Here is a 72,089-nt window from a genome sequence, read left to right on the forward strand (position 1 = left end):
ATTACTCTCTGACTCATGTCGACCTGGAGTTTCCCCATTATCTGATTACCCAAAGACACTGAACCAGTTACTGACACAATCTGGTTTTTCTGCAGTTATCAGATTATTAAGTGCTTATTAAATGTCACGTTAAACTTTAAATACAAAAAGCAAGAGATTTCCATTTCTGCATGTTAGAAGCCGGTGAGGAAAAGAAAGAAAGACACACGATTAGAAGACCCACAGTTGACTGTCTCCTCTGAGGCGAGGGAAAGGAGGGAAATCCTCTCCGAAACCTCGTGAGTGAGATCTGTTCAGACAGGCTGATTGTTATAATGATCCAACCGTTACGAAGGAGGCTGTAATTGTCACGGGTTGCCGTGGGAGACAGGTGCCAGTTGCCAAACGACTTTTTAAAGAAGTCACGCCGATAGTCAAATCAGAAACAGGTATTTACCCACAGGTGGAGTTTGAGTTTGTGCTGGCTTGAGCGAGGAATGTTTATCCCACAAATACTCTCACTGTACTGATATATAACACTGAGACTATTCAAATTCTATTTAAAAACCAAAGTACACAAATCATGTACTTGAGTTAAAGTAGAAACAGCCAAGGTAAAATATTCCTCCAGTAAAAGTAGAAGTTCCTCCCTTTAGACCTCCACTTGAGTAAAAGTACTAAAGTATTTACCTTCAAATGTACTTAAGTATAAAGTAAAAGTACTAAAAGAGTAATTCTGGCTCTGATGTCCTGTTATCATTTTTATAACCAGACTGGCTTCATGAACTCATTTCAGGTGAAAGTCCTCCAGCGTCTCTCTTGGTAAACCAGTCTTTTAATAGAACGTCATTAATTAGTGACGCTGACGTCTATTAAAATGATCAGAAGCACAAAACACTGAAGGTAAACAGTTTCTATCAGGGAGAACCGAGTGGCTCTGAAATCACTTTTACACACAAGCAAAGATTCAGTTTCAGATTACTTTGTAAATTAGTTACAAGTTGAATAAAAACTGGCTTTAAACTCAGGATCACAAATAAGTTTTCCTTTACTGTGTTGATCTGTAGGCCTCTGTTCATAAACATAAACTAACTGAAACTAATTTACTATAAAATGAAAGTGTTTGTAGAAATTCAGAAGAAAAGAAACAGGCCAGTCACGACTGCATATGTGGACATATTTCTATATTGTGGTCTGTTTACACAAATTTAGGTTAGTTCATCATTTAGCTAGATGTATGTGCTCCCAAATTTTTACACTGCTGCGCTGATGTTGAACCATGTGCTGCACTCGGTCGGTATGACCAACAGGTCAAAAGAAGCTCAGAACAAAGTGACCGCTGGGCCCTGATTGGTGCTCTTGCTTTGCACTTCTTTTGTTTTGACATGTTACGTTTTATACACACAGAAACCAAAACGAACGACAGATTTCTCAAAATGTAGCGGAGTAAAAAGTCGATATTAGACTCTGAAATGTAGTGGAGTGAAAGGAAAAAGTCACCCAGAACGGAAAAACTTCAGTAAAGTACAGATACACTTAAAAACTACTTAAGTACAGTAATGAATTCCATTTACTCAGTTACTGTCTACCACTGTTAAAAACTCCGCCACAAACGAAACATAACATGGTTGTCAATGTAGTTAAACAGGTTCTAGTAGAACAACTTTTCAGTCATCTTCTCATGTTCCATAGCAGCACCATCTGTAAATTGTCACAACAGTCACATTACTATTTCTCACGATGGTGGCTATAAAATAGCAGCATTTAGAACCAGTGGTGGACAGTAACTGAGTAAATGTAATTAGTTTCTGTACTTAAGTAGTTTTTTTGTGTATCTGTACTGAAGTTTTTCTATTCTAGGCGACTTTTTCCTTTCACTCCACTACATTTCAGAGTCTAATATCCGACTTTTTCCTCTGCTACATTTTGCAAAATCTGTCATTCCTTTTGGTTTCTGTGTGTATAAAAACGTAACATGTCAAAACGAAAGAAGCGCAAAGCCAGAGCACCAATCAGTGCCCAGCAGTCACTTTGTTTAGAGCTGGTTTTGACCTGCTGGTCATTCGCAGAGCTGACAGCATGTGACTGAATAGACCACAATATAGAAATATGTCCACATATGCAGTCGAGACTGACGCGGCTTTTTTCTGAATTTCTACAAACACCATTTCATTTTATAGTAAATTAGTTTGGGCTGGTTTATGTTTATGAACAGAGGCCTACAGATCAACATAGTAAAGGAGCTCATCTGTGATCCTGAGTTTAAAGCCAGTTTTTATTCAAGTTAAACTTGGAACTAAGTTGTAAATAAATCTGAAACTGAAACTTTGCTTGTGTGTAAAAAGTGATTTCAGAGCCACTCGGTTCTCCCTGATGGAAACTGTTTACCTTCAGTGTTTTGTGCTTCTGATCATTTTAATAGACGTCAGCGTCACTAATTAATGACGTTCTATTAAAAGACTGGTTTACCAAGAGAGACGCTGGAGGACTTTCACCTGAAATGAGTTCATGAAGCCAGTCTGGTTATAAAAATGATAACAGGACATTAGAGCCAGAATTACTCTTTTAGTACTTTTACTTTGATACTTAAGCACATTTGAAGGTAAATACTTTAGTACTTTTACTCAAGTGGCGGTCTAAAGGGAGGAACTTCTACTTTTACTGGAGTAATGTTTTACCCTGAATATCTCTCTTTAATATCTTTAACTCAAGTACATGGTTTGTGTACTTCGTCCACCACTGATTAGAAACAAATAAACAACACATGGTAAAGTTGGCCAGGCCAAAGTACAAAGCAGAGACAGTTTAACACACATTTATACAACAACACTCTGTTTGGATCAAACAACACAGGTTTTTCCCGTCTTTAATACCGAATGCATGAAGAGAAGGCATTTCCCAAATTCTTTAATTCTCTTCTCTTTCACCGTTAGAGCCTTTTACAAAACCGGGTTTCTAGATTTCTAGATAATTTCTAGAGCTCAGTTACATACACTGTTACACTGTTGTGCTGAAACAGGTCATTCTTCAGAAACATCCATTTTTGTGTCTAGCCTAGTGTTCCCAGATATATTAGACGTAAAAATGTTTTAGGGTTGCAATTGATTCATATTTTAAAATAAAACAATGCTATTTTCTTCAGCCTCAATTTAATAATATTGGTTTTTAAATCAATTAAAGAGCTCCTTCCCACAGTCATCTGTAAAGGCTAAAGCCACATTTTGAGGTAAACAACTAGTTTTTCTATGGAATATATAATTATGACTATGAAATATATGATTTAAACATCATAAGGAAAAGAAATTTCATATAAACATAATAAAATATACAATGAAAGTTCCCCAGGAGTCGTGTTACTGATGTCACTGTGTCGAAATGTCTCTTATTTTTGAAATAAAAATCACATTGATGACGTCACTCGACTTCCTTTTACCTGTTGTCTGAGGATCCATGAAGAAAAGCACACAATCAAACAAAAGTCCACTGTGTTTTTTTCAGTTATCAGAGATTTTCTCATTTAGCTCATGATTTCATATAAAGATTTTAGCTGACGTCACTGGTGTGACCGAGTTTTTTCTTTGGTAATTGTAAAAAAAAAAAAAGAACACAAATGGAATAAATTGGAATATTTTAGCGGATATTCGACGATTGACAACATGTAGTTTGATGCCGTTTGCCATGTGGTCTTTAGCAGCCGTTTTGTAAAATGCATTTGTCATTAAAACATCACTGGTGTATCCTTTCTAATATGTAACACTAGTGAGGATCAGTAACACCAGTGACTCCTATGGATAGATAAAAATGTGGACGTTCCTGTAGAACGACCCAAATCCAGAATCTAACCTGAAAATAAACTGCATTTTTACTCAATAGAGATACATTTTCCAAAAAGTAATGAGTAAAGTAATACCATTAACATTTTACTTAAGTAATGAGTAATCGGTAATGGATTACTTTTTTTGAGTAACTACCCCAACACTGGGGATCATAAAGCTGTGAGACAGTGCTCTATTCAAATCATCAGAACCTATAAATTCACACATACCTGTTTGCCAAATACTCATTAAGTAAATATGTGGAGACAATAGTAATTTAGAGTGAGTAACATCTTGACACATACTGACAGAATTTTCCATTGAGAGAAGCCATACATATTGGCCAATGAAAGACCAAGGGGCGTTGCTGATGTGCTGATGTGCATGTTCTTGTTTCGTGGAAACACCTTTTATTGTAGCTCAACACTTGAAAAAGATGATACACTGTGCACAATGTAAATATAAACAGAATGCCATGATGCAAATCATGTAAACTCTATATTTAATTGAAAAATCGACAAGGACAACATATCGAATGTTGAAATCAAGGAAACTGTATTGCCTTTGGAAAAATATATGGTCATTTTGGATTTGATGCCAAAAACACATTCTAAAAAAGTTGGCACAGGGTCAAGTTTAGCACTGTGCTGCATTCCCCTCTTGGGAACAGAGGAGACCAACTGCTATAGTTTTAAAAGTGAAATGTTTCCCCATTCCGGCTTAATAAAAGATTTCAGAAGCCAAACGTTTTCTGTGGGTGACAGGTCTGGACTGCAGGCAGGCCAGTTTAGCACCCAGACTTTTAATACAGAACCATGCTGTTGCAATACGTGCCAAATGTGATTTGGCATCGTCTTACAAAGAACAAAACCGCTAGTTTGGACACGTTCAGTTCACGTACAGAGAACCTAGTTTAACTCTGTGCAGACTGAATCACAACATATGCTGCATGCACAAAGCTTGTTTTCCATCCAGTCATATGAAAGATTGTTCCCACACAATCCAATCCCAAAACCATATAGCCCTCAGAAAGGTTCTTAGATCTCCAAGTGAGAGTCTCTGGGCCAACAGTAAGAAAGGGAAATGGAATCACTCTCACCAGGTGAAAATCTGTGCCCTACCTCTGTGTTTATAAGAGATGGGAGAGAAATAACGAACATGTCCTGAATAAATCCCATGTCCAAGCCAGTTGGCAGCACCCACTTGTTTAGATCCTACCTGATGTTCCAGAGCTTGTGCTTGTTCTCCATTGGGATAATCCGTCCTCTGGATCTGAGCCTAGAGTACATGACACTGAAATCCAGGATGCCAAAGTTTCCAAGGTTGCAAAAGGTTCCAATAACAAGAATAAATAGAAAAAGAAATAGAAAAAAACAGGTTTTCCCAATTTAAGGACTGCTAAGTGTGAGAAGAACAACAACAAACTGTGTGTCACGATGGTCTAACTCACAGTGACTTTGTTCTTCTTTTGTGCTACCAGTTGAGAAAAACTTCCTGTGGACCCCTAGTGATGGGAGTAAACCACTCCACAGAACACAGTAACCCAAGCATACATAGGAAAGGTTACAGTCTTACTGAGATAAGCAAGGCCTTCCCTGAAAAAGACGTCATCTGGATGGCAGCATATGTCATATAAAGCATATAAAGCATATAAAGCGCCAACCGCTAGATCTGTTACATCAGCTAACAGACGCCTGCGCTGAATAGCATCGCTTTGGGTGATGGGGGTAGAAGTAGGGCCCATACTACCCACCCAAAGAGAGCAAGGCCAATTGTGGCTGTAGCATCACCAGGGATCGAATTCGCGATCTGATGACACGGCCAACGCTTTAACAGTTGTGCCATTTGGTAGCATCCCTGTCCTCTTTAGCCTGGAGAATGCAGCATTTATGATTTCCAAAACGAATTTCAATTTTAGATTTTTCAGACCACACAGCATTTTTCCACTTTGCCTCAGCCCACCTTAAATAAGCTTGGGCCCAGAGAAGTCGGTGGCGTTTCTGGACCCTGTTTATATCCTGTATATGTTTTCTTCTTTGCATGGTAAAGCTTTAACTCAAATTGCTGGATGCAGTGATGAACAGCATGACCACCGAGGGTTCATTTTAGGAGTGTGGTACAAGTGTGTGAGTATACTGGCCTACTGATGTGTTGCTCAGGATGTGTATGAATACTAAGACAACTTTTACAGTTTACTTTCACTGACATGGATCAGCAATGTTTACTATAGCCTGCCTCTTTGTGTGTGTGTGTGTGTGTGTGCACTTTCAGACTCTTGTCTTTAAAACTCTGCGAGCTGGAGTGTGTCTTGGCCTGTCACCCAGCTTTTATTAGCTTTATTGCCTTTTCCCTGCGCCTCTATTGCCAAATTACAGTTTATTTTCTAATCTTTAAATGTCACTTTCCAAACTCGTCAACACACTGTTTCTTTCTTTGCTTTGGTTACTGCCTGTAGGAGTGTTTAAATACTGTCGTTCTGACTTGGGTCTAAAGCTGGTGTTTAGAGTCTTAAATCTGTCGTGACAGGTCGCTAATGGCCGTTGTGCATTGCGCTGCTTTGTGAAGTGCGTGGGTAATGTTCTCTTATTCTGAAATTCACTGCACAAAGGGAAGGATGGATGCTGGAGGGCTTTTCTTCATACTGGAAAACAGTCCTATGCAGCCCATCTGTGGTCTGCGGGCATTTTCTGGATTTGTTCAGTTGATCTTCTTAAACTGTCTTTTAAAGGCTCTTCATAGAATATAATATTCATAATTTGCATATCAAAATGCTCCATTATCTTCATCACTACTGCACAAAAGCACTGCAGCAGCTGGAAACTCTCTGCAGGCCATTTCACACGAGTCTCCGATGTGGACGAAATGATATGCTGAGTATCCATTGGACCGTTTTACATAGAATGTAGAAGGACACTGGAATCCACCAGCTCTACATGGTGTGAGGCAGAGGACGTGTATCTAACCCCCTCTTCACAGGCTCATAACTCCAGATAAGAGTCCTGTGTGATCTCATGATAAGATGGAAACAGGGCTGAATGGGACTCCAGAATGTTCTCCTCTGTCTTTGGTGCCACTTCCAGCTGAAACCTGCAATAATTTGGTAAATACTTTACACTTCCATTTGAGGTTAAAGTCACCAAGCATTATTAGAGATGTTTACATATAAATATTGTAAAAATGTCCAGGATCTTGGAATGTTATGTGCAAAAATCCCATGTAGATGCACAGGTCAGGTGTCCAGATACTTTTTTTCCCGGCCATATAATGTATTTAGCGGGCAGGGTGCAAGGGCTTTTCAAGGCTTCTTTAGTCATCTTTTTGGTCATTGCATGCCTCTCAGCATCACATTTTGCTTTAACTACACTCTTGTAAAAAAAGAGGGACCTTCAAGGGTTCTTTAGTAAACAAAGTTGTTCTTTATAGAGCCACAAACGCTCTAAGAACCCGTTTGCATGCTTAAAGCCCTCTTTAAATAGTGAAAGATACTTCAGTTTGTTGGAAAATGTGTAGTATATGGTGTAGAACTGTGCAGAACCTTTTTGAAAAGGGTTCGTGTAGCACCAAAAAGGGTTCTTCTATGGTTACAAGGTGAATATGACTGAAATCATTTTCAACAAGGTTCTACACAGGACCATGTACAACACAGAACCATTTCACCATGCAGAGAACCATTTAAGCATTCAGATGGTTCTTCGAGGGACTATGGTTCTATATAGAACCATTTCCTTTACTAAAGAACCCTTAAAGAGCCAACTTTGGTGTAGTTAATTAGCCGTAGTTGATGCTGAGAAGCATGAAATGACCAAAAAGATGATTAAATTAGAACAAGAATATGTTTTGTTGGTTCTTATCTGGATCTGTTCTTGTGTTTGTAGGTGTGGTGGGAAAATGGCCCTCATAAGCTGCAGTTAAAATCCTGTTTTATGGATTTTTTAATATTATTTATTGATTATGAGCTTTGCAGCTCATCATAACAAGCAGAGAAACTGGGTAGAAAACTCAGACTGTAAACTTCCAACCACAACCACATTTGTTTGTAAGTCAAAGGGAAATATTATTTTATTTTTCGAACTAAAAAAGAAATCTTCACTGCATGTACAGCCTTATTATGCTGAAAAAAATGATTTTTGTTGGTTTTTTTTTGTCACTTTTCCAACAGAAATAGTCAGAATTGCAGGCTTGAACATGCCTATACTGAAATGATATGTAGCCAATTGTGTAACTAACTATGCAATTCCATTTTAACTACAAACTATAGGCCTAACTTTCGATGTATGCTATGCATCTAAAGTATTTTTTTATTCTAGATAATAAAAAACACAGTTTACCCACAAAAACCACAGTATCAGCAAGATCTGACTAATAAATATCCAGACGAGAACTGCACTCAGATCAGTGCTGTAATGTTCCTGTTGCACAAGGCGGAAGGGAGGAGAGGCGTTTGAAGTGTTTTCTGAAAAGCATGAGTGTAATTTATCTTGGAGCTCAGCCCAAAGTGCCTTGGCCGCACACGACTGTTCATCAAAACACAGCGATGGCAGGAGGAGGAGGAAGAAAAGAGAGAGAAGAGACACACAGCTGGGATTAGAAATGCTTCCAGTAGATGTTCTGATAATAAGGCAAGCATGCGGTTGTGTGGCAGGCTGACCTAAAGAGGAGAACGAGCAGGCTGTGGATGTGATTGTGCACATACGGTGTTGGTATTGATCACTAATGGTAACCCACTTTCTTCCCGCACGGGGAAGAAACTTCCAGAGTGTTCCAGTTAGCCCATGTGCCGCATCGCTTTACTAAATGTTTCTGAAATGTTTCTGAGATGTTTCTGAGGGGATTAGAAGATAATTCGCTTGGATCAAAGACGTGGAGAAAATGGGGCTCCAAGCTGTAACAAATGAACAGCAGCGGTCCACAAACTGAACCTTGAGGGACTCCATGAGAGATAGTGAAGATCCATTAACGCCCAGCCCAAAGTTGTCCAGTTCTTGCACAAACTGTGTTGTCCTTTCTGGAGAAATGTACAAAAAATGTAATCCTGTCTTCTATTGTCAGCTAATAATTTGTAACATTGATATAGTGTTAACAAAATATGGGAGTTTAAACTGCTGTACAATGTGTATATGTGCATCACCTCCATTTCAATGTTAGCCTATATTTTGAATGCTTCCAGCAGGGGGAGACCTGACCGTTGTCCTTTCCTTTACCAGGCTGCAGTCCAGAGTACCACAACAGAAACATCCTAAATCTGCAATATGATGTGTTTGGTCTCCATGACGACATCAGTACGGACTGAATTTCGGACAGTGGCTATTACAGAATAACAGTTCCTATCTTTATAATATCATCATTAACTCCAGATAAGACAACAAGTCTTACACAAACATCCTAACTAGACTAAACCTAGTTTAGTTTGCTGGTCTGTCTGCGCCGCCTGACTTTTCAGACTAATTTTAAATTAAACAGGCATCTACTTAGACCCCTGTAGAAAGCTTTGACCTTCAACTTGAGTTCATACTCATATTTTATTATATAAATAAGCATTATTATAATAATTCCACATGTTTATGGTTCTCCTGAGATCAGACCACCTGACACCGTATATTGAACTGTTCTAACCACTGTTCCATCACACTTCTACTAAATCTGTGACCTTGGCATTTGCACCAAGAAGGTCACTTGAGGTCTTCTTTATGATGCAGTACCTGGCTCCTCTTTTGCATGTCAAAATAAAAGTCCTTTGTTTTTGGTGCTGCCATTGTTTGGGGAAGAAAAAACTTTTTTCAAAAACTACAATTTTTTCAGAAACTCGCCTTATTTTGAAACATGGTTTTTATTTTAAAGTTTTCAAATACAAATTCATGCCAAATGACTTTAGTAAGAATTTAAGAATTTTGTTACTATATTTTTTGTACCTTTTTGATTGTTTACTTCAATCAACATATATGGTTAGACAGTTGCACCACCTGACATTTTTAGAACGTGACATAAAATGATATTTATAATTTTATATCGATGCACTGAAAATAGTTTAAAACATAAAAGTTTAAAACATAATGTACTCACTACATTATGTTTTGGGAAAATAAAGGACTTGACCCAAATACTGCCTCCATACCCGGCATGTCTTTCAGTTCAGCTGAAAAATCACTTGACTTACCGCATTTAAGAAACGGGAGGGTTGATTCCTTTAACAGTGACAAAAACACAAGCTAGCTGCTACTCGCATGTTTCATTATTGATGTAGCATATTAATGAAAGAAGCAATTTCCATTAAAAGCCTACTCTGTGATATTCATGCCATCTAAGGATCTAAGGGCAAGAACTAATAAATCATTAAGCGACCATTACTGTCACTTTGATTTAATGCTATTTAATTAAGTCCATTGAATGTGTTTTTGCAGGGATTAGGAGACAGAGTGAAGCTTACAGAGCTGCACAGGACGAGTGGGTAATTACAGCTGATGAATATTTTACAGCTCGAATAAATTAACATTTTGTTTAAAGCAGTGGTGGCAGCTTCAACTGCTTTGCACTTATGGGCTTATTGATGCTCATATGAAAGAAAATGTGTATGATTATGAATCTAAATTCATTTAAAACAGTGATTGGGTGAAACTATGGCTGGAAAGATATTTCTAAATCATTTTAAGAAGGACAGTTAACACGGATAAAGTTGGATTTCAGAGAACGTTTGGTGGATCTGGAGATCTGCTGTCCAGCACAGTTTAGTTGCAAAATGATCATATTAACTCTAGACAAACAAAACAGTTATTAATAATAGGCAATAATGTAATTATAGAATTATAAAATGCCAACTGTACCAGTAGCAGTAGACTAAGCCCTTAAAAGTATTATTATGTACTAAGGCTTATTATTCAGTAACAAGGGGCAGTCGTGGGCTGGAGGTTAGGGATCTGCCCCTGTAACCAGAAGGTCGCAGTTTGATCCCCAGGACCAACCGTCCATGACTGAGGTGTCCTTGAGCAAGACACCTAACCCCCAACTGCTCCCCGGGCGCCGTGGATAGGGCTGCCCACCACTCTGGGCAAGTGTGCTCACTGCCCCCTAGTGTGTGTGTTCACTAGTGTGTATGTGGTGTTTCACTTCACGGGTGGGTTAAATGCGGAGGTGGAATTTCCCCAGTTGTGGGATCAAAAAAGTATCACTTACTTATAAGAACAATAGGGATGTCAGTGCAAACTGGCTGAGCTATTCTTAGCTTATAAACATGTGTAATAAATCTTTAGGTCCACCAGTGGGCCCTGGCCATTTACAGGGTTGATAACAGGCCACAAAAAAGAACCAACAGAAATAACCAAACAGGTATTATTAATAATAGATAACAACAAATGGACCAACAGATTAACTGAACAGTTTTTTTTTATTATTAAAAAGTAATAATAACTGTATATAACAGAGTAATAAACAGTTACCATAAATAAATGCTGGAATTAAAATATTTTTATTGTATATGATTGAAGCTATTGTTATGAAAATGATGCTATGCTAAATGAAAAGGCTCTATATTTTTCAATTTTGACCTAAGTAATGTTGGTGTATACACTCTGCTCAGCGCTGCCCTCTAAAGGTGTAACTGCACCTGTTAGATGTGTATGAGTTACAGCATGTCTGCTAACGCCAGCCATGTCAGCTAACAGACGTCTGCTCTGGCTAGTATTGCGATGATTGATTGGGGGAAATGAGGGGCCGTCTTGCCCACCCAGGGAAAGCGAGGACAACTGCGCTGTCTTGGACTCCCAATCACGGACCGCTGTAGCATCACTGGGGAACGAACTCTGGATCTCCTGAAAAAAGGCCAGCGCTTAGATGCCTGTGCCCCCAAGTTTTGCCTTCCTTAGCATTCTTACCCCACCCCCCACCCCTCCCTAATCTAAACCTTGAGTTTGCGTGAGTTAGCCGAGTTACTCCAAAGCCAGAAAAGTCAGTGGAATGACACAAATAGTGAAGCTACATTTGTCCTCGGAGGCCAGTTTGGACTTCAGACACAGAGCGACTGTCAGTGTGGAGCCATCAGGACATGCGAGAGGTTGAACTGTTGAACTGTTGAGGGTTTTCTCATCCCTGTAACGCTGCGGCTCTGGTTTCCGTGACAAGCTGGCACATTCTTAGTAGCAATTTCAAAAGCATATAAAGTTGAATTACAGATCTCTGCTTGTACTTCCTGCTAGCGGGTCTGTCTACACGAGCGTGTGTTTGTGACGGTGGCTGTTTATCTCTCTCTGTTAAAGACAGAGCTTCAGGGGAGATGAATATGATGGTTTGGTGATGATTGCCCCCTTGCAGAAGGCACTGTCCATGTAATTGAAAAGTCTTCAGGGACTATTTTGGGACGGGAGTGGGAAAGCAGAGCTGTGTGTGTGCTCAGCAGTGGGAAAGCCGTTGGGATTAGATGTTTGGGAAAGAGAGCTAGTGTGTGATGGTGGCCTTGCTCTCCACGTCACACATCATTATCTTTAAGGGAACGTGAAATCTAAACGGGTGGGTTGGTGAAAAAAAGCGTGTTCGCCTCCTTCAATATAAAACTAAAGTCTAAATTATGAAAGAAAGCAGAAAACATTCACTGAGAAGTCGGATGGGTGCAATTACACCTTTAGAGGGCAGCACTGAGCACCGCGAACAGCAGTGCCATTTTGTCCTTGCAACAAAATCTTGGGAGTTACAGTATTTTATGTCCATTTTACCATCTTGGCTGTAAATATGCCTCAGTATGTGCTGATGTAGGAGAAAAGATATAAACAGAAACACAGACTTGCTTAGCTCTGCTTTAAGCTTTAGCTCAGCTATAGCCGCTTTTCTCACATCTCTGGCAGGAAACTTTTCCACAAAAGTGGAACAATTACTTGTAAAATGTCTCAACGTTCAGCTTTTCAGTGAGGCGGAATTCACTCCTTATTCACCAGCTTCTTGTTCGAATTTTCCCGTTCCACCTTAAATGATCTCTGAGCTGCGATCATGTAACTGCGGCACTTTTTAAGGTGGAACAGGAGAATTGGAATGAGAAGCTGACTTCAGCCTCATGACTTTATAGTGTTTGACTGTTTCTTGTTGCAGATGAAATATATCAGGAAACCAGATCAAAAATCCATTATACTCCAAGTTATCAATGTTCGTCTTAAATCTTTCTCTTTGTGTTTTAGCTACTCGCTAGGTGGGATTGTTACTTAAGGTGACCAGCAGTCTGTGTGTATCAAACATCAGGGTTAAAGGGTGAATTCACAGTTCTACATTAACATTTAAGACTATTTATTCTTAAAACTGAGTTTGGAGGATTATTTTCTTTTTTCCATAAACATCTAATTCTGCGGTGGAGTCCTAAGGGTGCAGTAAAAGAGCTGCTTTAAGAAAGATAACAAAAAAAACAGCTTTAGGAATATAAAATCTGATTGGTTGATTCCTCTGCATTTTCTCATGATGCTGATTGCTTTATCTAAATGTATATTAGGCCTTCTCTTCAGCACCTGATGTCCTAATCAATGGAAGAGCTGGCTTGGCTATATCTACCTAGATAGCAGTGGTGGACAGTAATTAAGTAAATGTAATTTGTTTCTCTACTTAAGTAGTTTTTTTGTGTATCTGTACTTTACTTAAGTTTTTCCATTTTGGGCGACTTTTTACTTTCACTCCACTACATTTCAGAGTCTAATATCTGACTTTTTACTCCACTACATTTTGAGAAATCTGTCGTTCCTTTTTGTTTTTGTGTGTATAAAAACGTAACATGTCAAAACAAAAGAGCAAAGCCAGAGCACCAATCAGGGCACAGCGGTCACTTTGTTCTGAGCTTGTTTTGACCTGTTGGTCATACTGACCCAGTGCAGCATGCGGTTCAACGTCAGCGCAGCAGCGTAAAAATTTGGGAGCACATACGTCACTAAATGATGAACTAACATAACTTTGTGTAAATAGACCACAATATAGAAATATGTCCACATATGCAGTCGTGACTGACATGTTTCTTTTTTTCTGAATTTATACAAACACTTTCATTTTATAGTAAATTAGTTTCGGTTAGTTTATGAACAGAGGCCTACAGATCAACACAGTAAAGGAAAACTTATACGTGAACCTGTGTTTAAAGACACATTTACAAAGTAATTTACAAAGTAATCTTAAACTGAAACTTTGCTTGTGTGTAAAAGTGATTTCAGAGCCACTCGGTTCTCCCTGATGGAAACTGTTTACCTTCAGTGTTTTGTGCTTATGATCATTTTAATAGACGTCAGCGTCACTAATTAATGACGTTCTATTAAAAGACTGGTTTACCAAGAGAGACGCTGGAGGACTTTCACCTGAAATGAGTTCATGAAGCCAGTCTGGTAATAAAAATGATAACAGGATGACATCAGAGCCAGAATTACTCTTTTAGTACTTTTACTTTATACTTGAGTACATTTGAAGGCAAATACTTTAGTACTTTTACTCAAGTGGAGGTCTAAAGGGAGGAACATCTACTTTTACTGGAGTAATATTTTACCTTGGGTGTCTCTACTTTAACTCAAGTACATGATTTGTGTACTTCGTCCACCACTGCTAGATACCACAGAGAAAAACAACTGCTGATTGGACAGTTTTTCTCTAGAAGTTACAAGAATTGATCTCTTATATTTCTTTCCAAAGCTGTTTTACAGTGAAACAAGACTAGTGGGGAGCTGAAGTACAAACATGATACTTATTCTATTGAATATATAATTGAATAAACATGTTTATGTTCCCAGAAACCAGAGGGTACCGTTTTGACTTGAATGCAGGTCAAAAGGATTTGCAAATCGCAGCTGTCTTTTTTATGTATATTTTTCCTACTGTCTCGACATTTTTCGGGACTGGCTTTATAACAGCTATTTGATATATTACATTGTGCATGGGCTGAGATGTGTGCCACTATTGGATAATGTAACAACTGAGCTCTCTCTCTCTCTCACTGCATTCTCAAACCACCAGACTCCCACTGTTGGTGCTAAATGTCATCCTGACTGTGAGTAAAAGTTTAAACAAACGGAAATATCAGCCGTCAGCATCTTTTTCTTGGCTACTTTTTTATGTTATACTTATCTCTGTCTGCCGTGTTCCTTGGAGAAGGACTCTGGCGTAAGAGTCTGCGTAAGACGGTTATTTTGTAGTGTGAAATATTGCTTTTGTGGTCAGAGATGGTCAATTCATGCTTTCGGTCCTTCAGAGAGGACACACATTTCTGTACATTCATCACAGATCTCATTTACAACAGCCACATTCAGATCAGTTAGAGGTGCAGGATTATGCCTGGCCTGCCATACATCACATTCGCACTACAGAACTATTCGTACACAAAGATTATAATAATATCTTATATATAATATATATAAAAAACTGGATTTTTAAAAATAAGATTATAAATAAAATATTTTAAAATGAAAAAAAAAAAAATTAATAGCCATAATGAAGTTCTTATATTAATAAAATAGATATTCAGAATTAAGTTAACAAATTAATATCCAAAAAGTTGCAGTTAAACTGACGTGCAGAATGAAGTTCAAGTTTAAATAATATCCAGAATGAAAGTTTCATTAGATTACTATTCTAAATACAACAGTCATATATTAATATTTGAAATAAAACTGTAAAGAAATTAACACACTGAATGAATGAATGAAATATTGAAAATAAAGTTTTGGAAAGTTTAACATGCAGAATGAAATTTCAATTAAATTAATGTCTGGAAATGAACATTCATTTAATTCATATTCTAAATAACATTGTAATTAAAAAATAATATTCAGTACAAAACTTTAGTACAATGATCATCCTGAATGGAATTCTATGCAAATTAATGTTCAAAATTGAATTATGATCAAATAGACCTCTACAATGAATTTCTAATAAAATTAATATCCACAATAAGTGTATAATAATAATAATAATAATAATAATAAATTAGTCTGCAAATTGAAGTTCAAATTTAATTAATATCCAGAATAAAACTTTACTTCAATTAATATTCTAAATAAAATGACATAATTATCACCCAGAATGAATTTCTAATAAAATTTACATCCAAAATCAATTTTCAGTGAAAGTAACATGCAGAAAGATTCAATTAATTTAAAAATCTAAATAAAATCATAATAAAATTCATATCCAGAATGAAGTTTTAATAAAATGTCCAGGATGACATTCTAGATTAATATTCTAAATTTAATTGTAATAAAGTTAATCTCCAGAATGCCTTGATTTGAAAAGTAAGGGTCAAATCTTGAGGCAGAGACTTGACAAAAAGATGTGTAATTAGATAAATACTAAATAATGAATATAAAATTATGCATACAAACAAATGAACATTTATGTAGTTTAGAGTATTCAATCATTTTTGGAGTATATAATAATGCAACAGTCCTTTTTTTCTAATGATAAAATTTAGTTCTACGTAAAATGTATGTATGTACAATGTATTATTGTGTATAAAGTAATAATTATTAATATAAAATCTTTTGGCAACCTAAGTCAAGTTAAATATTAAAAGAAATTAATGCACAGTTACTGGTTATTTGCTCACTTTATTGTTTAGGAAAATTATTAAAGCTAAATATGGCTGTGCAATTTTTATTTTACATTTTTGTAACAAATGGTGCATTAAAATTTGCAAAAAAAAATCTATATTTCAGTTGCCTCCCTGTAGACGATGCGATAACTAATAAAAACAACAAAACTTTTGCATAACGCTATAACAACTGATTTTTGAGTGTTAGTAGTATTTATAGCTACATAATTACATCTGTTTCTAATTTACAATCTGTATCAATGATATCAACAGGTTTTCCTGTTTGTTTGGATTATCAAATTCCAATCATAGTACCTAATCTATTTTATACTCCCAAACTCAAGTGTGATATGGATTAAAATTTTATCCAGAGCGACTAACAATTCAATCGTTGTACACAGGTAATGTTGGGAGTCTTGCCCAAGGACTCTTATTGATATATTGTAGGGTGCTTACCCAGGTGTGGATTGAACCCCAGTCTACAGTGTAGAAGGCAGAAGTGTCACCCACTACACTATACACTACCCGCTATACTATACTAACCACTTTTAATGAGCTACGACTCAGAACTGATTCTATAGCATGTAAAAATGCTGCTACTGCTTATAATCACCAAAAATAGGAGGAGAAGGAGTTGCATTTGTATGTGTGATACATGTTGCCTGCTCCTTTTCCTTTTTGACCACCCACTTTGTGTGCGTCCCCATGGATTCATGCTTGTTTTCCCATCATGCCGTTCAGGTCCATCAGGAAGCCCCTTCATACCACATTAAAACAGGAGCCAGCTGGGTTGGAAAGGAGGATATCTGGGGCCTGACGCTGTGAGGAATCGCCCCTCAGCGCCCCAGAAAGTACCTGAAACTCTAGAGATGAACCACCGTTCCACTGCGGGACTGAAATACAGGCCTATGAAACAAGTCAAACATGAAAGTGTTTCTGAAGTCCTTCCACTGGCCCGGGAGGGAAGCCACATCACAGCGCTCGGCCTGCTCTAGCTCGGCTGACTAGCGGCTAGCAGTTAGCCACGGTCAGACGGGGTGCAGCGACGGTGACGTCTGGGGCGAGTTCTGGGCACTTGGGTGCTTTTCCACCAGCAGAGGAACCTCCCGTGGATAGTTCAGCTGAGTCAGCTTAAGAGTGAAGCACACTCATCTGTCCCTCTGCCCACTCTCTCTCTCTCTCTCTCTCTCTCTCTCTCTCGATCATAATATCTTAGCACTAGCTGTTTTTCAGTTTCATGTGCGGCAGTCTTGTCTCCTGTAATTCTACCAAATTACTTCAAACGGCCTAAATAAGAAGTAGATTTACAAACATTATTCAAAGCTTAGATATTTAGATATTTAGTGGATTGTTTTGATCTATTGAAACACAAGACATCGACAGAGATAGCTTTAAGCTAAATATATAGCAATCATTTATAGGGTACTGTTTGTTGGGAGGTGTCTGTCCCAAACCCTAACTCTTAAATTTAAGTGTGTCAAAATGAAATATTTTAAATTAAATATATTTTTAATTTTTTTTCTAAGTGAATAACTCATTCTTTTTACTGAATGATTTACAGTAGATACCAAAATTATTTATAGCTGATGCTAAATAATTAACTGTAGATACATACTCATTTATTGTAGATACTAAATAGTTCATAGTAGTTACTCAATAATTTGTAGTTGATAATGAATAATTCATAGCAGTTACCAAATAATTCATAGTAGATACTGAATAATTCATAGCAGTTACCGAATAATTCAGAGTAGATACTGAATAATTCAGAGTAGATACTGAATAATTCAGAATAGATACTGAATAATTCAGCATAGATACTGAATAATTCAGAGTAGATACGGAATAATTCAGAATAGAAACTGAACAATTCACAATACTCTGTGAAGTTTAAAGATTTATGCATGATTTATGCTAAATAATTTATAGTCCATACAGAATAATTAATACTGGATACTGAATAATTCATAGTAGATACTGAATAATTCATAGTAGATACTGAATAATTCATAGTAGATACTTAATAATTCATAGTAGATATTGAATAAGTCACAATGGATGATGAATAATTCATAGTAGATGCTAAATAACTCATAGTAGATACAAATAATTTGTAGTAGTTACTTAATGATTTACAGTACTGAATAATTAAGAGTAGATACTGAATAATTCAGAACAGAAACTGAACAATTCACAATACTATGTGAAGTTTAAAGATTTAAGGATTTTAGTCTAAAGTCCAAGATCAGTTAAAAGGGATCAAGATCAGTCCCAAATGTGTTTCAACTCTGACGCTGAACCAAATAGGAACGATCTACATCATTTTGTACTTCAACTCTAATTACAATTCTGCACAATTGCCACACTTTCACTTTAGGTACAGTTTCAAATAAGTTATTGGGGCTTCTTATTCTTTATCCCAAATCAGCCCGGAGATATTTGACATCTGAAGTTTGCTACTTTAGTTTTAAACTGGAGCTATGAAGCTAATGTAGCTAACAAGTAATGGGAGATGATTAGCAAGCCACTTAGCATGATCCACTTGCACGAAACTGTGGTAAGGTGTTCAGCATCTCTAACAGACTTATGTATAAGGTTTCTGACACTGTATGACTTACTGTTATCTGTAAACATGGACTAAAAAATTCAGGTTTCAAGCTGCTGCTACTGTGTTTAGCTATGTTAATGTACTTTAGTCAATGTCTATAGACATCAGTGAGTCATACAGTGTCAAAAACCATATAATCAAGATTATTAGAGATACTAAATATCCCCCTCCAACTGTTTGAGCTGAATGTGTAATGATTAATTTATGAATGCAGTTAGCACCATGCTAATCCATCTTCTGGCGCACTGCAACACAGTAGACGTGGCTAATGCCTGGGGCTGCAATAAAGACATGCATAAACCAGCTACGGCGCCTTTGATTGCTCTTATAAACTCTTCTATAAATGCATCAGTATATTTCAGCACTTATTACTCTATTCCAGCAGCAGCCAGTTCTGTCCTGTTCCCTGTGGCTGTAGCAGGTTTGGAGTAGAGTTCTTGATGTGTTTCATGATTACGGTGCAGTGGCGGGGCATCAGGTCGAGACGGAAGAGGTCATGGGCTTGAATCCTTTAACATTTAATCCCCTTAAACGTCATGAACCTGCTGATGAGTTTAGATTTCCATTCCTCAGTACTGTTTCATAACAGTTATATTAAATAATTAATTATATTTAATTATAACAATAATCCATAATTCATATTAGCTGCTACATGATTCATAGTACATACTAGATAATTCAGAGTAGATACTGAATAATTCATAGTAGATGTTGATTAATTCAAAGTACGTTAAATAATTTATAGTACATACTGAATAATTCAAAGTATATACTGTATAATTCAAAGTAATTACTTAATAGTTCATAGTGGATACTGAATAATTCATAGTAGATGCTGATTAATCCATACTATATGCTGAATAATTCATAGTAGATACTGAATAATTCATAGTAGATGCTGAATAATTCAAAGTACATGTTAAATAATTTATAGTACATACTGAATAATTCATACTACATACTGAATAATTTGTAGTAGATACTGAATAATTCACAGTAAATGCTGGATAATCCATACTATATGCTGAATAATTCATAGTAGATGCTGAATAATTCAAAGTACATGTTAAATAATTTATAGTACATACTGAATAATTCATACTACATACTGAATAATTCACAGTAGATGCTGGATAATCCATACTATATGCTGAATAATTCATAGCAGATACTGTATAATTCACAGTAGATGCTGGATAATTCATAGTACATGCTAAATAATTTGTAGTACTTACTGAATAATTCATAGGAGATAGCCGACAGCACATGACTGAGGTGTCCTTGAGCAAGACGCCTAACCCCCAACTGCTCCCCGGGCACTGCGGATTGGGCTGCCCACCGCTCCAGGCAAGTGTGCTCACTGCCCCCTAGTGTGTGTGTGCTCACTAGTGTGTATGTGGTGTTTCACTTCACGGATGGGTTAAATGTGGAGTTGAAATTTCCCCATTGAGGGTCACTTAATCTTAATCTTAATCTTAATCTTAATAATACATGCTAAATCATTCATAGTAAGTACTGAGTAATTCATGGAAGATACTGTATAATTCATAGTAGTTACTCAATAATTCATAATTGATACTGAATAATTCATAGTAGATGCTAAATAATTCATAGTAGATACTGAATAATTCATAGTAGATACTTAACAATTCATAGTAGATACTGAATAATCCATAGTAGATACTGAATAATTCATAGTAGATACTTAATCGTTCATAGTAGGTATTGAATAATTCACAATGGATGCTGAATAATTCATAGTAGGTACTGAATAATTCATAGTAATTACATAATAATATACAGTAATTACTGAATAATTCATAGTACATGCTTAATCATTCATAGTAGATACTGAATAATTCATAGAAGATACTGTATAATTCATAGTAGTTACTTAATAATTCATAGTAGATACTGTATAATTCATCCATCCATCCATCCATCCATCCATCCATCCATCCATTTTCTAAGCCGCTTCCCCGTCAGGGTTGCGGGGACTGTATAATTCAGTAGATGCTAAATAATTTATAGTCCATACAGAATAACTAATACTGGATACTGAATAATTCATAGTAGATACTTATTCATAGTAGATATTGAATAATTCACAATGGATGCTAAATAATTCATAGTAGATAATGAAAAGTTCATAGTAGATGCTGATTAATTTGTAGTAGGTACTGAATAATTCATAGTAGATACTGAATATTTCATAGTAGATACTGAATAATTCATAGTAGATACTTAATAATTCATAGTAGATATTGAATAATTCACAATGGATGATGAATAATTAATAGTAGATGCTAAATAATTCATAGTAGATACAAATAATTTGTAGTAGTTACTTAATAATTTACAGTAGATACTGAATAATTCATAGTAGATACTGAAAAATTCATAGAAGATACTGAATAATTTGTTGTAGATACTGAGTAATTCATAGTAGATGTTGATTAATTCAAAGTACGTTAAATAATTTATAGTACATACTGAATAATTCAAAGTATATACTGTATAATTCATAGTAATTACTTAATAATTCATAGTAGATACTGAATAATTCATAGAAGTTGCTGAATAATTCATAGTAGATGCTGAATAATTCAAAGCACGTTAAATAATTTATAGTACATACTGAATAATTCATAGTAGATGCTGAATAATTCAAAGTACATGTTAAATAATTTATAGTACATACTGAATATTTCATACTACATACTGAATAATTCGTAGTAGATACTGAATAATTCACAGTAGATGCTGGATAATTCATAGTACATGCTAAATAATTTGTAGTACTTACTGAATAATTCATAGTAGATACTGAATAATCTATAGATATTAAATAATTCACTCTACATACTGAATTATTCATAATAATTATAATAATTATAAATAATTAGCTGGAAATACTGAATTATCCATAGTCATGTTTTAATATCATATGTGTGACTCACCAAGACTGATTGCTTGTGATTCTGATTCTGAGAAGCATTTCAACCTTTTGCATGAGCACAGTACAAAGCAGCCAATCAGAACAGCTCATTTATTATCATTAAAAGCACCACCTGTTTCATTTTAAGGAATAAAGAGAGGCTGAAAAACAGTCATGCAAAACTGAATGATGTGAGAGAAATGTGGGATGCAGGCCCTTTAATGGGAGCAGCGTGACAAGAGCTGCATGTCTAACACGCAACTTTTACTCAGGCCTTTAGGCATTAATAGACTCAACGAGACACTTTTAGAGCAGTGAGACAGCTGAACTTTCCCCTTACCAACCTGTCTCTCTCTTTGTCTCTGTCTCTTTGTCTCTCTATCCTGCACAAACTTTGCACTTTCCCTCACATCAGCAAACATGAAAAACTGTGAAAGTTATTACGCCTCAAAAACAGGATATGCTGAGCCGAGCTGGCAGACGCAACATAAAACTTCTCTGTTTTACAAAAACCGCCTCTTTCATTTAAAGCTCCACGTCTAGACTATATTTTTATTATTGCTAATGCTGGTGGCTAATTAGTGTTTTATTGTCTAACGAGACTGAGACTCTTTTCCTCGAGTCTCTTTGTTTTTCCAGGTTTTTTCTTCATATAAGTGTGTGTGTGTGTGTGTGTGTATGCGTGTGCGTGTGTGGAGGGGGGGATTGCCAGCCAGCCACCCACGCCGGGCCTGTTGAGGGTAGACGCAGTGTGGCGGCCTGAGTAAGTGGGCCTGGAGCCTCAACTATTAGTATGGTGAGTGAGTGGGTGAGGGGTAAAGGAGGGGAGTATAATATATCTTGGCAATCCATGATGATGCTGGTTGGGTGACATACTGTACAATATCCATCAAAGCCCAGTGCTTAGATGGGTGAGGTGACCAGTTAGTGGAAAAACTTGGATGGTTGGTATAGCGTAGTGGGTAACATCTGTCTTCCATGCTGTAGGCTGTTGTTCATCCCCGCCTGGGCAAACTAAACTGTTTCTAATAAAGTGGCCAATGAGTGGAAGCACAAGGTGGGTGATTCTAATAAAGTGGCCAGTGAGTGGAAGCACAAGGTGGGTGTTTCTAATAAAGTGGCCAGTGAGTTGAAGCACAAGGTGGATGATTCTAATAAAGTGGCCAGTGAGTGGAAGCACAAGGTGGGTGTTTCTAATAAAGTGGCCAGTGTATGGAAGCACAAGGTGGGTGTTTCTAATAAAGTGGCCAGTGAATGGAAAGACAATGTGGGTGTTTCTAATAAAGTGGCCAGTGAGTGGAAGCACAAGGTGTCTGTTTCTAATAAAGTGGCCAGTGAATGGAAGCACAAGGTGGGTGTTTCTAATAAAGTGGCCAATGAGTGGAAGGACAAGGTGGGTGTTTCTAATAAAGTGGCCAGTGAGCGAAAGCATAAGGTGGGTGTTTCTAATAAAGTGGCCAGTGTATGGAAGCACAAGGTGGGTGTTTCTAATAAAGTGGCCAGTGAATGGAAAGACAATGTGGGTGTTTCTAATAAAGTGGCCAGTGAGTGGAAGGACAAGGTGGGTGTTTCTAATAAAGTGGCCAGTGAGCGAAAGCATAAGGTGGGTGTTTCTAATAAAGTGGCCAGTGTATGGAAGCACAAGGTGGGTGTTTCTAATAAAGTGGCCAGTGAATGGAAAGACAATGTGGGTGTTTCTAATAAAGTGGCCAGTGAGCGAAAGCATAAGGTGTCTGTTTCTAATAAAGTGGCCAGTGAATGGAAGCACAAGGTGGGTATTTCTAATAAAGTGGCCAGTGAGTGGAAGCACAAGGTGGGTGTTTTTAATAAAGTGGTCAGTGAGTGGAAACTCAAGGTGGGAGTTTCTAATAAAGTGGCCAGTGAGTGGAATCACAAGGTGGGTGTTTCTAATAAAGTGGCCAGTGAGTGGAAGCATAAGGGGGGTCCATCCATCCGCTTCTCTGTTAGGGTCACTGGAGCCTATCCCAGCAGTCATCGGGCGGAAGGCAGGATACACCCTGGACAGGTCACCAGTCCATTGCAGGGCAGACAGACACTCACACCCAGGGGCAATTTAGCATGTCCAATTGGCCTGACCACATGTCTTTGGACTGTGGGAGGAAACCAGAGAACCCAGAGGAAACCCACACAGACACGGGGAGAACATGCAAACTCCAAACAGAGAGGACCCCGGTCACCTGGCCAGGGAATCGAACCCAGGCCCTCCTCGCTGTGAGGCGACAGCTTTACCCACTGTGGCACCCACATAAAACTTGTTTTTAATAAAGTGGCCAGTGAGTTGAAGCTCAAAGTGGGTGTTTTTAATAAAGCGGCCAGTGAGTGGAAGCACAAGGTGGTTGTTTCTAATAAAGTGGCCAGTGAGTGGAAGCACAAGGTGTCTGTTTCTAATAAAGTGGCCAGTGAGTGGAAGCACAAGGTGGGTGTTTCTAATAAAGTGGCCAGTGAGTGGAAGCACAAAGTGGGTGTTTCTAATAAAGTGGACATTGAGTGCATCTTCTGATATTATTGAACACAAAATTTTCCCCACAGGGAAATTACTGAGGTTGGTGATGTTTGGAATGTGTGGGTGTGCGGTTGTGGCAGATTGCAGTATTAACAGCAGTGAGGGGGCCCAGTGGGCCAAAGCCAGCTTTTACCACGACATGATTCAATGTCTCGTCAGTTGATGAGGTCAGCCACACAGTGTCTGTGACAAGATTTTTCACGTCACAAAATACATGTACAAAAAAAACAAGGCTCATAAAGAATAAACATCAAATACAACAGAATACAGTTCAAACACAGTTCTTATCACTGCTCTCTGTATTTATTAGCACTTCACATGAGGCAGGAAATGAAGAAAAAGCAAGAAACATCCACTGGACTGAGAATAGTCCACCAACAAAAAATATCCAGCCAACAGTGTCCTGTGGGCAGCGTCCTGTGACCACTGATGAAGGACTAGAGGATGACCAACCCAAACTGTGCAGCAGCAGATGAGCTGTTGTCTCTGACTTCACATCTACAAGGTGGACTGAGAAGGTAGGAGTGTCTAATAGAGTGGACAGTGAGTGGACACTCAGTGAGTGGAGTGTTTAAAAACTCCAGCAGCACTGCTGTGTCTGATTCACTCGCACCAGCATAACTGAGACTGAGCCACCACCTCAATAATATGTGCTCTGACCACTGAAGAACAGGCTAACGAAGTATGCAGAGAAACAGATGGACTACAGTCTGTAACTGTAGAACTACAGAGTGCAGCTATACAGTAAGTGGAGCTGATAAAATGGACAGTGGGTGTAGAAACAAGGAGGTGGACTTAATGAAGTGTGGTGTTTCTCTTATTTTGTCCACCACATCCATGTGTATGTGTATGTGTGACAAGAAGATTTATCACTTCACAGCAGTGTTTTCTCAAGGGAACCAGCCTTTTTGGGATAATTACAGAGTCAGGAGTGCATATATGTAGCACAACTGCACGTAGCTGCTGCCTACACACACACACACACACACACACACACACACACATTTCTGATGTGTCATGACTGTCCAGTGGTAAAGATTCTCGAAATATTTGGGTGTGTGCTGTGTCTGATGATGTTACACACGCCTCTGCAGCTGCTTTAATGCGTGTGTAACATCCTTGATGTGTTCTTAAATATTAGAACGCAACTGGATCACTGTAAGATGACGTCAAGCAAGAACGCACAAGAACGCATATTGAGGAACACCTTATGTTTCTAGTTTAGCATGTATTCCTGCCTCTATCCCCTCAGCGCTGATCCACTGGCTCCCACACAAAGCATAGTAGACCCTCCTAACAGCTGTCACGGTGTTTCTTTCATCATATGCTGATTATTTGTCTCCAAATATACTTTAAGTGGTTGTAGAGTTTAGTTTGTGTTTCATTAGCTCACAGAACTTGATTCCAAAATGACTTGTGATGTTAATGTTTTGCATAAGTTGGCCAGACATCGACTCTGGTGATGAGATCCCAGGTATGATGATGTTTGTAGGAGAGCGATCCACATGCTCCCATGCTAGCCAAGTCTTCCTCTAGGCTCTTGGCAGTGATGTGGGGGTTTTGATCATATCATAACTGATCAGTCTGTGAGCAGCTCTATCAGAGAATTATCTCAGTCTTCCAGATGTTCTCTCTTGATTTCACTCTCTCTTCTTTCTCTGTCGTCTCTCTCTACTTATGTGTCCCCCTCTCTTTCTCTCTCCCTCCCTTTCTTTTATTCTATCTGTCTCTCTCCTCTATGTCTCTTTATGCAGAGGGTGGCAGTATGTGGGGAGGGGATCAGAAGGGTGGGGATATGGAGAAGGTGGCAGTATGTGGGGTGGGGATCAGGAGGGTGGGGATATGTGGGGTGAGTATCAGAAGGGTGGGGATATGGAGAGGGTGGCAGTATGTGGGGAGGGGATCAGAAGGGTGGGGATATGGAGAGGGTGGCAGTGTGTGGGGTGGAGATCAGAAGGGTGGGATATGTGGGGTGAGGATCAGAAGAGAAGGGATATGGATAGGGTGGCAGTATGTGGGGTGGAGATCAAAAGGATGGGGACATGGAGAGGGTGGCAGTATGTGGGGTGGGGATCAGAAGGGTGGGGATGTGGGGTGAGGATCAGAAGGGTGGGGATATGGAGAGGGAGGCAGTGTGTGGGGTGGGGATCAGAATGGTGGGGATATGTGGGGTGGGGATCAGAAGGGTGGGGATATGGAGAGAGTGGCAGTATGTGGGGTGGCGATCAGAAGGGTGGGGATACGGAGAGGGTGGCAGTGTGTGGGGTGAGGATCAGAAGGGTGGGGACATGGAGAGAGTGGCAGTATGTGTGGTGGAGATCAGAAGGGTGGGTATATGTGGGGTGAGGATCAGAAGGGTGGGGATATGGAGAGGGTGGCAGTATGTGGGGTGGAGATCAAAAGGATGGGGATCAGAAGGGTGGGGACATGGAGAGGGTGGCAGTATGTGGGGTGGGGATCAGAAGGGTGGGGATGTGGGGTGAGGATCAGAAGGGTGGGGATATGGAGAGGGTGGCAGTGTGTGGGGTGGAGATAAGAAGGGTGGGGATATGTGGGGTGAGGATCAGAAGGGTGGGGATATGGAGAGGGTGGCAGTATGTGGGGTGGAGATCAAAAGGATGGGGATCAGAAGGGTGGGGACATGGAGAGGGTGGCAGTATGTGGGGTGGGGATCAGAAGGGTGGGGATGTGGGGTGAGGATCAGAAGGGTGGGGATATGGAGAGGGTGGCAGTGTGTGGGGTGGAGATAAGAAGGGTGGGGATATGTGGGGTGAGGATCAGAAGACTGGGGATATGGAGAGGGTGGCAGTATGTGGGGTGGGGATCAGAAGGGTGGGGATTTGAGGTGAGGATCAGAAGGGTGGGGATATGGAAAGGGTGGCAGTATGTGGGGTGGGGATCAGAAGGGTGGGGATATGGAGAAGTGGTAGTATGTAGGGTGGGGATCAGAAGGGTGGGGATATGGAGAAGTGGTAGTATGTGGGGTGAGGATCAGAAGGGTGGTGATATGTGGGATGAGGATCAGAAGGGTGGGGATATGGAGAGGGTGGCAGCATGGGGGTGGGGATCAGAAGGGTGGGGATATGTGGGGTGAGCATCAGAATGTGGGGAAATGGAGAGGGTGGCTGTATGTGGGGTGGGGATCAGAAGGGTGGGGACATGGAGAGGGTGGCAGTATGTGGGGTGGGATCAGAAGGGTGGAGATATGTGGGGTGAGGATCAGAAGGGTGGGGATATGGAGAGGGTGGCAGTATGTGGGGTGGGGATCAGAAGGGTGGTGATATGTGGGGTGAGGATCAGAAGGGTGGAGATATGGAGAGGGTGGGATTTTGTGGGGTGGGGATCAGAAGGGTGGGGATATGTGGGGTGAGCATCAGAAGGGTGGGGATATGGAGAGGATGGCACTATGTGGGGTGGAGATCAAAAGGGTGGGGATCAGAAGGGTGGGGACATGGAGAGGATGGCAGTTTGTAGGGTGGGGATCTGAAGGGTGGGGATATGTGGGGTGAGGATCAGAAGGGTGGGGTTTTGTGTATGGTGGGGATCAGAAGGGTCAGGCATGGAGGGTGTTACAAAGATTATTCGTAATTTTTCAATTTGTGTATGTTTTTCAAAGTTTGGGATCTCTCTCTCTCTCTCTCTCTCTGTCTTTCTCTCTCTGTCTCTCTTTCTCTGTCTCTCTCTCTGTATCTCTCTCTCTGTCTCTCTCTCTCTTTCTCTCTCTGTCTCGCTCCCTCTCTCTTTCTGTCTCTCTCCCTCTATCTCTCTCTGTCTCTGTCTCTCTCTTTCTCTGTCTCTTTCTCTCTCTCTGTCTCTCTCTCTGTCTCTCTCTCTCTTTCTCTGTCTCTCTCTCTGTATCTCTCCCTCTGTCTCTCTCTGTCTCTCTCTCTCTGTCTCTCTGTATCTCTCTTTCTGTCTCTCTCTCTGTCTCTCTCTCCGTCTCTCTCTGTCTCTCTCTCTGTCTCTCTGTCTCTTTTTGTGTCTCTCTGTCTTTCTCCCTCTGTCTATCTCTCTCTCGCTCTCTCTTTCACTCTGTCTCTCTCTCTCTCTCTCTCTCTCTCTGTCTCTCTCTCTCTTTCTCTGTCTCTCTCTCTGTATCTCTGTCTCTCTCTCTCTCTGTCTCTCTCTCTCTCTGTCTCTCTCTCAGTCTCTCTCTCTCTCTCTCCTCTGTCTTTCTCTTTTTGTCTCTCTCTCTTTCTCTGTCTCTCTTTCTCTGTCTCTACTCTCTGTCTCCTTTTATCTCTCTCTCTCTGTCTCTCTCTCTCTCTCGCTCTGTCTCTCTCTCTGTCATTTTTTGTCTCTCTCTCTGTCTCTCTGTCTCTCTCTCTCTCACACAAACATGCACATATTGCCATGATACATATAACGTTTAGCTTCAAGTTCCTCTTAAAATATCAAATGTGTTTATGATGCAATGACACACCAGATAAACTGAACATTACTGAATAAATATGCATGAATATGAATATGAATATGCATGTGTACAGCTATGAACAGTGAATGACAATATGCAACATACACTCAGACATATGCAGCACAGTGACATCATCCACTTAGTGAGCCAATAACAGCCACTAATAACCACCACGGCGTCTCTCAAAGAAATGATAAAGCGTCAAGAAACAGGATTTTTGAAGTCCAAATATTTCGAATGAAAATAAGATGCTACATTTCCTTAAATACTTAAAATGGTAAGGTCTCCTTTTTTTAATTTCCTCAGTGAATAAAACCCACAAAATGATTCTAAACGAAACATAATTCTGAATAGAAGAGTGTGCACTGACTAACTCAAGGTGTGGTGTGGTGGGTAGCCCTGTCGCCTCACAGCGAGGAGGGCCTGGGTTCGATTCCCTGGCCGGGTAACCGGGGTCTTCTCTTTGTGGAGTTTGCATGTTCTACCTGTGTCTGCGTGGGTTTCCTCCCACAGTTCAAAGACATGCATGGATGGATGGATGGATGATCAGTAAATATGTATCATGTCATTGTAAAGTGAGGAAAAAGACTTCCCTGGCTGCCCTGAGGCAACATCACGCAATAAATATATGAACAAAAGTGAATATTGTAGGTATTGATACTGTGATATTGTGAAAATGCAGATATGATTTCATGTATATGAAATACATTGTGTGAGTGTCTGACTGCATACGTACATGGTTAATGTAAAGTACAGTGCAGATCACAGAAGTCAGTAAATGTATCTAACAAATACATTTTATGGCCATTTGCCAAAGAGATCTGGAGTAAATGTTTTTTTCTGTCTGAGCTATTTAGGAAAAGAGAGTTTTGGTCTGCGGATTTAAATGCAGTTATTTTGTATTCTGTTGACGCTGAATGCAAATAGAGAGCAAAATGAATGATAATAGCCGTCTAAGCGCAAAACAGGCATCATACAACAGCGTATTCACTGAATTCAGCAGCTTTAGGAGTCTAGAAACCTCATTTCTGTCTTTCTCTGCCGCTCTTTCTCTCTTTTCTCCCTCCCACACGGCCTCTTTCTCTGAAGTCCTGCATTCTGTTTACAGTGTTCAGATTTAGCCTGAATCAGGACGTGCCGCTTTGGTTAAAACCACACGCGACTTAAAATAAGTCCCAGCTTAATTAATGGGAGTCAGATCCCCCGTCTTCATTTACCCAAACCCTGCACTTCATCTTGGAGATGGGGCCTTTTCTACAAACGTCAATTATGATTTGTGTGTGCAGCATTTTGTGCATTCATATTAAAACTTTAATGCTTTATTTTATAGAAAAAACGAATCTTTCTAGGATTCTTTTACTGTGTAAATGTTAAAGTTTCATGCGTTTTATATACAGGAGAGAAGCTGTCTGGTTTGCATTCATCATGGTTGTGATTTCACTATGCATTTCTGAATGACCACCCACTCAGCCTAAACCAGTTTAGCCCCTCCCACTCAGCCTAAACCAGTTTAGCCCCTCCCACTCAGCCTACAGCAGTTTAGCTCCTCCCATTCGGCCTACAGCAGTTTAGCCCCTCCCACTCAGCCTACAGCAGTTTAGCTCCTCCTATTCGGCCTACAGTGATTTAGCCCCTCCCATTCAGCCTACAGCAGTTTAGAGCTGCCCATTCAGCCTACAGCAGTTTAGCCCCTCCTATTCAGCCTACAGCAGTTTAGCCCCTCCTATTCAGCCTACAACAGGTTAGACCCGCCCATTCAGCCTACAGCAGTTTAGCTCCTCTTATTCAGCCTACAGCAGTTTAGCTCCTCTTATTCAGCCTACAGTAATTTAGCCCCGTCCATTCAGCCTACAGCAGTTTAGCCCCTCCCATTAGGCCTACAGCAGTTTAGCCACGCCCATTCAGCCTACAGCAGTTTAGCCTCTCCCATTCGGCCTACAGCAGTTTAGCCCCTCCCATTAGGCCTATAGCAGTTTAGCCACGCCCATTCAGCCTACAGCAGTTTAGCCCCTCCCATTCGGCCTACAGCAGGTTAGCCCCTCCCATTAGGCCTATAGCAGCTTAGCCCCGCCCATTCAGCCCACAGCAGTTTAGCCCTGCCCCTTCTGCCTACAGCAGTTTAGCCCCCTCTCTTCAGACTGCATCAGTTTAGCTCTGTCCATTCAGCCTACAGCAGTTTAGCCCCCTCTCTTCAGACTGCATCAGTTTAGCCCCGCCCATTCAGCCCACAGCAGTTTAGCCCTGCCCCTTCTGCCTACAGCAGTTTAGCCCCCTCTCTTCAGACTGCATCAGTTTAGCTCTGTCCATTCAGCCTACAGCAGTTTAGTCCACCCATTCAGCCCACAGCAGATTAAGCCCTGACCATTCTCATTGAAGTGATGCACAATGCTGTTCTAGTGGAAAATGTGGGAAGACAATTAAAAGTTGTGCTGTTTCTAACTGCTGGTAAGCAAATGGATCACTGCAGCATTTCAAAGGACACATCTGATCAGAGCTGAACATGACAAACGCTTTGACTCCCAGGGACAGAGAGGGGCTGGAAAATGTTTATGTAAAAATGAATTATGGCTGTATTTTGGGCCCCTTGATCTATATAATTTGTGTATTGTTGGTATTTAACATGATCACATAATGGCAAATATAAATGCCATTTTTTAAAGATGGGCATTTTTTCCTGCATTTCATCAGAAAATCTCTGTCCATCTTCCACATCGGGCTTTAAAGTATTGTGTTTATTCCTTTCTTTACCTGGGTCCTAATGAACCCCTGTGGAACTGTCAACCTGTCCATCAAGCCATCTCTCCGCAGTGCTCTCCTTCCCTCTGAGAACCGCTCCTTTTCTCCTCTCTGAGACAGATTAACTGCCGCTCCACAGAGGCTGCAGGAGTGCATGAGTGGAACAATGTGCAGCCCGACTAATCCTGCCCTGAAGCCAGAGACTGGAGACAGTGAACACTCTACCATATATCTCTGTCTCTTTCTTCTTCTCTCTCTTTAACCTGCTTTTCGAGTCTTGAATAGGTCAATACACAAAAGGGACACAGGGAACCTGAGCGGTAGGCTGAGGTGTGTGTTTCATACACAGGCGGAACAAAAGGAAATGATGGTCCTCCGTGTCTGATGTCAGAGTCAGGCCATCGAAATTTTGCAAACCTGACCCAAACAGACCCGTAGCAGCAAGTTCAGAATCTAGACACAACTGTAGTTCAACTGACTTCTGTCCAAACCCAACTGCAACCCAACAAACTGTCTCAAACTAAGTGTAGCCCATCAGAATTCTGTCCTAAACTATTGTAGTCCATCACAAATCTGTTTAAATGTAACTGTCTGAATATGACTGTAGCACCACAAACCTGTCTGAACCTGACTATGATCTGACAAAACTTTGTCTGAACCCAACTCTATCTCACAAAACTCTGTCTGAACTCGACTGTTGTTTGAAACATTTCTTTCTGAACCCGACCGGAGCCTAAAAAATTCTGTCTGAATCCGACTGTAGCCCACCAAACTCTGTCTGATCTTTACTGTAGCCCCAAAAAAGTTTGTCTGAATCCGACTGCTGCCTCACAAAGTTCTGTCTGAACCTGACTGTATCCCACAAAATTCAACTGTCTGAACCAACTGGAGCCCCACAAAAACTTTGTCTGAATCCAACTGTACCACCACAAAATTCTGTTTGAACTTCACAGTAGTTCGTAAAAATTCTGTCTGAACCCAAACGTTGCCCAAAAAATTCTGTCTGAACCAACTCTAGCCCACAAAATTCTGTCTGAACCCAAATGTAGCCCACAAAATTCTGTCTGAACCCAAACGTTGCCCAAAAAATTCTGTCTGAACCAACTCTAGCCCACAAAATTCTGTCTGAACCCAAATGTAGCCCATTTAAGTCTGTCTGAACCCAACTGTAGCCCACAAAATTCTGTCTGAACCTGACTGTAGTCCACAAAATTCTGCCTGAACCCAAACATAGCCCACAGAATTCTGTCTGAACCCAAATGTAGCCCACAAATTTCTGTCCGAACCCAAATGTAGCCCACAAAATTCTGTCTGAACCTGACTGTAGCCCACAAAATTCTGTCTGAACCCAAACGTAGCCCACAAAATTCTGTCTGAACCCAAATGTAGCCCACAAATTTCTGTCCGAACCCAAATGTAGCCCACAAAATTCTGTCTGAACCTGACTGTAGCCCACAAAATTCTGTCTGAACCCAAATGTAGCCCACAAAATTCTGTCTGAACCCAAACGTAGCCCACAAAATTCTGTCTGAACCCAAATGTAGCCCACAAAATTCTGTCTGAACCCAAACGTAGCCCACAAAATTCTGTCTGAACCCAAATGTAGCTCACAAAATTCTGTCTGAACCCGACTGTAGCCCACAAAATTCTGTCTGAACCCAAATGTAGCTCACAAAATTCTGTCTGAACCTGACTGTAGCCCACAAAATTCTGTCTGAACCCAACTGTAGTCCACAAAATTCTGTCTGAACCCAAATGTAGCCTACAAAATTCTGTCTGAACCCAAATGTAGCCCACAAAATTCTGTCTGAAACCAACTGTAGCCCACAAAATTCTGTCTGAACCTAAATGTAGCCCACAAAATTCTGTCTGAACCCAACTGTAGCCCACAAAATTCTGTCTGAAACCATCTGTAGCCCACAAAATTCTGTCTGAACCCAAATGTAGCCTACAAAATTCTGTCTGAACCCAACTGTAGCCTACAAAATTCTGTCTGAACCCAAACGTAGCCCACAAAATTCTGTCTGAACCCAACTGTAGCCCACAAAATTCTGTCTGAACCCAAATGTAGCTCACAAAATTCTGTCTGAACCCAAATGTAGCCCACAAAATTCTGTCTGAACCCAACTGTAGTCCACAAAATTCTGTCTGAACCCAAATGTAGCCCACAAAATTCTGTCTGAACCCAACTGTAGCCCACAAAATTCTGTCTGAACCCAACTGTAGTCCACAAAATTCTGTCTGAACCCAAATGTAGCCCACAAAATTCTGTCTGAACCCAAATGTAGCCCACAAAATTCTGTCTGAACCCAAACGTAGCCCACAAAATTCTGTCTGAACCCAAACGTAGCCCACAAAATTCTGTCTGAACCCAACTGTAGTCCACAAAATTCTGTCTGAACCCAAATGTAGCCCACAAAATTCTGTCTGAACCCAACTGTAGCCTACAAAATTCTGTCTGAACCCAAACGTAGCCCACAAAATTATGTCTGAACCTGACTGTAGCCTACAAAATTCTGTCTGAACCCAAACGTAGCCCACAAAATTATGTCTGAACCTGACTGTAGCCTACAAAATTCTGTCTGAACCTGACTGTAGCCCACAAAATTCTGTCTGAACCTGATTGTAGCCCACAAAATTCTGTCTGAACCGACTGTAGCCCACAAAATTCTGTCTGGATCTGACTGTAGCCCTTAAATTTTCTCTGGACTTGATTGTAACCCCAAAAAACCCCTGTCTGAATCCAAATGTAGATCACGAAATTCTGTCTGAACCGACTATAGCCCACAAAATTCTGGCCAACAAAATCCTAACAGATCCCAAATATAGTATAACGAGAATTTGTCCTAACTTGACCGTAGTCTGACTGAATTCCATCTGAATCCCACTGTAACCCAAAACATTCTATCCAACCATAACTGCCCACATTCTGTCTGAACTTGATTGTAACCTAGTAACATTCTGTCTTAACTTGACTGCAACCCAAATACATTCTGTCCACCCTGACTAACCCTGACTGCAGCCTTACTAAATTCTGTCTAAATCTGAATGTAGTACAACATTCTGCTCCATCCCCACTTCAGCTCAACAAATTCTGTCCCAAGCCGATTGTAACCTGACAAAATCTGTCACAATCTGTCTGAACCAACTCTAGCCCACAAAATTCTGTCTGAACCCAAATGTAGCCCACAAAATTCTGTCTGAACCCAAACGTTGCCCAAAAAATTCTGTCTGAACCAACTCTAGCCCACAAAATTCTGTCTGAACCCAAATGTAGCCCATTTAAGTCTGTCTGAACCCAACTGTAGCCCACAAAATTCTGTCTGAACCTGACTGTAGTCCACAAAATTCTGCCTGAACCCAAACATAGCCCACAGAATTCTGTCTGAACCCAAATGTAGCCCACAAATTTCTGTCCGAACCCAAATGTAGCCCACAAAATTCTGTCTGAACCTGACTGTAGCCCACAAAATTCTGTCTGAACCCAAACGTAGCCCACAAATTTCTGTCCGAACCCAAATGTAGCCCACAAAATTCTGTCTGAACCTGACTGTAGCCCACAAAATTCTGTCTGAACCCAAATGTAGCCCACAAAATTCTGTCTGAACCCAAACGTAGCCCACAAAATTCTGTCTGAACCCAAATGTAGCCCACAAAATTCTGTCTGAACCCAAACGTAGCCCACAAAATTCTGTCTGAACCCAAATGTAGCTCACAAAATTCTGTCTGAACCCGACTGTAGCCCACAAAATTCTGTCTGAACCCAAATGTAGCTCACAAAATTCTGTCTGAACCCAAATGTAGCCCACAAAATTCTGTCTGAACCCAACTGTAGTCCACAAAATTCTGTCTGAACCCAAATGTAGCCTACAAAATTCTGTCTGAACCCAAATGTAGCCCACAAAATTCTGTCTGAAACCAACTGTAGCCCACAAAATTCTGTCTGAACCTAAATGTAGCCCACAAAATTCTGTCTGAACCCAACTGTAGCCCACAAAATTCTGTCTGAAACCATCTGTAGCCCACAAAATTCTGTCTGAACCCAAATGTAGCCTACAAAATTCTGTCTGAACCCAACTGTAGCCTACAAAATTCTGTCTGAACCCAAACGTAGCCCACAAAATTCTGTCTGAACCCAACTGTAGCCCACAAAATTCTGTCTGAACCCAAATGTAGCTCACAAAATTCTGTCTGAACCCAAATGTAGCCCACAAAATTCTGTCTGAACCCAACTGTAGTCCACAAAATTCTGTCTGAACCCAAATGTAGCCCACAAAATTCTGTCTGAACCCAACTGTAGCCCACAAAATTCTGTCTGAACCCAACTGTAGTCCACAAAATTCTGTCTGAACCCAAATGTAGCCCACAAAATTCTGTCTGAACCCAAATGTAGCCTACAAAATTCTGTCTGAACCCAAACGTAGCCCACAAAATTCTGTCTGAACCCAAACGTAGCCCACAAAATTCTGTCTGAACCCAACTGTAGTCCACAAAATTCTGTCTGAACCCAAATGTAGCCCACAAAATTCTGTCTGAACCCAACTGTAGCCTACAAAATTCTGTCTGAACCCAAACGTAGCCCACAAAATTATGTCTGAACCTGACTGTAGCCTACAAAATTCTGTCTGAACCCAAACGTAGCCCACAAAATTATGTCTGAACCTGACTGTAGCCTACAAAATTCTGTCTGAACCTGACTGTAGCCCACAAAATTCTGTCTGAACCTGATTGTAGCCCACAAAATTCTGTCTGAACCGACTGTAGCCCACAAAATTCTGTCTGGATCTGACTGTAGCCCTTAAATTTTCTCTGGACTTGATTGTAACCCCAAAAAACCCCTGTCTGAATCCAAATGTAGATCACGAAATTCTGTCTGAACCGACTATAGCCCACAAAATTCTGGCCAACAAAATCCTAACAGATCCCAAATATAGTATAACGAGAATTTGTCCTAACTTGACCGTAGTCTGACTGAATTCCATCTGAATCCCACTGTAACCCAAAACATTCTATCCAACCATAACTGCCCACATTCTGTCTGAACTTGATTGTAACCTAGTAACATTCTGTCTTAACTTGACTGCAACCCAAATACATTCTGTCCACCCTGACTAACCCTGACTGCAGCCTTACTAAATTCTGTCTAAATCTGAATGTAGTACAACATTCTGCTCCATCCCCACTTCAGCTCAACAAATTCTGTCCCAAGCCGATTGTAACCTGACAAAATCTGTCACAACCTGACTGTAATACAATGCCTTCTGAATCCAGGCACAGAGACAGTAGATTAAGAACCGCAATTGTTTAAATGCCCTTCCCTACTTGATACAGTAATGTCACCTTAATGATGCTGAATTACAATGTGTGGGTGACATAATCCAGTTAATCCAGTGGGAAACTGAGGGAAGGGCTCAGCACGTCTCCACTGATATTCGTATAGGGCATTTTTGGGAGCGAGACTGGGAATTGTGAGGTTTTTTTTTTCTTTTGGTGTCTCAGTTTGGGAGAAATTGTATCTGTTTTCTGAAATGAGATAAATATGCCCATAGACTATGAAAACTGAGTGTAGCCTCTTGTGGTCAGAAATAACCAAAATATTCAACTTCATAAGACATTTTTAAAGTCTGAATGTTTTTGGACATAGAAATATATGGAATGGTAGTTTTCATTTCCATTGTGTGAACAATTCATGATGGAGGGAACACTAGAAAAGGTCCCAAATGACTTGAACAAGATGTTGTCAGATTATAATACTGGTAAAATCATTAAGGCTGTGATGAGCACTCTTTAGTCGTTCTGTGGTTGAGTAACTGCGCCTAATGAAAGAGGAGATTGTGTGAATAGAGGGATGGTGTGTCAGAAAAAGACAAGCAGTGACTAATATCATTTCCTCCATGACGTACATGATTAAACATGGCATGAAGCAATGAGAGGTTCAAACACTGGAAGCATTACGGCATAATGGCGAAAGGATTACCAGACATTTAAAAGAGTTATGAAAGTGTGAACACACTGAGTAACTGTCTAAACAGCATCTTTAGCAAAGCAAGTCTTTTGTCACAGATGTGTTGTACACTATAACCAAGATTAGGATGTAACAGAATATAAGACTTGGGAATCTGTATTGAGAAAATAGAAATCAAGTTTATACATTCAGTCCGGGTTACATTTTGTAAAGGCAGCATTCAGAATACAACTTTTTCCTTTTTACATTTTTAGGAGAAAATGTTCAGAATAAGTACCATTAAATACAATAAAAATACAATAGTTAAAGGCCATCAGTGCTTGTTTAAGAAATATTTTAAAATCAGCTCACTGCATGTACCAAACAGATGTATTCTAAAGAAGCTCTGCTATAGCCTGAGTAGACTGATAAATCAATGTGATGATCAGTTATTAATCTCAGTGTAACTGAGCTCTGCTAAAGCCTGAGTAGACTGATAAATCAATGTGATCAGTTATTAATCTCAGTGTTACTGAGCTCTGCTAAAGCAGGAGTAGACTGATAAATCAATGTGATTGAGTTATTAATCTCAGTGTTACTGAGCTCTGCTAAAGCCTGAGTAGACTGATAAATCAATGTGATTGAGTTATTAATCTCAGTGTTACTGAGCTCTGCTAAAGCCTGAGTAGACTGATAAATCAATGTGATGATCAGTTATTAATCTCAGTGTTAATAAACTCCTTAAAAGGAATGATCAAACTAATTGTGAGGAGGCGGACGCATATGCAGAGAAAAGCAAGATTTATTGGGTGCAAATCAAGGGTCATGGTCGAGACGGTCCAAGGTCAGTGAGCCAACACGGAGAGCAGGAGGTACAGACATGACTTAAATAAACACAGACTGTAATCACACTACATGAGAATACATATCAAACAATACATTCAGCACAAACAATACAAAGACCAACAAACACCTAGGAAAAACACAGGGCTTACATACAAGAGGGCTGACAAGGGATAACAGGACACAGGTGGAAAACAAAGGTGGTAACAATCAGGGGCGGAGTTAGAAAACAAGGGGGCTGGACTGGTAAGAAATCAAAACAAAAGCACATGACAGGACTAAAAGGTATACAAAAGCACATGGAGGAGTGGGAGGGGCCAATCGTGACACTAATACTCTTCCTATTAGTGAATGTGTTTGCAAGTGACACGTTTAACACTTGGGAGATTGTGGACTGAAGTAGGCAATTTTTCCAAAACTTCATTTAAATGACTAGCAAATTTTTGATGAAATGTATTAATGGAAGAATTACATACCAAAAAGCTAAAAACTGCCAACCATTAACAGCGAGGAGCAGTGTGAATTGAGTAAAAAAGTTTTTGCCATGTGCCTTACCATGCTAATTTACTTCTAATGTATTCTGAAAAAGTTACTTTTTATTATTTGTAATGGAATACATAACTGATTATATGTAGGATAGCCTATTGAGTTTTCAGCCATCACTACATTTACTCAACCCTGTGAATAAACGGCCTGAAGCGCTGGTCGTGTAACAAACAAGCAGGCAAGCTGTGGGAACAACATAACATCGCCGTCCCCATAAAAAAATTATTATCTCAGTTTTTTGCTAATACTGTTTTCCTGCATTATTTGAGCTCAGCAGCTGCCCTTTATTTATTTCATGATAAATGGACCAATGGTCCAAAATGTCTTCATGAAACGTCTTTACATAAACGTACATTGAAAGTAAAGATGGTTTTTGCCCTCTTCTTTAAAGTTACCATTTTAAAGATACTTGTTTTTGTTTGGACAGCGGCGATATGTAGGTCCAGTCACTCAAATAAAATATAAAATAGGACATCTTCCTCACATATATCATTTTAATGGCTTTTCAGAGCTTTGAACATGGCTGCTTCTGACCGCGTCCAAGCCGTTAGGGATTTCAGGCAGACGATCAAAAACGGCGCGCGTTTTAATTTGTCTCTTTTTTCCACTTTTATCTCTCGTTTGGATTTTGTCTTATACTCTGCCAAACCAAGTCTTGATGTTCCGACTCCCACTCCTCTTCCTCCTCCCTCTCCCCAGCTCTCCGAGGCTGCTCTCGAACTCTGAGAGTCGTAAAGAATCGTGTTGTTTATGCCTTATGCGATTGCATTACGGTGAAAAGCATCCCACTGCGTTAAAGTGACCCTGCTAGTTCAAGTTCCATTCCTAATCTCCCGGGGTAGAGCGACATCACGGCGGAGTTTACGGCACGGTTTCAGTCAGCGGAGTGAAACCACATCTCTGCACAGACACATCTGCTGTTGTGTGAGCAAAAGAAGAGGAAAGCGTTTCAGCGGTGTGACTTTAGAAAGACCCATGATGCGAATGTAGAAACTTGCGCTGACCGTGATGCTCTCAAATGTCTGCCGTAATGTCAGATAGAGTGCAAACTGTTCAGCAACTCACTGTGTTGACACCAGAATGACACTGATGCACAAAATCCTTCTCTTTTGGTTTTGTTGGATCTCACTGCAGCTTTTGACTCCATTGATCAGAAGATACTAATCCACCATCCTGAAAACTCTGTGGGCCTCTCAGATGGTTTAATGCTTTATATCACATTTAATGAACAGACAGTTCTTGGTTTCAGAGGGAAATCATTCATCAAAGAAATTCCTGTGGGGTCCCACAGGGTTCAATATTAGGGCCTTTGCTTTTCTCTTTGTATGTTACTTCTAGTTAATGTCATCACAAAACAATTATAATTTCCAGAGCTATGCTGATGGCACTTCATTATAGATTTCAATTCCTTCTGAAAATCACGTTCACAGGCCTACCAGCTGTGCATCGAAAATGTGGATGTCACCAACCTTTCTACAACTAAATCAAGAAAAAAACTGAACAGAAGTGTTCTGAACTGTACTGAAACTCAGAGAAAGCAACTTTGTGGAAAACTTTAGCTTCATATTCCAAACCTGCAGTATCAAACTCGGGTGTGATCATAGATTCTGAGGTCTCTTTTATCCTGTATGTAAACCCAGTCACTAAAGTTATTGAACCAAGTGTCTGCAGATGTTTTTTGCTGCTGAGCACAAGTGTAGAGGTGCACCTATAACATAACTGGCCAGCCTTAAAAGACTATCAAAAATGTATAATTGTGTCGTCAACACAGCTGTGAAAACTGATACCATTTTTTGAAGATGTCACATAGAGGTAACATATACAAAAAGAAAAGCAAAGGCCCTAAAATTGAACCCTGTGGGAAATTTTTTTGATAAATGATTTTGAAGAAATACCTGTTCGTTCAATATAATATATACAATTAAACCATGCCTGAAAGGCCTACCAGAGGGCCAGAGATGTATTTGTGCATCAAATACATTTGAAAATGTATGAAAGCAGCCAAAATCCTGTCTACATTACATTATGCATTACATAATACATTTTACTGTCTGATACCTTTACAAATGAAATTTATGTTCCAGTATGATCAAATGAACCTCTAACAGGACAGAAGCGAGTGTTATAGGTATCAACGCTCTGTGAAAATGCAGTTATGATTTGATATCTTGTGTATTTGAAATACATTGTGTCTGAGAGTGTCACTGCAGACGTACATGGTTAATGTAAAGTGCAGTGCAGATCACAGAAGTCAGTATGATTAGTTACATCTGTAACCTTTATTACAACTACATACAACTTAATAACAATCACAAATAAATGCATTTTAAATAATTATATTTAACTAATACATATTTGTCATGTGGCTCTCAATTACTGAATTGAATTACAGACATTTTGAAAAATCAGCACAAATCTAATTTAAATTCTAATTTCTAATTTAGATAAACTAGCTGTTGGATGGTCACTGTAAATGCTGGGATTCCTTAAGAAGAGCTTAAGGAGTTAAACTAACAAACACACATCATTGTGCATCACAGTAGATTATTCATTGGTTTATTTGTTTAACTTGGTGTTTTGACTTTCCAGACAAACAGGTTTACATACAGTCTCTCAGATTTTGCACAGTACTGTACGTTCTGGATTCATTTACAGTCACACCTGAGCCGAGGAACCTCTACATGCTCAGCGGGTCAGCTGCTCTGATGTAAACGGGATCACATACTCAAAGCTTTGGAACCAGGAGAAATACGCATCGCTGTGTCAAAATTGTGATGCTGTCAGTCAAAAACCACACCGATTACAGAGGAATGTTTCACTTTCTCTGTCAGGGAATACACACACACACAAACTCTCCTCTTCCTATAACATATAATTATTACCTCACACCCTGTGATTGTGACCTGCAGACAGTATTTGTTGAAGAGAATGTGGCCCTGAGCCTGCTTTCTGTCACAGGTTGACCTACTAACGTCCCCCCACGCTCTGGGTGTGTTTTGGGGCAGGACATACTGTACACACACCCGTTGCCCTGCGTCAGCCGAGCAGGGTGAGCCTGTGCAGTGAAAGTGAGGCACAGTCAGAGGAATGCCCGTACGACCCAGCTGTACGCGTCACACTCCAGAGTGTGTGGACCGCCGCCCAGAAGAATGAGTTGTGATGCAAGACAGGGTGGTGTGTAACGAGGACGTACCTGCGCTCAAAACTAGTTGACTTCATCAACTAAATCATTAAGTTTGAGCTGAAATAATGACATATTTTAGTTTTATATATATATATATATATATATATATATATATATATATATATACATACACATACATACATACATACATACACACTGCTCAAAAAAATAAAGGGAACACTCAAATAACACATTCTAGATCTGAATGAATGAAATATTCTCATTGAATACTTTGTTCTGTACAAAGCTGAATGTGCTGACAACAAAATCACACAAAAATCATCAATGGAAATCAAATTTATTAACCAATAGAGGCCTGGATTTGGAGTCACACACAAAATTAAAGTGGAAAAACACATGACAGGCTGATCCAACTTTGATGTAATGTCCTTAAAACAAGTCAAAATGAGGCTCAGTATTGTGTGTGGCCTCCACGTGCCTGTATGACCTCTCTACAACACCTGGGCATGCTCCTGATGAGGTGGCGGATGGTCTCCTGAGGGATCTCCTCCCAGACCTGGACTAAAGCATCCGCCCACTCCTGGACAGTCTGTGGTGCAACATGGCGTTGGTGGATGGAGCGAGACATGATGTCCCAGATGTGCTCAATCGGATTCAGGTCTGGGGAACGGGCGGGCCAGTCCATAGCTTCAATGCCTTCATCTTGCAGGAACTGCTGACACACTCCAGCCACATGAGGTCTTTAGGAGGAACCCAGGGCCAACCGCACCAGCATATGTTCTCACAAGGGGTCTGAGGATCTCATCTCGGTACCTAATGGCAGTCAGGCTACCTCTGGCGAGCACATGGAGGGCTGTGCGGCCCTCCAAAGAAATGCCATCCCACACCATTACTGACCCACTGCCAAACTGGTCATGCTGAAGGATGTTGCAGGCAGCAGATCGCTCTCCACGGCGTCTCCAGACTCTGTCACATCTGTCACATGTGCTCAGTGTGAACCTGCTTTCATCTGTGAAGAGCACAGGGCGCCAGTGGTGAATTTGCTAATCCTGGTGTTCTCTGGCAAATGCCAAGCGTCCTGCACAGTGTTGGGCTGTGAGCACAACCCCCATCTGTGGACGTCGGGCCCTCATACCATCCTCATGGAGTCGGTTTCTAACTGTTTGTGCAGACACATGCACATTTGTGGCCTGCTGGAGGTCATTTTGCATGGCTCTGGAAGTGCTCCACCTGTTCCTCCTTGCACAAAGGCGGAGGTAGCGGTCCTGCTGCTGGGTTGTTGCCGTCCTACGACCTCCTCCACATCTCCTGGTGTACTGGCCTGTCTCCTGGTAGCGCCTCCAGGCTCTGGACACTACGCTGACAGACACAGCAAACCTTCTTGCCACAGCTCGCATTGATGTGCCATCCTGGATGAGCTGCACTACCTGAGCCACTTGTGTGGGTTGTAGAGTCCGTCTCATGCTACCACGAGTGTGAAAGCACCACCAACATTCAAAAGTGACCAAAACATCAGCCAGAAAGCAGAAAGGTACTGAGAAGTGGTTTGTGGTCTCCACCTGCAGAACCACTCCTTTATTGAGTGTGTTTTGCTAATTGCCAATAATTTCCACCTGTTGTCTGTTCCATTTGCACAACAGCTGTGAAATTGATTGTCAATCAGTGTTGCTTCCTAAGTGGACAGTTTGATTTCACAGACGTTTGATATACTTGGAGTTATATTGTGTTGTTTAAGTGTTCCCTTTATTTTTTTTAGCAGTATATATATAGTTATTATATAAATTGAAATACATTCCAAAAACATATTTCAGAATACATTGCCATGTTAACCAAGTAGACTTTAAATTAAAATGTATTGTGAAATATTACACAGACAGAAATACGTGTATGTAAACAATAGTGTTTATCAAATCCATTTGAAAATGTATGAAAACAGCCAAAATCCTGTTGAATGCATTTCGCTGTCTGATGCCTTTTGAAATGAGTTTATATTCCCATATCTGAATTTTTATTACTAGCAAAATAATACGTTTTCTTTGGGGACTATTTTACCTCACAACACCCTGCATGTATCCCTCCACCATGAATGGATTTTAGGCCTTTTAAAACCTTCGGAAAAATATCGTAACACCATACCTTAGTCATCAGGCAGTGAGTTCATAACCATTTCATGTAATAATGTCTTTCTTTGAGGGAGCTTTTAAAGGTGGACGTCTAGTTCCTATCACCACCACTGTGAACACTCCAAATATCAAACCACTTTGACTGAATTTGTTTATCTTAAATTATCCCGAAATTTTGGGAGACCAGTTGATTTCCAATGCTGGGAGGGCTTTACACCCCTCTAGCCTACACTTGGCATTGGGAATGGTGACCCTGTGTGGGTCCTCTAGAGCGTCCTTTTCTATTGCTCAGTGCTTTTCTATGGAGATTATACACGATTTGCACCTTAAAAGTAACCAAATTCGCGCTGTCTGGATACTTTTGGCCACGTGAAATGTATGAAAAGCAGTATAAACTCCAAATCTGATGACAGGCTTCATCTTAAACAGTGTGATTGAGTACAGATATGTTTATCGCTGCGCTCTACACAGTAAGACTCTCTGTAATCGTTAGAAATGCCGGTTCTATAATCTCTTTATGGCTACATTTACGGCACCCTCAGGCCAGCCGTTACACATAGGCTGCGTTTTAAGATCCAGATTCAGAACTTGGACTTTTTTCGAGCAGCTAGAAACGCTGAGTCACGCGGCGCTCTCGCTGCAGTCACGTCTTAAAACCCTCCACTGAGTGTTTGAGCCTTTGTTATGGTTTCAGGTGTGGAGAGAGGAGCTCAGCGAAAGTGCAGACATATAAAACTTGTGGAAGGTGATGCTGTTTTACAACAATATTTTAACAATGCTTCTCATAAAGTGCGTTTTTAACGTCGACACGACTCATACAGTACTAAAAAAATAAGCCGAATGGCGATTTTGCAGTGGAGTACAACAAATAATTGCACTTTGATTTCATTTAACACCAAAATAAAACCTTGTAAAACGAAGAGAAGCTGCTGGCTGATTCAGACTAGAGGAACTTACTAAGTAGAAGGTGCAACAATCCACTCGGCCCACCATTTGATTTGATATGATTCAGGATACTTGGTTCAAGATACTGAACCGTTGATTGGTGCTGATTAATTGAACCAATCAACAGTTAATTGGTGTAAAAATAATGCAATTCCATGCAACGCTGTAATGACCAGAATGTCTATTCTCAACAGTGCATTGCTTAATTCCTATTACTAATTCATTCATACATGTCTTCCTCAGGTTCAGCAGTCCAAGATGTTTATCACTGTGATGACCAAGTTTGGGAGACTGACTGTAAGATACAGCCGTATGCCTAGTTTTTGTGCCTCGGGCCAAATGACATGTTTTGTTGATTTTCCAAGTGTAAATAAGTGGACACATCCAGTGAGCAACGTCCTTTAATACACAATTCTGTTTACTGAATGTAACATATATTGTAACAAAGTATAAAAGGTGGGCCAATGTGTTTTATAGAAAATTAGTTTGAGATAAAAGTCGATAATAAAATAAAAACAATGATAAAATAAAATAAAACGGTGTCCGGTGACTTTTGACTCACCCTGTATATTTTGCAACATGAGTTCCTGTAGAGGAAGTGTTTAGCTTAGTTTAGTTTGACATTTAACCTTAAGTGTCCAAACGTTTGCGCATGACTGTATTTACTAAAAATAAGCTTTTGCCAGTTCAATCTCTTGTCACAGTAGATACATAATGAAGTTTCAGCCTGTTTTAGAGGCTAATTATCCTTGAATTTTAATAGTTCAATAGTTTTTATTTAATTCGAATTGTTTTTTATATAATTAATTTGGCTGAAAAAGCCAAGTTACTCTTCTTTGTAATCTTATTGTTATTATTATTCTATGCTCAAAAAATGAATGTTTCTCTTCCCACAGTTTGAGCTAGAATCACGAAACTATGCAGGATCTAAGCGATGCAATATATGGTTTTCGTTAAATAATCGTTGAAAGATGATATTTTTTCCCCATAAGAAACGAATGGGCAGAATGTTCAGGAATGTTATTTAAGTCTAACTAATCTTTCACACAGTACACAGACTCACACGTTCACAGCCTAATGCCCAACAATAACAGCACAAACAATTCATTTAAGGTGGCACAAGATTTAACGTATCAGTTAATTTAGGCAGTAAATGTAAGGTGGCGTGGGATTTAAGGTGGCAGTGGATTTAAGGGATCGATTTTAAGGTGGGACGATCAAAAGTCTGCCAAGTTTGTTTATGAACTTTCCCTTTCTAGTTGAAATTGTAATGTTCATATTGTATTAAATGATATTATATTATATTATGTTTTCAGCCTCCCCTTAGTCTGTGCTTTTCCGCTGGTTTTTTTTTCCCATTTGTTGCAGTGTTTTTCCTGTTTTTCCGGTGGCTCCACAGTGACTCCTCAGATCTACAGTCAGTACATTGGCGGTTTGAGCCTGGCTCTGTGCCACAGATTCACTTAATTCACGGTTCATTAATTCATTTAAGACCCTCTCTCACGGGTTTTCCTCTCTGCGCTTGGGTCTGCCTCCCTGCCGTCCCATAACATCATATCTTCATCAGTATAATGTTGATTTTGAGATCATTTGAGGCCTAAACGTTGAGCCGGGCCCTTTTTTTCTGAGTCTGCATGTGTGACGTTACTACATAAAGACCTTGAAAGCTTAGAAGGCCCTAAAGGTTCCCGACTGTCTTTAGCAGTTTGCCATTAGACTGCTTTCTACCATAAGCAGGCAGCAGTGCTCCTTTCAGGAAAATGCAGCGCATCTTTTCTAGAACACCACGGTGAAAATGAGGAGTGTAGGAAAAACAACCTGACCCATCTGGAGCAGGTGATAAACGAGAAGAGGAGAGAAAGAGGCTCTTCATTTTGCTTTAATCGCCTCAGGAAGACTCCTGGCTGAGGCTGCAAGTCTCTGAAGACTATTATCCTTCAAATTCATCTCACAGTCTGACGTCAGAGTGGTTTTGGGGGGGGGGGGGGTCGGGGGGCGGGCATGGAGTGAGAGAGAGAAAGGGAGAGTTGTTATTGATGTCAGCAACTCCAAATGTCTTGTTAAATACATCTAGTAAAACGCATCATGTAAACAAGGAGGCCAGTAAACTCAGTGACCCTGCATTTGGTGCTGTGGCATCACACACCTATGCATGGCTGATATACAGTATCTAACAGTATTTGAATGCTTCAGATTCTTCTGTTTGAAGTTCCAGAAGGTGTTCAGTGGGGTGGAGGTCAGGGCTCTGGAGTTGCTCCACACCAAACTTGTCACACCACGTCTTCGTGGAGCTTGCTTGGTGCACAGGGCCATGACTGACATCCAGCTCAGGCCATTCAGGCTGAGAGTCGGGGCTCCAGTGTGCATGAGTGGCACCCTCGCCAGTGAGACCGTGCGGTGGATAGTGGGGGGACCACAGAGCAGCTGACAGAAGTGCTGTTGCTGCCAGTACCGCAAGACTTGATGCGGTGAGCTGTGAAGACCCCTGCAATGCTTAGGAGGAGTCACAGCGGCAAGGACGCAGCCCCATGCGAGGACTAGGGACCTCGACTTCGGGACTTGGGTCTGGCCGTGTTAGGCTGCCGGTATGGCTGACCTCTGATGTTGGAGCCATGTTGGAGTTGCCACTTACTCTGGGTCACAGAAGGAGGTCAAGAGGCATGGTATGCACCAAGTGTTGCCTTTTGATGTGAACGTTGTCCTTGGTCTACAGTGTGGGTCTGTGTTACTTGTGCTGTTTTGTGTTGGGCTGAGGGTGAGATAGAGGTTAGAGCAACTACAAACATAACGTGTCATAATAATGTGCTATAATGAGGCAAGAGACAACGTATAAATAGAAGTCACACATTAATTTGCTGCCGAACATCCTCACTCTCACAATAGCTCTAGACAAACTTTATGCAAATGAACAGAGCAGTGACCAGACTGTTGATATGTGGTGCGGTAACTGACTGCGTCACATGCTGAGATTTAACAATGGAAGATGTTTCGAGTGGGGGGAAATAACAGTTGATAAAAATGTTATTTTGTTAGATGATTCTTTTTAAGTGGCAAAACAGCTGCTGTGAGACGCAAAACTGGCCGACAGCTACACTATCTCTCTTTACACTTCAACCCGAGTGTGTTTTCCAAAGTTTTTGGCTTGCCAACAGTTTTGCCAACAAAGCAAAAGGTCGGTGTTTCTATTAAAGTGGCAAGTTCGTGGAAGCACAAAGTGGGTGTTTCTATTAAAGTGGCCAGTTCATGGAAGCACAAGGCAGGTGTTTCTAATAAAGTGGCCAGTTCGTGGAAGCAAATGGTAGGTGTTTCTAATAAAGTGGCCAGTTTGTGGAAGCAAAAGGTAGGTGTTTGTAATAAAGTGGCCAGTTGGTAGAAGTACAAAGCAGGTGTTTCTAATAAAGTGGTCAGTGAATGGAAGCACAAGGTGTCTGTTTCTAATAAAGTGGTCAGTGAGTGGAAGTATAAGGCAGGTGTTTCTAATAAAGTGGCCAGTTAGTGGAAGCAAATGGCAGGTGTTTCTAGTAAAGAGGCCAGTTAATGGAAGCAAAAGGTTGGTGTTTCTAATAAAGTGGCCAGTTAGTAGAAGCAAATGGTTGGTGTTTCTAATAAAGTGGCCAGTTAGTAGAAGCAAATGGTAGGTGTTTCTAATAAAGTGGCCAGTAAGTGGAAGCATAAGGCAGATGTTTCTAACAAAGCATCCAGTGAGTGGAAGCACAAAGTGGGAGTTTCCAATAAAGTGGCCAGTTAAGAAAAGCTGACCCTGAGTGTGTTTTCCAAAGTTTTCGGCTCATTGTCATTAAAGTACAGCCCTGGCGCGGCGCACAACTATAGTAGGTTTTAAAAATATATATATAAAAAAACGAATTCCACTTTAAAGCAAGCATAAACCGGCTGTACACTGCGCTCAAACTACTATAAACTTCAAAATGTTTTATTATTATAATTAATTCTAGCAGTTGTAATCCTGAAATCAGGGGATGCGGCTGCCCCCTAAACTTCCCGTGTCCATTGAAGGAGCACTGTCTGAAATTAGCTTTATTGTATAGGCAGGGCTTCTTCATAATTGAGGCGATCTTTACATTTACGGCCCAAATCGAAGTCATGATTCTTCACTGTTTGATTTGTATAGATAACATTGAGTGTCTTGACTGATCAACTACATTTGTTCTTAGCCAATCAGCCTCTATCGCATGACCACCCGCTGATACATTTCACGTGTTTAAACCCCTCACGCAGTGCTGACGTTCAGCGGAGAGCACAAATCTTTCGACTCAGTCACGCCACTATGCAGAACCCCAATGACACGGCATGACGCTTGGGATCCTGCCATGGTTCTCTGGTGAGAATGACGCCAATGTGCTCTTAGACACCCCCATCCACAGACGGCACGTGCCAAAGTTAGAACCAGTCCTTCAATATTTGAAGGCGATTTAAGGTCAAAGACCTTCATTACTATTGACTGTCTTGATGTAAACATTTCTAAAGGTTAATGTAAATCATTAATAGGTAATAAGCTTTTTAGGAAGAGGCGTCAGAGGGAGACAGATGCCATAACGGAGGGAGGCAGGAGATCCTCAGCATCTCCAAATGGAGCAGAGGATGCAGTATTCTAAAAACAGACCGGAAGGAGGAGCTAAATCAGCAGGAAGGATGAATGCTCCAGAAAGGGAGACTGTACAGTTACTGACCACTTTATTCGAAACGCCCACCTTGTGCTTCCATTCACTGGCCACTTTATTAGAAACACCCACCTTGTGCTTCCACTCACTGGCCACTTTATTAGAAACACCTACCTTATGTTCTCTCCAACTGGCCACTTTATTAGAAACACCCACCTTGTGCTTCCACTCACTGGCCACTTTATTAGAAACACCTACCTTGTGTTCTCTCCAACTGGCCACTTTTTTAGAAACCCCAGCTGTGCTATTTTGTTTTATATCTTCCAAAACACCATGATCGGTTGTATTGGAGTCAGAATAATACAAAAATGTTCTCACCAGGTCGGACTGAGAGCCTTATAACCTTTTACACTGTTGACTATTGATGCATTATATTTCCAAAAGTATTCACTCCTCTGCCTATAGACACATATGATCTTGAGTGAGATGCCATTCTTAATCCATAGGGTTTTATATGATGTCGGCCCACCCTTTGCAGCTAGGAAATCTAAATTATATCCATGTCTTTCTGGACCTTGCTTTGTGCCCCGGTGCGCAGTCATGTTGGAACAGGAAGGGGCCGTCCCCAAACTGTTCCCACAAAGTTGGGAGCATGAAATTGTCCAAAATCTATTGGCACTGAAGCATTAAGAGCTCGTTTCACTGGAACTAAGGGGCCGAGCCCAACTCCTGAAAAACAACCCCACACCATGATCCCCCCTCCACCAAACTTTACACTTGGCACAATGCAGTCAGACAAGTATTGTTCTCCTGACAACCGCCAAACCCAGACTCGTCCATCAGATTGCCAGACAGAGAAGCGTGATTTGTCACTCCAGAGAACACGTCTCCACTGCTCTAGAGTCCAGTGGTGGCACTTTATACCACTGCATTTGATGCTTTGCATTGCGCTTGGTGATGTAAGGCTTGGATGCAGCTCCTCAGCCATGGAAACCCATTCCATGAAGCTCTCTACGCTGTTCTTGAGCTGATCTGAAGGCCACATGAAGTTTGGAGGTCTGTAGTGATTGACTCTGCAGAAAGTTGGTGACCTCTGCGCACTATACGCCTCAGCATCCTCTGACCCCGCTCTGTCATTTTACATGGTTGACCACTTTGTGGCTGAGTTGCTGTCGTTCCCAATCACTTCCACTTTGTTATAATCCCACTGACAGTTGACTGTGGAATATTTAGTAGTGAGGAAATTTCACGACTGGACACGGTACCACACTGGAATTCACTGAGCTCCTGAGAGCGACCCATTCTTTCACTAATGTCTGTAGAAGCAGTCTGCAGGCCTAGGAGCTTGGTTTTACACACATGTGGCCATGGAAGTGATTGGAACACCTGAATTCAGTGATTTGGTTGGGTGAGTGAATACTTTTGGCAATATAGTGTATTTATGCGCAGTGATGACAGACCTGTGCTATGGAATTAAACTGAATTCAAAATCAAACATAAACACTGGAGAAATGTTATGAGCTGTAGAGTAAATATTATCAGGCTTCCTTTGTTGACTGAATACAATTAAACTGCTTTTGGGGGGATGTAGGTCTCGCTGTGCAAATATAGCTCTTTGTGTTTACAACCAACAGGTGAAGCTGTCCTCATTCAGACACACATAACAGACACCATATCAAAGAAGAAGTCTATAAGATATGTTGGAAAACACAATATACCCACAAGGAAAGCAGTAAACCCAACAGCTCCAAGCCTCTCCACCTTGTGAAGCAAGTTTGATAATACAACCAATCAAAACAGTCATAACACGTCATGTGAGTACTTCAAACAACTGATTTCACTGGATCAACGGACAAGAAAATAAAACTGAAGATGAGTCACTGGGTGGTTGAAAAGGAGACCCTTGCACCCTCCCACCCAAGTCCTGACTGACTCGAGGGTGGTAGTTTTTCATTTTGTCAGTTTCCTGAGATATAACAACAAACGTGCAAACATTTCTGTAATCAGACGCATTAACTAGCCAGCTTACACTAACAGCTGTTTCAACAGCTGCTTGAACCAGTGTTTATTCTTCATGGTTAACCTGCTGCTATTGTGATTTACATGATTTAGCTGGAATTATTTTCTCCTCCCTTGATTTCCTTAATTTTACACAGAGCAAACAACAATTTTGGAGAAAACTATTGCAGAAGGGACAACTGAGATGCTTTCCGGCATGAATTTAGTGCTTGAAGGACAGGATGAGCCAGGCATCAAGTAGATATAACGATCATTTTCAAAGGATTAACATGCATAGAATAAATTGAAAAAACTCAAATATATGAACACAAGTTCCAAAAAAAGTTGGGACAGTAGGTAAAATGCAAATAAAAACAGAAAGCAATTGACTGCAAACTGTCTTTTACAATTATTTCATTTAAATGACAAAAAGAAGACATATTTAATATTGTGTCTTGTCAGTTTCATTGCGTTTTGTAACTATACACCACATAATTCATATATGATGTCAGGACAGGGGCAATGTAAGACTGAAAAGTTAGTGGGCTGATCAAAAGCACAGAACCTTCCCCAGGTAAACAGATGAATAGCTAACAGGGGATGTGGTCATAATTATATAATAATATATAATATAGTATATAATAGTATATAATAATAAACATTTTTCAGTGCATCATTGCAAGACATTTGGGGATTTCATCATCTACAGTCCATAACATTCTTAAAAGAGAATCTGGAGAAATATCTGTGCATAAAGGCCAAGGCCAAAAACCTCCATTGAATGTTCATGATCTTCAGTCCCTCAGATGGCACTGTATTAAAAACTGACATGCTTTGATAATGAATCTCACTGTTTGGCCTCAGGAGTACTTTGGAAAACACCCGTCAGTAAAGACAGTTCATCTTTGCCCCTACAAATGCAAGTGAAGACTCACTTTACTACGCAAAGCAGAAGCAATATGTCAAGAACATCCAGAAACGCTGCCAACTTCTCTGGGCTAAAGCTCATCTGAGATTAACTGACTTTTTGGAAATAACTGTCATCATGTTCTCTGAGCCAAATAGTAAGAAGACCATCCTTTGTGTATTATAAGAAGAAATATACAACAACGAAGATCTCGGACTGTTTAGCAACTAAAGTGTTATATAAAGCAACAACGGGAAACTTTTCTACAACTACATTTGGTGTCCTCAGTTCCCAAACTAGTGCGATGCAACTTTTTTGGGGGGACATGTTGCAGGCTGCAAATTTAGAACAAGCCTATATACACAAAAACAGAAGTTTATTAGTTTGTCAGCACAAAGACTTACCTGTTTTGATTTAAATACGGGTCAAAATGATATGCAAATCACTGCTTTTAAATGTAAGTCATTGTTTTTATTGACATTTTTCCAACTGTCCCAACTTTTTGAAATTGAGTGTGGGTATAAAAAACCTTAGATGGATAGAGAAGACAGATGTGTGGATACATAATAAAAAGAGTGTTCATAACAGCTGGAAAAGAAGCTGATAAAATGCTGCAAATATGTAAATTGCTTCATAGAGGGAATGTTAGGGTGTACCAAAAAATATGAGCTGCTCACTTGGCCAACTAGTGAAGTAATCAGTTGTGTTGCATGCAACACTATTTGTTGCTTTGTGTAACTCTCAAGCTGCACAGACATTATGTTGCAGGCAACTCACAGCCTGCAACTAATGGCATGAAAACTTGTTATGCGTGAAAAAAAAGTCCCAAAACCGGCCCGAAGCCGGCCCCGAAACCCAATATTTTATCAGGCCCTGTTGGGCTCGGGTCAAGTAGCAGGACCTGAACTAACCTAAGAAAGTCATGCAGTTATCTCTTTCAGAAGTGAATGTGTCCAAAGCTCGACTTGTGTCATGTGTAGAGCAGAACGGTTGTTGGACGGACCCAAAGGCATGGCTGTGCAGTATTAGATATTTGGTATAAGCCAAAAGAAAGAGCAGTTGCTGGGTGTGGTGGGGTTTCTCTGGCTGGCTCCCTGCCTGGGTGATTACTGCTGGAATGAACAGAACTCCATCCGAACGCTCTTAAAACAGACAACAGGAACTCAGCAAGTTCATTTAGTTTTCTGTTTTCCAAATAAGATTTAAATCACAGCACTAATCACTAGCAAAATAAACCACAAGCTCCAAAACACTGCATTTCTGGCTAGTGTTTGTGTTCGAGCGAATAAGTAAGCAATGGGAAACAGCTTCACTTCTGTTGTGACATTAAGCATTTATACACTTTAACTTGAGTGTACCAACTCCCCATCTCTAAAAGCTGGTGGGTTGAATCACAGATGTATGGTCTATGTTTGATTTAACCCTAAAGGCCCTCAAACCACACATAGCATCTATTCTTATTCTTAGATGAAATAAATGTGTAATAAAACTTTTGACCTGCTGATGTGGCCTGGACATTTAAGGGGTTAAATGTTATTCCAGAACTTTTTTTTCGTAGCATGAGTAAGTAACACCGTTCAGTTTTAACTGCTAATATTGCCAACTACAGGCTGTGGGCTAAACTGTGCAGCTCCTGGAGGTAGGCTAAAGCGTACTGACATAGCTAGCAATGTTATTAAAACATTTCATTATGGGGTTTGCATGTTGCAAGCAAACTCTGGTAATTACCCTTATAAACATCATATTTGTATTATATACACTTAAAAAAGAAGGTTGTTTAGGGGTTCTTAGGTAAAGGTAATGGTTCTATGTAACAATACTTAAAGGTCCGCATTTCATAGCATTGAGATAAGCACCGAGCTTTAATCAGTGATCCACATTTGTTTTACCAATAACGCAGCATTTAAAACAACAGCTGGAGTTGGTCACCTGCAGAAGTACATACCTGGCACCAGTTCGCCTAGAGATACTAGCCCAGTCGCTGAACCAGCAACATTCATGATACATTCATGATGCTTTTTTAAAGTGGAAATAAGTTATCACATCCTCGAAAGCGAACACATTCCTTCACATACTAGGGGGAAAAATAGAATGTGACCTGAGCAATAGTTATAGCACTTAAATTTTATGTATTATTTTTTCCATTATAGAAGAAAAATAGGAGTTGTGCATTAAAAATGTCATGTTTAAGTTCGCTGCCTGTAGAGCACATGTTTTCGAATGTTTGTAATTGGACAAGGGGTGTAGAAACGTTTGCATACGACTGGTATGGACTGAAGGTTAAGAGCCTGTCCGGAATATTTTTTATAAAATTACAACATGCTGTTGTTTTCTCCGCCAACAATGTGCAGCTTCTACGGGTTAACATATTTTGTTTACCCAGTCAATGCAACGTCATTGGCAAGTTCTAAAGCATGGAAAGAACCCAGTAAACATTTTCGGGGCATGCTCCTTCATTTAATGGCTGGTGAAAATCAGAGGTGCCTGGGTGTGTGTTTGTGAATGTGTGGGTGTGTGTGAGTGTGCATGGGTGTGCTATGATGTCTGGCCGCGCTCCATTGGCTGGCAGGGAGCGCGCTCATAAACAGATCCAGGCGGAAGAAGCCCTCTCTGAGCTTTACTATTCCTGGAGGTTTCCTTCCACCTTCTGGCGCTGGTTTAAATGACGGTGCAGGTGGGACATATTTAGTGTCACCCAAGATAGAAACGCGCCCCGAGTGGTAACTAATCCTCGCTGCCCACCAGGTATGTGGAGAGGCTGGAGAATAGATGATAGTGCCCCCTTGAAACCCTCATAGTACAGTGCGGGTTCTGTATCATATATAACTGTCAACTGATATGATTATATCATGATAAACAACAACTAAATGATGTTTAGTTTGGCCACTTTATTTATAAACACCCACCTCGTACTTCCACTAACCGGCCACTTTATTAGAAACACCCAACTTACGCTTCTAGTAACTGGCCCCTTTATTAGAAACACCCACTGTGTGTTTCCATTAGCTGGCTACTTTATTGGATGCACTGAACTTGCGCTTCAACTAACTGACCAATTTATTAGAAAAAGACACCCTGTGCTTCTACTACCTGGTCACTTTATTAGAAACACCCAACTTGGACTTCCACTCATTGGCCGCTTTATTAGAAACACCCACCTTGTGCTTCCACTCACTGGTCAGTTTGTGACCACAGGGCTGTTGTCTAGATATTATTTTGGTGGTGGTTTTTACACTCAGTCAGTGTAACTGCTTGGCTCAGAGTGGTCCACACCCAGGCAAGGGGCGGGGGGGGCGTATGCTGTCAGTGGGGATTCCCTGTTTCATTCTTTAGTCTTTAGGACTGGATTCAATCTCTATAAGCTACAAAATGAATACACATTTTCGTAAATATGTGTGCTGCAGTCAGCAAACCCAGCTCGGCTGTATTTCTCCGCGCTGGCTCGGATATAAAGCACTCTCGGGGCTCGTATCAGCGTTTTTATCAGAAGCACGCTGCATGGTGAGCTGTGAGCGTGTTTGTTTGGCTCCTGCAGTGGTGCTGAGGATTATCTGCCGCTTCCTTTCCGGTGCTGTCATCTCCGTGCGGGATGGCGGGCGGGCGCCAGGCCGCGTCAGGCTCACGACACGAGCCGTGTGTGAAACGTGAGCCGTTTGGAACGTGGGGGCAGGTTCTCATTAGAGTGTGACTGTGTCCCACAGGGGAAGGAGACAGAGACATCACAGCTTAACTGCCTCTCTTCACTGAGTTCACAATGGAGCTTAATGGCTTCAATCATATAAAAGCAGATCAGTGGCACATAAATGTATACAAAGATCCGTAATAATAGGATTTTAAGTCCACACAATTCCACACAATTCTCCATTCTACTCCATTCTACACAAGCCCACACAATTCTGCTCCATTCTACACAATTCTACACAAGTCCACACAATTCCAAACAATTCTACTCCATTCTACCCAAGTCCACACAATTCTACTCCATTCTACGCAACTCTACACAAGTCCACACAATTCCAAACAATTCTACTCCATTCTACGCAATTCTACACAAGTCCACACAATTCTACACAAGTCCACACAATTCTACACCATTCTCCCAATTCTACACAATTCCACACAGTTCTACTCCATTCTCCAAGTTCTACACAGGTCCACACAAGTCCACACAATTCTAATCAATTCAGCACAAATCTAAAAAGGTCCACACAATTCCATAAAATTACACACATTTTTACACAAGTCTACTGAATTCTATGCAATTCTACATAAATCTACATAATTCCACACAATTCCACACAATACTATTCAATTCTACATAAGTCAACGCAAATTTTATATAATTCCACAAAACTACACACAATTCTACGAAATTCTACACAGGTCCACACAATCCTACTCCATTCAACTCAATTCCACAAAATTACACACAATTACACCCAATTTGACAAAATTCCAAATAATTCAACACATTTTCACAAATGTGAAATTCCACAAAACTCTACACAACATGTCATTTCACCAAACACACTGGCTGCGTTTCAGCTGCAGTTAAACCTAAACCCTCTGCATCTCTGAAAGAATGTAAATTTCTAGCTAATGTAAAATATTATGTCTGATTTTTTTTTTACTTTCATATTTTTTATATTTGAAGTATTCATGTAATATTTTACCTTGTAGTGGTTGAGTTTGACTCCCCTTTTCTACGCCATCAAAGAACCTACTGTGGCTCCCTTTTTCTAGCAGTGTATGGAGGCTCTAGGAGGTGAATTTTAAACGTGGCTATAGTCATAAATTTGTAATAACGCATGTACAATGTAGTAATAACTGGTATTTACCTTTGACATCAAAGTACTGAAAGTAATGGGTGACGACCACACTAAACTCAACCTCCGAAACCATGAACGTTCATCATGTTTCACTGGAGATGTTGCAAAAGTTCAAGTTCTTAGATGTTTAGAACCGCAATACATTGATATTTATACCCGTGTGACAAGTAAATGATTATTATATTGTCTCATATTATCTGCAGAGCGGTGATTAATGCATGATTCATTGCAGCACGCTGTCAGTCTATAATAAAATTTGGCCAGCTGCATTGTAACGTTGTTTTCCTTGGCTTTCGTTTCTGGAGATAGTGGACGACGCAATTTGTGCTCAGGATAAATTCTTGCCACAGAATTGGTTCAGTCCATTAAGCGGCATTTAAAGTAAGGACAATAGCCGTAAATACAAATAACAACCGCGCGGCAGTTTCGCAGGGATGTGGCGGTTTTAGATGTGGCTCAGACTGTCAAAGTTATTGTTCTTATTAAAGTCATATTTCAAGCCTGCGTCTCTGAAAAAAAAAATCGCACCAAAAATGTCCTGCATAATCATAACCAGCCCTAATTTACAGCATACTGCGGTGAAGCATGAGGAATCCGCAACCGTCAAGAAGCGATCAAACTTCTTAGCACTGCATTCATGGCTTTACTGTCACCACTCTAAGTCGTTTAGATCTGCATTGACGCTGATCATGACTTTGCATTAAATGGAAAAATTCCATTATTTGGTCATTATAATCAGCACATGCTGACGCACTGACATTGTTTCTCTGCTGTTGATGTCATTTAGATGGGTCGTCCAAACCAGAATTTGGATTCAGGAATAGGGGAACTGGGAAGCAAATTCCAAAGAGACTGCTGGGAATATTTAGCTGTCAGACGTTGTAAAGATGCTGGATAAATCTCACTAAGTAAATGAACGGTGATGTAGAAGTAAAGGACCACCGTATTTGTAGGCTGTGGGCCAGGTCAAACTCGGAACTCCGAGATGATCATTCCTTTCTGGAACTCTCTGTACGTGACCTTTGAGTGGATTCTGAGAATCCGTGAAGCGGTGCTAAAAAAAAATGTGGTGGAGTCACGTGGACTGTTGGCGTGACGTTGACGTGCACCATTCTGATCTTAATTGTGAGTGTGAGGCCGAAACTGATGGACTGTGATGCTGCATTTTTTTAACTGGAAATATATGGCAGAACATCACAGAATGACGGTGAGGACATAACAGCTAATTACAGCTGTTTTTTGTTTACCTAGATACACCTTAGTCTGCTCATGTCCACGAAGAACTGCAAACTAGTAGTGTTCCTCGCTAAAGAGGGCTCCTTTTTAATGACCGGAGCAACAAATGGGTGCAGAGCCAGGAATTCCCACACTGACATACAGAAACACCTTTGGAATTGCTCATTATGCAACTTTTGAGCTCCTGTATGAAGTGGGTGAACTCCTCATGCTGTTGTCTTTTAGAACAGGGTGAATCCAGTGTGTGTGTTATTTAGTTACAGAGCTTAAAAGAAAAAGAATGAATTCATTAACGGTGCTATGCAAAGAATCCATTTCCTCTTCCTCTTTTGTTTTCTTCCTGCATATTCAGAATGTTTAGAAATGAAAAAACACTCGGATTTGGTGTGAAGGTCCCACTATGATAAAAATCACAATCCTTGCTTTGTTATAAGGTGTTGTTATGCCATTGCTATGGTATTCCAGGTGGCTGCTAAGGTGTTGTTAGGCCATTGTTATGGTATTCCAGATGGCTGATAAGATGTTGTTATGCCATTGCTATGTATTCCAGGTGGCTGCTAAGGTGTTGTTAGGCCATTGCTATGGTATTCCAGGTGGCTGATAAGATGTTGTTATGCCATTGCTATGTATTCCAGGTGGCTACTAAGGTGTTGTTAGACTTATGGTATGGTATTCCAGGTGGCTGCGAAGGTGTTGTTAGGCCATTGCTATGGTATTCCAGGTGGCTGATAAGATGTTGTTAGGCCATTGCTATGGTATTCCAGGTGGCTGATAAGGTGTTGTTAGGCCCATACTATGGTTGTTAAGGTGTTGTTAGGCCATTGTTATGGTATTCCAGGTGGCTACTAAGGTGTTGTTAGGCTCAGGGTATGGTATTCCAGGTGGCTTCTAAGGTGTTGTTAGGCCATTGCTATGGTATTCCAGGTGGCTCCTAAGGTGTTGTTAGGCCATTGCTATGGTATTCCAGGTGGCTACTAAGGTGTTGTTAGGCTCACGATATGGTATTCCAGGTGGCTGCTAAGATGTTGTTAGGCCATTGCTATGGTATTCCAGGTGGCTGTTAAGGTGTTGTTAGGCCCATACTATGGCTGTTAAGGTGTTGTTAGGCCCTTGCTATGGTATTCCAGGTGGCTGCTAAGATGTTGTTAGGCCATTGCTATGGTATTCCAGGTGGCTGCTAAGATGTTGTTAGGCCCTTGCTATGGTATTCCATGTGGCTGCTAAGGTGTTGTTAGGCCCTTGCTATGGTATTCCAGGTGGCTGCTAAGATGTTGTTAGGCCATTGCTATGGTATTCCAGGTGGCTGTTAAGGTGTTGTTAGGCCCTTGCTATGGTATTCCATGTGGCTGCTAAGGTGTTGTTAGGCCATTGCTATGGTATTCCAGGTGGCTACTAAGGTGTTGTTAGGCCTTTGCTATGGTATTCCAGGTGGCTTTTAAGGTGTTGTTAGGCCCTTGCTATGGTATTCCATGTGGCTGCTAAGGTGTTGTTAGGCCATTGCTATGGTATTCCAGGTGGCTGCGAAGGTGTTGTTAGGCCTTTGCTATGGTATTCCAGGTGGCTACTAAGGTGTTGTTAGGCCTTTGCTATGGTATTCCAGGTGGCTGTTAAGGTGTTGTTAGGCCCATACTATGGCTGTTATGGTGTTGTTAGGCCCTTGCTATGGTATTCCAGGTGGCTGCTAAGATGTTGTTAGGCCATTGCTATGGTATTCCAGGTGGCTGCTAAGGTGTTGTTAGGCCCTTGCTATGGTATTCCATGTGGCTGCTAAGGTGTTGTTAGGCCCTTGCTATGGTATTCCAGGTGGCTGCTAAGATGTTGTTAGGCCCTTGCTATGGTATTCCAGGTGGCTGCTAAGATGTTGTTAGGCCATTGCTATGGTATTCCAGGTGGCTGTTAAGGTGTTGTTAGGCCCTTGCTATGGTATTCCATGTGGCTGCTAAGGTGTTGTTAGGCCCTTGCTATGGTATTCCATGTGGCTGCTAAGATGTTGTTTGGCCATTGCTATGGTATTCCAGATGGCTGTTAAGGTGTTGTTAGGCCCTTGCTATGGTATTCCATGTGGCTGCTAAGGTGTCATTAATCCTTTGCTATATTATTCCAGGTGGTTGCTAAGGTCTTGTAAGGCCATTGTTATGGCATACCAAGTGGTTGCTAAGGTTTTTTTAAGCCATTTCTACGGTATTCGAGGTGGCTGCTGTGGGTGTGTTAGGCCATTGCTATGGTATTCCAGGTGGTTGCTTAAGTGTAGACTATGTAATTTGGTGACCAAAAAGTACATATAATGTGAAAGTTTTCCATTAAACAGTGCTATCATGTGTTATAAAGGGGCCATATTTCTTGGGAGAATACTTATGTCGAATATTGTTAATAATATCCAAAATTATTTCCTAAACAATTGTGTATTGGAACACAATGTATGTTGGCCACCATTTAATAAAAGCAAAAAGCCATGAGAAGCCATGTGTTACAGTGATTTTTTTCATGGAGATGGGAGTTTTACTCTAGTTTGCATCATGCCTAATAACACCCTTTAACCGTAATACAATTGCAGTAATGCACAAACTCTCAAGGTGTACTGTATTAATATACATCGTCATGATCTTTAAATATCCTAGTATACCTTATTACCATTACGCCGCCAACCCAAAGTGGGGGTTGAAGGGGTGAGATAAAGCTCTGCAGCACCTTTAACACGCATGTTTTAATGCCTCCTCCTCCTCCATGGCACACAAAGCTGCTGGTGCTGCACTACATGCTGTATGCATTGTAACATGATGGATTGCAGATGTCCCATGTAATGGAAAATGAATATGTCACAGCCACAGGAATCACATTCATCTGATTGCCCCCCCCCCCCCCTCTCTGTTAATAGCGTATTCCTGCCACACTTTTGAGCCCATCTCAGAGTTTATGTTTACACAAGTAATGAGCTGTTTGTTTCAGGCCAAAGCATTTTATCCTTTTGCTCGCTTGCTCACTCTGTTTCTTTCTTGCTATTTTTCCCTCCAGTTTATATCATATCGAGTTGCGTATCCATGCCATCAAAACAAACAGAAACAGCCTGTGTGTAGGATCCGAAAGGCCCAAGAACCAAGAAAACATCACAAAGGTTCATGAGGACTGCCATAAAGTTTCTGTTTAGCTTTGCACAGGCCTCCATAAAGTTATACGAGTTTTATTGCAAACAAATTCACGAAAGCAGCCACTTTCTGTACATTTCCCCACGTCTCCTCCGTAGGTCTGTGTAGCATGACGCAAACATGCACAGAAGATCCATTTCACTATACCGTCTGCAAAAGTCAAAGATGCTCACTGATTGTCCAGGGTGGAAATAGCAAAGTTTAACTGGAAGTACTGGAGTTCCTAGAATGCCCGTTTCCTTGTTTTTACACTGAAATATACCTTAAAAATAGCCTTTCCATTTTTAGCTTTTTATAATCAACCAAGAACTTTTTAATCCAGTGACGCCCTACATTAAACACTAGGACATTTCAAGAGCTGAAAGCTTGAATGATTGATTTTCAAGACAGTTGACTTCCTTACATCAGGGGACCTTTTAGCATTAAAGCCAACACACACAGTGAAATTCTACATTTTTCCGACAGCAACACTTTTGACTGACTGCTACAAAGAAATGTATATTTACCAGCCATAACATTTCACCCCTCACCCCTACCCCTAAGTTTTGCAGGTTCATGTCTAAGGATAGGGTGTCCCGATTCTTGAGATAGAGGGGTAGGGCAAGGTGTTAGGGCTATGTGACCCTCCAAACAATGGTTTTTCAGAGGCACTCACTTTAAACTCTAAACACTAGTGCAGTCCAGCTGTTTGAAGCCGTCAAGGCTGAGTGGAACATTCCTGACTCTTCTTTCTGTAAAAGACTGTCTGCAAATTTACACACAAACTTTAGCATTTAAAGAAATAAAAATAATAACCTCTTACATATTCATTTATTTTATCTATGTGTTTAATAATTAGTTGATAAGACTATTAAAGACCTAATGCTTTTGCCATTTTGACCCAATTTTTCCCCACTAATGTAGATGTCATGTAGACTTGTGTCATGCTAATTCTTTTCACTAATCATACTGTATTTACTTTGATGCAGATATTTTAATGCAGGTATGAGCTGGAAAACTCTGGTTCAAACAGCAAAGACGTGTACTGATTTGTGTGTAGGGTTAGTAAAGAAACTATTGCCGTACTTTACAGTACAGTTTCTTCAGAAATACTGGTAATGTGTTTAGCTAAGGCTAACTAGCAACGAGTTGCTTAGCCCTCCACAAAGTTGTTCAGTATCTCTAATGGACTTGTTTATGTGGTTTCTGACACTGTATGACTGACTGTTGTCTATAAATGTAGACTAAAGTACGGACAAAAATTCAGCCTTCAGTATTTAGCCAGGCCTCTATCGTGGGTGCTTGGCCCCCTACTTTTCAAAGTTCTTGCGCTGCACCCCACCACATGAACAGATGTGGAGAGTCCAAATTAGTGGCAGAGCCAATCAAAATCTTAATTTCAGCTTGTGAGCAGGGCATTTCCAAAACAATGCTCTATATAATATAGAGCCTTTACAATATTAGGAATTTGATGGATTCCAGTGAACCTGCATGATCAAACAAAGAAAGTCAGTCGTGGTCCAGTTCCCTGCTAGAAAAGCCAAGAAAACCTGCGTATATTGTTATAGAACGTTTATTTTCAGCAGGGTTGTCTTTTGTCTGTCAGAGAAATCTGTCAGCTGCATGCTATATAGTATTATTTTTAGATCCAGGAAAATTTGCCCCATCACTTTTCGAGCTGTGGCGCCACCAATGGCCAATGTCTTTCTTCAGGCATGCCACTAATTGGTGGGGGATGAGTTTCCATTAATTATTAGTTACATTTGCTTCATAGTTCCAGTGCTGTTACTAAAGAAGCAAACCTCAGACACCAGGTCTTGGCTAGAAAAAACTTTATATCTACATATGGAGAGGCTTCTCTTCAACAGAAGCCACCATGCTGTGCCACCATATTCCTACAGTTGCCCAGAATGGACAAACCAAACACTGGCTCTAGAGGGCGCCGTTCACGTTTTTACGCCAAAGCATGAATTTCGTGGTGCTGTAGTTCCAACTAGAAGATGTAGAAAGACGAAGAATCTGAGGTTGCTGGTTGAACATTTTGTGTTGTGAGAAGTTTGAGAACCTGAGATCAAACTTATTATTTAGCACCAGAAAAAGTGAGTGATCATTCAGCGTGTGCACATTTTTACAAACGGCCCTGGCAACAGCCAAAAACACTGGAAAGCAAGGAAAGCACATGCACATCGGTGTAGAGCCCATGCCAACAGTGCTCTGACATTTCTACTTTTTTGGACTTTTTCTTTGCTTGTAATTGTTTCACAACATCATAATATGCTTTGCAAAAACTTAAGACTGTCCTAAATTAACATATTATACATTTTCCACTGCTTGACATGTGCTTGAGATCGGTCGTTGCATATGCAGCTCATTTTCCAGCCTGCTTTTAAAGTTCAACGCAACAGGCCAACAATGAACTTCCACAAAAAATGTCAACCAATATTCCACAACAGGGACTGGATTGGTTTATTACCCATACATTCATGTCTTTTATGGCTTACTGAAAGCAGACCCACAATCACACAGTCACAGTCTTAGACCAGCTCCTCTTTATCCACGTCACTGTAATCATTAGCATGTACCTCAGAAAACTCAGAGAAGCGTGACACGCATGACAGTCATACTACAGGTTAAACATATACATTTACAGGTTTATAGATTGTAAGAGCTATATTGCATAGCCTGTAATGTTCTGTGTCTGGAGAATTATGTCTCTTGTTTCCAGCTTAAAAGCTTTACACACCAAACATAACTTATTAATGCGATTTACTCATGTGAGAAGTCTGAGCGTGTGTTTAACTGATGATGCCTTGCACACCAAACATCGAATGCGACATTATTTTATTTGATTTTTATGAACTTTTGCCAGTGACATGAATTTACTGACAAATCAGTGGCATCTCTGACATTGGCATGGTGACAACCAAGATGTCAGATCAGCGCATCTGGTGTGCATATTCTCTTTGAGAAAATTGTATCCTTATATTTCACATTTTCACTTGGATATTTTTGCTGTACTTTCGGCTTACCTCCTTTACAGCAACTGAGATCAAAGCAGTTCAAACGGCAGGTCAGATTCTGCAAAAGTGGGCATCGTCTGAAATTTTGAGTGTAGAGTAATTGTCTGTTTGCTAGATAAAGTGAGACTTTAGTAAAAATACAAGAATATAAATAATTTCCCCTCTTGGTGTCTGGTATCTGCTTTAGTTTTAGCTTTGGAGCTACAAGGCTACTGTAGCTAACCAGTAATGAAAGCTTATACCCCATTAATTAGCACAGTGCTATTGCATGTCCAATAAGTAATGTAAACTCATACCCCACTATGTAGCGAAGCACTAACAGCATGCCTAACAACGTGAGCTTGTACTCCAGCTAGCACTGTGCTAACTGCACAACTAACAAGTTATGAAGGCTTATACCCCACCAGTTAGCTTAATGCTAACTGCATGCCTAATAAGAAATATAATTAAATACTCCACCAATTAGCACTGTGCTAACTGCATATCTAACCAATAATGGAAGCTTATACCCCACTAATTAGCACAGTGCTACTGCATACCTAAGAGTGCAAGCTTATAGTCCAACTAGCACTGTGCTAACTGCACAGCTAACAAGTTGGTGGTTTCAGACACTGTACAACATACTGTTATCTGTAAATATAGACTAATGTGTGGAGTTCAGCTAAAACCGTTGATGAGAGTAACTTATATTAGCCTGCAGCGTGATTCTATGGAGGAGCCCACCAGGTGCTGTGTGTATCCTGCTGGCCTCCTCACCCAACTGGCCGGCTATAGTCAAAGCACAAGCACATGGCCAGGTGTTTATCATAACAACTCGCAGCCTCTTTTCACCTGGGGAACATAACAACCTCATATTTACATGTGTCTTCCAGATCTAATGTATTTCATTACATCTTGACACGTTTTGCTCTTGGCAAAGGTCTAGCACATGCCTGTGCATGCACTGCCTGCAGACTACCTTGCTAATGTTTGCTAATGTTAACAGATGTTCCTCTGGATATCATCATATTATGGGTTGTCTGGAGGAGATATGATGTGTAAGCACTGCGAGTTTTTAGATTGTTCCTAACTTAATCGTGGACCAATTCTGCCTGTCATAACATCATGAATCTCTTTGGGCCGTGGGTTCCTGACCCCTTTCCCGGGCTGCTTTTCCCGCCAAGAGTGGCTCTAAATCATTTCATCCAGGCCTTGATGGATTGTTCGGTCAGGCCTTCCCAAAGGTTTTCCACCATAACTAGCTTTGTAACAGCAACCATTGGCCTAGTTAATATTACACCAAAATGTTCTCAAAAGCAGGATGGCCCGAAGCTCGGCTGGTCTTGGTGGACATCCGCTGGCCTGAAGCTGATGAATGAGCATGCATTCACGTTTGTCTTTGATATCTGTGTCGTTCACTCATTCCATATGAATGTTCGCCATGGTATTTGGAAGCAGCGCTTGCCAAAACCACTCCAGCGCTCACTGAAAGCCTCTCCTCAGGGGTGCCCTTAAAACTCCATCATCTGGCATTATGTAAAGCGCAGAAAGCGCTCAAGCTGCCTGGAGACCGCCAGCCATGTTTACGTTCGCCCCAAGTGGAGGGGAAGATGGAAACGAGTCATTCGGTACTGAGAGGGTGAGAGAGTGACAGAGAAAAGAAAGTGAGAGAGTGATTTTTAATTGTAGCCAGATTTGAAGGCTGCCAGCGTTCTTCTTAATGACTCTGACGTCAGTCAGCTAGCGCTAAAGAGGAGTCAGTCAGCCTGAGGTTCAAGTTTGCAGCATTATATGTTTAATAAGGGCAGTTGAATGGGATTTCTTTTAAACGAGCTTTTCAATGATTGGGATCCTTTTGGAACTTTGGCATCTCGAAATCTGGCCAATCAAACTTTAATGATGGAAGCAAGGCATTAGCAGAGGATTTGAGGACAACAAAACTGAGATGAATGTATGCTGATTGGTTTCAAAGCTTGCTTGTTGATTTTTTTTCAAGTTGCCTGTACAGACTTATACATGGTGTCATGTAAGCCTGAGCTTAGAAAAGCTATGGGGGTGGGGGACCATGGGGGAGTTGGAGGGTTACATCTTAGCAACTGCCTGGGATGCCATAGCAATACAATAGCAAAATCTTACGAACCAGCTGGGATACCACTGCAACAGCCTTGCAACACCTTAGCAAGCAATGTAATTGCTATAGCAATTACTTAGAAACACCTTGGCAACCACCTGGATTATCTTAGCAGTGGTCTAGCAACACCTTAGCAGCTACTCTTAATACCATAGGAACTGCTTAGCAATCAGCTGGGATATCAAAGCAAAAGCCTTGCAACACCTTATCGACCACTGTACATGTTATAGCAATTGCTTAGCATGACCATAGGAACCACCTGGGATATCATAAAAAAGATTTTGAAACACTTTAGCAAACCACCTGGGATATCAGAGCAATGGTATAAAACACATTAGCAACCATTGTAAAAACTGTAGCAATTGTTCAGCAACACAATAGCAACCACCTGGGATATCATAGCAATGATCTAGCAACCACTGTACATACCATAACAACTACTTAGCAACATCTTAGCAACTATTGTATATACCATAGCAACAGCTTAGAAACACTTTAACAACCTCCTGAGATATCATAGCAGTGGTCAAACAACATCTTAGCAGCTACTATTAATACCACAGCAACTGCTTGGCAACACCTTAGCAACCAGCTGGGATATCATAGCAATGGTATAGAAACACCTTAGCATCTGCCAGGGATAATATAGCAATTATCTAACAAAACCTTAGCAACCATCCAGCATACTACAGCAATGGCCTATCACCTTAACAGCTACTGTAAATACCATAGCAACTGCTTAGCAACACCTTAACATGAAAAAGTACTTGCTCCCTCCTGATTTCTTCTGTTTTGCATTTTTATCACACTTGTGTGATCTTTAGATTGACTTCAAATAACAGTCAAAATACAATGAAAACAACCTTAGTAAACAGAAAATAAAATGTTTTAATGATTTTGTACAAAAAAGAAAATAAAATGAAAAAAGTTATCAAACATCAACTGACCCTGTGTGAAAATGAATTGCCTCCTTAGTTACTCAGTCAACCAATTTAAGGAGCAATATGTAAGATGATGCAACATGTCAAACTGATACTCCACACAGTCCCTCCTCCTCCCTCTCCACTCCTTCCCCTGTTCACTTACCAGTCTAGAAGAAACATTGCGAGTGCATCATCAAACTTCATCTCTTGACTCGCTGAGAACTCCAGTAGTGGAAAGCAGCGCAAGTGCTGACTCTCATTTTACTTCTATTTATGTCACTTATTCTCTCTGTGGTTTCTTGCCAGGAGTAAGCAGCTAGTACTTCATCCTCTCATGTTGGCCTCATGGGATACTCAACACTACAGTGACTTGTTATCAAGTCTTGAGGTACAAAGTGGTATTACGAGACAGGACAAGCTGGGGCTAGTTGGTTAGCCTGCTAACCTTGGTAAATATCTTTGCAACATCATACATTCATGATACATGATATTTTTTCACATTTTGTTGATAGTTTTAGTTCATTTTGGAAGAATTTTACAAATTGCTCCTTTAGCAAAATTTAGTTGATATTTGGGATCAATTAAATTAGACACGTTCAGGCTTAATCACTTTCAGCTGTGTTCAATCTAACTATCACTTATATAGAACCTCTCCAGCAATGTAAATTGGTTTAAAAAGTCATAACAAGGAACACACACAATGCCATCATCAAAGAAATTCCAGAAGAGATGAGGAAGAAGGTTAAAATTATGTCAGTCTGGGAAGAATTACTAAGTCATTTTTGAGGTTCTGGGACTCCAGCGAACCACAGTTAGAACTATTATCTCCAAATAGAGCAAACTTGGAACAGTAATGAACCTTCACAGAAGTGTTCATCCTGCCAAAATTCCTCCAAGAGCATAGCAACGCAAACCCAAGTGAACACCTGGGGTACTGCTGGCTTTGCTTGCTTTAGATAAGGTCGGCAATCATGACTGTACATTTAGAAAGAGACTGGGCAAAAATGGTATGCATAAAATGAAAAGCACTGTTAGCCAAGAGGAGTATATAGGCATAAGTCAAAAGTAGAACTTTTTGGAATACAGGGGTCTTGTTACATTTGGTATAAATCTAACACAGCATTCTAATATATATGAACATCATACCAACAGTGAAACATGGTGGTGGTAGTTTGATGGTGAGAGGATACCTTGGTGCTTCAAGGTCTGGGTGACTTGCGATAACTAAAAAATCATAAATTCTGATTTGTCCTAAAAATACTACAGGAAAATGTAACTGGTGCAACCGGGTTAAGCAACAAGACAATGATCCAAAGCAGAAGTGCATGTCTAGATAAAAAAATAAGGTTCTAGAGTGGCCTAGTCAAAGGCTTGACATGAACACTAGCAGAGATGTGGTGGCAGGACTGTAAATGGTCAGTTCATGATTGAAAGCTCTACAATTTGGCCAAAGTAAAGAAAATTAAAGTGGTGCCACCGTTTATTATGTTCGGGGGTGGAGCAATTACTTTTTCACAACTCTTTTTTTTTTCAGGAAATGAAACTGTAAATGACAGACAGTTTAACAGCACTTCATGGTCTTGAAGCTATACTGAGGTCAACAATCATGCATCATGTGCTTTCTTTCCGTTTATAATTACTACAAAGCAGGAGGATAATTGGTGGGTTTATCCTCACAGTGTTTGTAGGACATAATTCTTCCTAGCTGCCCCCGACCCCACCTGTAACAAGGCCCCTTCCCCCGAAATGAGCCACTGCCTCACAAGCTTGCGAACTCTGAGGAGAATTCAATCTCTAGATTCTTTTACCAGCACCTTATGAACTTTCTCTCGTGCAGTATATCTGATCGGACTCAGCGCAAGCACAGTCGGCTCGTTTATCCATTTCTCCACCTTGCCATTCCCCAGTCAGTAAAACCGTGGAGTTATGAGAAGTATGCCCTCTTTATTTTCCCTCTCCTGCGTCTCACACATGGTTTGAATGGAGTCAAACCACAAGGTCGGGCTCAACCAAGCAGAAAATAACAAGAACAGGATTGGACCCCTACCTTACGGTCGCAGCCACCATTAGGCCCTATTAGTCAGTAACACAAACACAGAACCTTTTCCTGGTGTCAAAAGACCTAAACAAGCCTCTGGAAGCCATGTGCACAGTAAATGTGATTTGGGAGGTGTTTGGACACGTGGTTTAAATCTATCAAGGCAGTACCTCAAGGTCCCTGGAGAAAAGTGTCAACTCATAGGTCAGCACGACATGTCACATGACCACTGATGATGGGACTGTATAGGTCAAAGAAACTGGAGAGTGATTTATGGCCTGTTTCATGATTTGTAAGAAAGACTGACATATCCAACTTCTGCCTTTACTGTGTGAAAATAAATGGAGTGAGGTCAGTGGTACCTAATGCCTTGGCCTCACCACAGGATTTTAACAATCCCAATGGAAATTGGAAACATGAGAGACCCACACATAGTGACATTTTTCACTAGTCCATTTTTTAGTCCTTGATTGTTGTTAGTCATCAAAGTCCCCCCACTTCACAACCTGATCTCAAAGAAACACCCCACACTTTAAGATTATACACACCAACAAGAGTCCCAACCAACAGCTCTGATCCTCAAGACCTTGCAGGAGTTTCTTGTGAACTGCTACTTTTGCGGGATTTCTCGAAAAGTGACGTGACTTTAGATCTGCTTTCTGCACAGAAAAAGTGTTCAGTTTGTTCAGCTCAGCTCTCATTGGTTGACAATTGGTATCAATGTTGCGTTTTATCCCAAAGACTTGGCATCTGCCCCACTTGGCATCTGCCCCACAGGGTACTAAGTTGCAAATTGTCGCTATCCAAAGAAAACCATGTACAACCATTTTTGCCCATTTTTATTTTTCTACGTTATATCAACACACCAGCTGTCCTTTACATTGTGTAAACATTTCTTGATGAATGGACCAATAGAAATGCTCTAAAATCATTTGGAATAAAAATACTCCTTACATTGACTTACATTGAAAGGTAAGAGTGTTGTTGTCTTCTCCTGTAAAGTTACTATTTTTGAGAGACTTGTTTTGCTTTGGACAGTGATGAAATATTGATCATGTATAATATTTACAATTGGCTCGGGAATGGTTCGGGAACAGATCGGAGTAAAGATGGGATATCCTGATATCAAGAGATTTTTGGAATAGTTGGGAAGAGCAAATTAGTCTCAAAATTGGGCCTACTTATCCTGTAGCATGGGCCGGGCATAACGTTTCTTCAATTCCTGCTAAGGTTCTGACACAAATGTCCTGTAGCTTTGCACCACCACTCAAGCATGTCATACCTTTAGTTGAATTGGTTTTAACCTTAGTATTAAGCGTTTGTGACATTCAATGGCTGCGCAAAGATTTTTGCCAATCTGATTGAATACATGTGCGGCACGGTGGTGTGGTGGGTAGTGCTGTCGCCTCACAGCGAGGGGGGCCTGGGTTCGATTCCCCGGCCGGGCGGCCAGGGTATGTGGAGTTTGCATGTTCTCCCCGTGTCTGCGTGGGTTTCCTCCAGGTTCTCCGGTTTCCTCCCACAGTCCAAAGACATGCAGTCAGGCCAATTGGACATGCTAAATTACCCCTGGGTGTGAGTGACTGTCTGTGTCTGTCTGTCTGCCCTGCGATGGACTGGCGACCTGTCCAGGGTGTATCCTGCCTTCCGCCCGAAGACTGCTGGGATAGGCTCCAGCATCCCCCCGCGACCCTGATGGAGAAGCGGCTTAGAAAATGGATGGATGGATGGATGATTGAATACATTTCAATTACAGGTTAAGACTGAGGTGTTTATATTCTCACGCTACTCAAAAATCTGATGGCAAATCTTTGTTTACATGTGCACTTAAAGTAATCCAATCCAAAATGATGACAGCGAGCATCACGTGAGGTCCAGTCAGAGTGAGATGAGTTTCCAGTTGGCGTGGAGTTTTTAATTGCTTTAAAATGACGTCAAACGTCTTTCACACTTGCTTATTAAAGAAGGCAGAGAGAAAGATGTCGTGACGTCCGTCCCACCACCGTCTTTTAAAGATCAGAGCATGAACTTCGTCTCCTCTGCAGACCAGTTTCTGCTCCCGCCATGTTGAACGGTATAATCTTTCACTATGACGCGGCGCACATGCAGAACGTACTTAACCTTTCTGATAGGGAATGTAATCAGATACAGGCGTTTACATCGTTATTATTCTTCTATTGAACTGATTATTTACAGGA

This window comes from Pygocentrus nattereri, chromosome 16 (genome assembly GCF_015220715.1).
Source record: "Pygocentrus nattereri isolate fPygNat1 chromosome 16, fPygNat1.pri, whole genome shotgun sequence".
Taxonomy (NCBI): Eukaryota; Metazoa; Chordata; class Actinopteri; order Characiformes; family Serrasalmidae; genus Pygocentrus; species Pygocentrus nattereri.